At 38.3% G+C, this 72089-nt stretch overlaps 1 protein-coding gene across 1 annotated transcript; it reads left to right on the top strand.

The window, feature by feature from the left end:
- Positions 1-7033: 7033 nt before the first annotated feature.
- Positions 7034-49704, top strand: LOC114703904 (probable alcohol sulfotransferase). Its single transcript, XM_028884924.2, has 6 exons — positions 7034-7195; positions 8271-8479; positions 10128-10254; positions 36015-36109; positions 43938-44115; positions 49567-49704. Exons 1-6 carry the CDS (start codon positions 7063-7065, stop codon positions 49677-49679), a joined length of 855 nt encoding a protein of 284 aa, XP_028740757.1. The 5' UTR covers positions 7034-7062; the 3' UTR covers positions 49680-49704.
- Positions 49705-72089: the final 22385 nt, after the last annotated feature.

The following is a 72089-nucleotide window of genomic DNA, read 5'->3' on the forward strand; positions in this document are numbered from 1 at the left end:
TTGCAAAAAGAAATGTTTATATTTTTTAAAGTTTGTATCAAAGTATTTCAGTTTTTCAAGATATATATGTACATTATTATAAATATATACATTTTGTTTTGCTTAAATTAGCATACAAAGTAGAGGGTTTTTTGTGTGTTGTAATTTTATAAATAATTTAATTTACATATCAGCCATGGATTCCCCTGTCCTCCCTCCTCCCCCCCCAGCTCTCCCCCCAGTCCACCCCCATTCACTCCCTGGGGATTCAGCTCAGCCTGGTAGATTCCATCAGGGCAGGTCCAGTCCCCTCCTCCCTTCACCCAAGCTGAGCAAAGTGTCCCAGCATAGGCCCTAGGATCCAAAAAGCCAGCTCATACCCTAATGTGAGGTTCCAGTCCCACTGACTGGGGGCCTCCTAAACAGTTCAAGCTAATCGACTATCTCATTTAGCCAGAGGACCTGATCTAGTTCCATGGGGGCTCCTCAGCTATTGGTTCATAGTTCATGTGTTTCCAATAGTTTGGCTATTTGTCCCTGAGCTTTCTCCAATCATGGTCTCAGCATCTCTCGCTCATACAATCCCTCCTATCTCTCTCTCTCTCATCGATTGGACTCCTGGAGCTCTAACTGGGGTCTGGCTGTGGATCTCTGTATCTGCTACCACCAGACATTAGATGAGAGTTCTCTCATGACAGGTTGTTGAGCCATCCGATCACCAGAGTAGGTCTGTTTGGGTTTTCTCTCAACCATTGCCAGTGGTCTATTGTGGAGGTTTCTTTGTGGATTTCTGGGGACACCTCTAGCATTTTGCTTCTTCCTATTCCTTTATTTATCATGATATCTCTCTCCTTGTTCTCTTTCACTATTTGCAGATGACATGATAGCATACATAAGTGATCCCAAATATTCTACCAAGTAAATCAAACAGCTTATAAACACCTTCAGCAACATAGCAGGATACAAGATTAACTAAAAAAAATCAGTATCGCTTCTCGGCCTTTTGGCTAAGATCAAGTGTAAAACATTAGTAGCCCTCCTATATAAAATTGACAAACAGTCTGAGAAGGAAATCAGAGATACATTACCATTTACAATAGCCACAAATGATATAAAATGCCTTGTGGTAACTCTAAGTAAGCAGGGAAAGGACCTGTATGACAAGAACTTAAAGTCTCTGACAAAAGAAATTGAAGAAGATGTCAGAAAATGGAAAGATCTCTCATGCTCATGGATAAGCAGGATTAACATAGTAAAAATGGCAATCTTACCAAAGCAATCTACAGATTCAATGCAATCCCCATCAAAATACCAACACAATTCTTCACAAACCTGGAAAGAACAATAGTCAACTTCATATAGGAAAACAAAAAACACAGGATAGCCAAAAGAATCCTATACAATAAAACAACAACTGGAGACATTATGTTCCCTGACTTCAAGCTCTACTATAGAGCTTCAGTACTAAATACAGCTTGGTACTGGCAAAAAATAAAAAACAGACAAGTAGACCAATGAAATCAAATTGAAGACCCTGACATTAATCCACACACCTATAAACATATAATTTTTGATAAAGAAGCCAAAACTGTACATTGGAAAGAAGAAAGCATCTTCAACAAATTGTGCTGGCATAACTGGATGTCAATATGTAGAAGGTTGCAAATAGATCCATATCTCTCACAGTACACAAAACTTAATTCCAAGTATAACAAAGACCTCAACATAAATCCAGTTACACTGAACATGATAGAAGAGAAAGAAGGAAGTAGTCTTGAATTCATTGGCACAGGAGATCACTTCCTAAATATAACAACAGTAGCACAGACACTGTGAGAAACAATCAATGGGACCTCTTGAAACTGAGAAGTTTTTGTAGGCAAAGGACTCAGTCAACAAGACAAAGCAACAGCCTACAGAATGGGAAAAGATCTTCCCAAACCCCACATCTCACAGAGGGATTTCTCATAGATCTTTCATGTAAAGAATTGCTGCATTTTTATTGTTTTCTCCATGAATACAGATTGATTGGCCAATGTTTTAATAATATTTGATTTATGTTTTAATGCATGCATGTATAACAGTACATGCATGAGTGCCTGCTTTTTTATGCATATCTGTAAATGCTTTTGTTTATCATTGATTGTATTTTATACACTACTCAAGATCTTGACAAAAAGAAAAAGAACAGAAATATATAAAAGAATATGAGTAGAAAAATAATCAGATGATTCCCCTTCAAGATTTCAGTTTGAGGAAATAATGGAAAGTAACACTACAGAATATATCTCATAACAAAAGAGTATCATTTTGAATTCCTTTCTAACAAGTTGTTATCATCTGACAACAAGTTGTGGTGGTTTGAAAGAAAATGGTCCCACATATCACAGATTCTAAGGACTCCTCCACAAAACACTTAGACCATATCACTACTTTCCACAAGAAAGCATAGCACAAGATCCATGACCTTTTAAAATAACAATGAACATGTTGAAAAAAATAAGAAAATAATACTCTTAACAATAAATTAAACTGTAGAGACCAGTCCTGAACAAAGAAGTGAAATTAATTACAGTAAATATTTAAGACTTAAAGGAAGCACCTAAAATGAACAAAATGAACTGAGATGACACACTCCAGCAATACACTCTTCACATATAGGCAAATTTAATATTATGAATATGATTAAATTAGCACAGAAAATCCATAGTAAAATTTTGTCAAAATTCTAATTTCGTTTATTTTAAAAGGTGTTTCAATTTTATTTTACTTTTATTTTTGAGTGTTTTACTTGCATGATTATTTGTGTGCCTCATGCATTTTGAGTGCCTGTTGAAGCCAGGAGAGATTATTGGATTCCCTGGAACTGCAGTTACAGATGGTTGACAGTGACATATGGGTGACAAGAATGGAATCTGTGTTCTTTGGAGAAACAAGAAGTCCTCTTAACAACTGATCTACATTGTGCCTCTCCCATTTTATGGTCTTCTTATAAGTGAGAAGATTTTCCACAAAATCAATGGAATATTTACATCTCACAGGCCTAATATCTTGTTTCTTCACCCATCACAATTAAGATTTGTTTGTTAGATAGGGTTTCTATTCCTATGAAGATGTAAAATGACTTCAGCAACACCTATAAAGAAATATATTTAAAGGGTGGTTAGTTTACACTTCAGAGGGTTATCCCATTATCCTTATGGTGACATGAAAAGTAGCAAGCAGAGAGATAAAATACTGAATTTGTGAGTCCTCACATCTTTATACAATAGCAACATAATGTGGTCTGAATCACTGGGAGTAACTTGATCATTTGTTGAATCACAAAGCCTACCCCAACAATGTCACACTTCCTCCAACAAAGCCAATCCTACTCCAACAAAGTCATACCACTTAATATTACCCCTCCATTTGTTGGTCATTTTGTTTCAAACCACCAAAATTTGGTATCAGATAATAATAATTAGTTAGAAAGCAATTCAAGTACTATGCAAGAGAAGCCTCCTTTCAAGTTATTGGTCAGGGTAATCCATGAGATTTCCAAAACCGTATCAGCTAATGTTGCCCTCGATTGTCTCAGAATTTGAAAATTCAACTCATTTGCTAAAGTCTCGATGTACTTCCCACATAGAAATTGGGGAAATTGAACTGAACGTGACCTGGAACCTCTTTCCTGAAAATTGGTTTCAAAAGTGAAAAGCTGCAAAGGGAAAGGATCAATCACTAGACCTATCCAGATGTATTGTCTGGGAGCCACAACAATAACTGGACTAGCAAGACATTCACAATGGTGAAATAGTGGAACTTTCATCTTGGGGTTTCAAGGGCTGTCTAATTGGACTTAAAGCACATTCAACAAGAGGTAAGCCTTGTCTGGTACAGAATATATAGACAAGCAGTTAGGCATGGAGAGGGCATAGATCCAAGAGGTGAACCTGCCACTGCCAGTTTAACTAACCAGCATACTTTCTAGCTGTTTTCTAAATACCTATATTTACACACACAAGTAAATATAGTTCTCACCCCTCATCAAAGAAGCTTATTTTTGCAATATATGGAGACTTTCACAAAGTTCCACAAATAATTCACTCTAAAGTACCCAACTCCAGTTGACACATCTGCAATGAATATAGGGAAAAGGGGCTGGCTAAAGTAACCGAACCTGACCCTGGAACCCCAGAATCAGGGAAAGAAACACAGTCTTGATCTGGGAACTGAGCCAGAGAAAGAAAAATTATCCCTAGACCCAGAACCTAAGAAACAAGCCCTGACTCTGAAACCAATACCAAAGAAACACTCTTGGTCACTAGAACCAGAGTCAGTCAAAGAAATATGCCCTAGCCTTAGAATTAGTGTCAAAAAGCCAAGAAAGGTCAGTAAAAGAAACACATTTTGGCTCTGAGATCAAGGCCAACTCTGCCCCTAACCCACAGAACTAACCAATCTATGAGCAGAGAAAAAAAAACAATATTTGGTTGACTCCACCCCCAAGATATTCTGTATAATGCACCCTGCATGTTCAATTGGAGGCTATTCTCTAAACCTGGTAGAGGCAGCCACTCTCCTGGACTCGTCCTTCCCATATAAATTTCTTTCTCAAAAGAGTTTTAGGTGTGAAGATCGGAATTCACCCTTTCATGCTGAGCTGTCCTAGAAGCTCCAGGCCTGATTCTCCTGAGCAGTCAGGGTACCTTCCCCTCCAGGGATGAACTGTCCTAGCAGCTACAGGCCTGACTCTCCTGAGCAGTGAGAATACCTTCCCTTCCAGGGCTGAGCTGTGTCATTGCAGATCCAGCCATTAGAGCTGTCCTAGCAGCTCAAGTTATCTGGGAGAACGTCCCCTCCAGGGATGAGCTGTCCTAAGCAAGTCAAGGTATTTGAGATACCTCCAGGGCTGAGATATCCTGTCAGCTTGAGGTATCCCAGATACCTCACCCTCTAGGGCTGAGCTTTCTCATTGCAGCTCCTGCTGTCAGGGCTGTCCTAGTTGTCATCTGACTCTCCAAATAGTTCAGATACCTTTCACCCAGAGTTGCAAAATTTATAATTTGGTGCCAAAACCTGGGACCAAAACCACAGATTTGCAAAAGTTACATACATTTTGGTGCCCCAAACCAGGACCAAACCCACAGAATTTCAAAACTTTTTTACAATGAATCCTTTCTACCTAAGGCTTGTGAAAAACACAGAGCCTGAGGATATCTGTTGATAGGATATAGTCTACAGACATGACAGAGCAATATACCTTTGAACACTGACCAGTATATTATACAAATGAACCACCATAATGGCACAGTTTTTACCCAAGTAATGATAGGGGGAATTTTACATTGTCTTATCCATAGAGGAAAAAACAAACACAACAAAACAGGTCAATGAAGGTAGAATCAACTGTCTCAGGAGGGGAAATCCCATATTGGTTGTTCAGTTCCTAGTGCTCATCTAAGGATATAGTCACATACAAACAGAATTAAATGGACTCTGTATGTTATGTAATTGTGTGATCATATCAACATAGCAGTGAAAATTAAAGAAGGCATCATGAATATGGGAAAGGAAGGAAGGCAATGGAGGGGAAAAATGAGGCTGAGGTGTATCGAAGGCACTATATTTAACAAAAACAATCCCTACTTTTAAAAAATGATTGTACATGACAACTGTTTTTCAGGGAAACATTTTTTTATGGTCTCTGTAAATTTTTTGCACATTTGAAACCATTGGGAATGCTTAATTGTATTAGAAAACATTATTTATTTATTTATTTATTTATTTATTTATTTTTTATTTTACAACACCATTCAGTTCCACATAATAGCCACAGATTCCCATGCTCTCCTCCCCGCCCCTCCCCCTCCCCCCAGCCCAACCCCCATTCCCACCTCCTCCAGATCAAGGTCTCCCCCGAGGACCGGGATCGACCTGATAGACTCAGTCCAGGCAGGTCCAGTTCCCCCGCTTCCAGACTGAGCCTAGCATCCCTACATAAGTTCCAGGATTCAAACAGCCAACTCATGCAACGAGCCCAGGACCCAGCACCACAGCCCAGCTGCCTCCCAAACAGATCAAGCCAAATGACTGTCTCACCCATTCAGAGGGCCTGACCCATTTGGGGGCACCTCAGCCTTTGGTTCATAGTTCATGTGCTTCCATTCATTTGGTTATTTGTCCCTGTGCTTTATCCAACCTTGACTTCAACAATTCTTGCTCATATAAACCCTCCTCTTTCTCACTAATTAGACTCCCAGCACTCCACTATGGGCCCAGCCATGGATGTCTGCATCCAGATTCCTCAGTCCTTGGATGGGGCTTATGGCACAACTATCAGGGTGTTTGGCCATCCCATCACCAGAGTAGGTCAGTCCCGGCCATCTCTCGACCATTGCCAGCAGTCTTTTGCGGGGGTATCTTTTTGGATCTCAGTGGGCCTCCCTAGCTCTCTGCTTCCTCCCCTTCTCATGTGGTCTTCATTTACCATGGTCTCCTATTCCTTGTTCTCCCTGTCTTTTCGTGATCCAGCTAGGATCTCCCGCTCTCTTTCCCTCGACCATCGCCCTTCATTGGTCCCACTCATGTCCAGGCTGTTCATGTAGATCTCATCCATTTCTCCGTGTCTTTCTTGGGGTCCCGTTTTCCAGGTAGCCTCACTGGTGATGTGATGTGAATAGCAGTCCAGTCATCCTTGTTCCACATCTAGCATCTTCCTATGAGTGAGTACATAACATATTTGTCTTTCTGAGTCTGGGTTACCTCACTCAGGATGATTTTTGTATTAGAAAATACTTTAACTAAGCCTTATTTCAATCTCTAAGTACTTGTTATTGAGTTTCTGGTTTGGGGCCATGACCTCAGGCTCACAATTTTCTAGAACAATCTCTGAATAAGTTCACAGTTGCTTAATACAGCAACCTTTGACTGGTTTCTGCAATTGGTATTTCTTCCTATCAGCAGAACATTTCTGTATAATCTTTGAGATGTTAATGATTTTTTTCCTGCACTATAAATTTTACCTTTCAGCATTTGCTTTAAGCTGAAAAGGGGATCAATGCTTGAATTCTCACAGCACCAAAGAAAAAGTTTTTTGGGATGTCAGCCTACTTTTGGTTTGAAGGAATACCTTTCTCTGCTATATTGTATAAAAAAGAAATCATTGAAGAAAGCCTTGATAAGTTTGTGATCAGAGATGAAGACTCTATCATAGTGAGTTATCCTAAATCAGGTAAGGAAAAACATTGAGGATGATCCTGAACTGTCTGTGGAGGTTTTGGGCTTTAATCATCCTTCATTTAGGTGGTGAATGGAATGCTTTATATATCTCATGTGTTCAATGGTTTGTGGGCTTGAAGAGCTGTATCTGAGAGCATTTTCACTCAGAGGAAGAACTCTAACCTAAGCAATGCTGTCAGTGGAGCAGCTTATGCACTAGGAGTGCCTGAGCTGATCCTTGGGGCAGTGACAGTGTTTCCTAAAGCATATTGTGGCATTTGTTCCTCTCTGTGTGGAAGAGAGATAATGATGCAAATAAACAGATAAAAGAGCATCAAGGAAAAAGGTATGAATGTAAGAATATGTGGAGGAGAGGACAGTCAGGTAGAAGAATTACCATGGACCTTCTTCAAGTAGAGGAAAGAGTCTCAAAACTCAAGGAAGCAAGAAAGACATCATGTTCATTTGGGGGAGGAGTGTGGTGGGTGGCAGAAGCAGTAAACATTGGTTAAGTATTAGGTTGCTAATATCAAAGGGCAATAACATGGAAAATCTAAGGACAGTGGACTTCAGGAAAAGGATTCAGATAATAACTCAGAAGAATAATGCTAGGGAAACACTGACAAATGAGCATATAATCACAAATACATTTGTGTATGGTAAATAGACCATGGAATTTATTTAAGCTAAAGAGAAGCAGTACTAATACATACAGTGCAGGATGGATGCATCTTAATGACACTGTATTAAATAAAATGTTCCAATATCAAAGACAGATACCATGACTGCATCCCTGAAAAAATATCTGGAATAGTTGAATTCACTGAAACAGAATAGTTCTTGACTGGAGGCAATGTTCAATAGGCAGGTGGGGTTTACTGAGTAAAGATTCTCAGTTTTGTTAGGTGAAGCATTTTTAATCTTCTGGAAGAATATATTTTGTACTTATACAATGTGGATATTGCAAATACCACATGCTTTTGTGATTGGAAACAGCTACATTGTAAATTTTATGGTTGTATATTCTATTTAAGGCTTTTCAGAAGTTCTCTTGAAATGAGTGACAATAACTTTTCCTTCTTGTTCAGGAACTAACTGGCTGATTGAGATTATCTGCTTAATTCAGACCAAGGGAAATCCCAAATGGATCCAATCTGTGCCTATCTGGGATCGCTCACCCTGGATAGAGACTAAAAGGGGATTTCCAATATTAATCAATAAGGAAGGACCACGCCTCATGTCCTCCCACCTCCCTTTGCATCTTTTCCCCAAGTCTTTCTTCACATCCAAGGCCAAGGTCAGTGTCCAGTGGTTGAGAAATCTTTGGTCAAATGCTCATTGAACTTACTTTACTGCATTGGGCCCTGGACCTCTGCCTAAAATGCATTCTTTGTAGATCTGGAGAGGGAAGTTGGGATTCTCATGCACTAGGTGATGCTAATCTGTCCCCTCCTCGGACTATATCAGAGTACCAGGATATCAACCACCTCTCAGTGATACTGGGCAGATATAATGCAAAAAAAAAAAAAAAAAAAAAACTGTATTATCACAGTAGGGCATTCATGGACTACACATACAGGACAAAAAGAGCTCAAACTCTTGTGTACAGTGGATATTACTGTTTTGTTGTCATCAAAGTCATTTAGCTAAAATTGATTCTACATATAGCCGAAACCTAATGGGTGAATCACCCAAGCAGAGTTGCTCATAGGGGAAGCAGCCTGAACAGGTACGAATGCTGTAATCTGGGAGATTGTTCAACAACCATGGCTTATCTGTATCCATTGTGTCCTGCTGTGTCTAGCTCTCCATTAAGACCAGTAGTCACAAAAATCACTGACATCACTGATAGGGGATCTCCTAAAGGAATCAGAAATAACCAGGTCTGACACATTGTGGCTTATTGTTAATAAGAAGGTTTTGTAGAATTCCTGACACCCAAGAACCTACAAGTATTTATGCTTAAAATACAAAGACAAATGTAGAAAATAATCTCTCTTGAATCTATCACAATGAAGTTGTGATTATAAAGCTATATTTATGTGTATTATATAGATTTAGAAAACTTGTATCTGGAGAAATTAAGGCCTAAAAGATGCATTATATAATGTCACAAGTATTGGGACAAAATATTAATTTCATTTCATTAATTTTTTGAAATTATTTCTTCTGTTTTTGAGATTATACTATAATTACATACATCATTCCCCCTTCCTCTTCCTATCTCCAGGATTACCATCATACCCCTCTTTTCTGTCTTTCAAATTTGTGTTTTTTCATTATTTGTTGTTACATCTGTATTTGTATCTACATAGTCCTAAGTACCTTGGTACAATCTGCTCAATATGTACAATGTTACTTGTATTATGTTTTCAGGACTAAGAAATTGGCATTGTATAACCAATTGCTATGCTTTTCCCATTTTTTTCCATCTCAGCATTTTTTAGGTGCTCATGGGTCTTTGTATTCACCATTTTGAAAAGAAATATTAGCATTAAAGTCTGCATAATGATTCTTTGAGAGTTTTCTTTTATAGTTACAGTATAATTAGTTTGTCATTTTTAAGATAAATTTAGCATAGTATGCATTATTCTGTATATATAAAATATTATTTCAGAGTGGATGGATAGGCAGGCTTTCACCCTGTAAAATATTGATCTTTACAAGTATTGAATCAATCTTGTCTTTTTATTGTTGCTGTTGGTTTTATTACAGTATTACTGAACTCAGCCATTTTGCTGTTACATTTTTGTAAATCAAATAAAATTATAAAAGATTTTGATAAATATTGACATTTTGCACTTCTGTTCATATTTTGTTCAAATTAAAATAATAAATACTTTTGGAAACCTCATTGATATTTGATTGACTTTTCATATAAACTAAGCCAGATCAAATTGGTTTATGACTATATTGACCTTCATTTACATGTTTTTCCATTTAAGGTGATCTATGTCATCAGAAATCCCAGAGATATTATTGTGTCTGGCTATTTTTTCCTGCGTAACACAAACCTTATTGATAATCCAGAGTCACTAGGAACTTACATTGAATGGTTCCTCAAAGGAAATGGTGAGTGTCTTGTTAAATATAGGGGTTGAGGGAGGCTCAGTTACATTTATAAAGACAAGATGAGATACAGATTAGGCTGGCCTTGAATTCTCTATGCAGATAGGGATTACCTTGAAGATCTGCTCCTGCTCCCTGTACTTCATGAGTTCTAAGACTATAAGCACTCACTTCAATATTCTGTTTATTTAATCATCGGATTCAACCCCCAAGTCATTTATGTTATCTAACTTGGTTACAACTCAAGCCTTTAGTATATTCTATAATTTTCTCTTGGCTCCATCTTATTCTTCTAAACTCTACCAACGTGTTGATCCAAGGATCATTACCATTACAAACCTAATTATGAAGTCTTCCTGTTCTCACAAGCCACTGCTTAATGGCACAGCTTGACCTGTGACTAACAATCCTGGCAATATTTGGAGTAGCTAGGCTTTCTAGTACTAATGAAGATGTTATACCTTGGAGTTAACAGAGCAACGGTGATAGCAACAACACTAGGACCTATTTCCTTCTCATTATGAATATTTGAACATGCTGACTATATCAGATGTGAAGTCTTATCAATCAGAAAATGATTGGTTACTCTGATACCACAATTGCAGTTATAGCACCAGTGAGTGTATGTTGTATGGATGATTGAAGTATAGATATCAGTGTCCATAGTTGAGTAATATTATTGACAAGAATCTCCCACTAGAATCCTACAGAAACCTTTTGTTACAATGAGGGCTATTCAGCAGAAAGGCATATTTCAGCTCATTCCCAGTTTTCTTTCCTTATGTTGTGTGACAAGACTATGAGATTGGCTTTAGGAATAGGATCTTAGCCGGACAGTGGTGGTGCACATCTTTAATCACAGCACTCATGAGGCAGAGCCAGGTGGGTCTTTTTGATTTCAAGGCCAGCCTGGTCTGCAGAGCAAGATCCAGGACAGGCACCAAAATTACACAGAGAAACCCTGTCTCCAAAGCCAAAAAAGAAAAAAGGAAAGGAATAGGTCTTACCAACCAGTTTTTGTTGGGCAATTGACAATAGTGACAATCGCCTACATTATTTGGATCCCCAGGCCCATTTTAGGCAACATTTCCCAGGGAGGTATCCCAATAATAGCAATACAGCTTTCATTTTATAACCAATAACTTTTGGGAACATTAGTATCTGCTCATGAAAGCTGCCTTAATTTAAACTCTTTAATAAATTTTTAGATGAGCTTACAAACTAATGGCATTTTCATATATTCTTTGTTTTGGTTAATTCTATCCCCAGTTTACCCACCCCATCTTTGCATAAACACAATCAGTCTCTTATTCCCTTCCTTCATATTGATATCATATGTGTCCTGGTGCTTCTCTCTCCTTAAGGTCTCTTTTTTGTTGCTACTCTTCTAATGGTTCTTTTCTGCCTTCCTCTCCTTTATATACACATCAAGGTAAACATGCTAAGAATTTGTCTAGAATCCAAATATGAGACAAAAGATGAAGTACTTGTTTATCTGTTCTTCTGTTACCTCATTAAGTATATTTTCAAGTTCCAACTATTTTACTGTGAATTTTGTATTTTCATCTTTAAAGCTGAATGAAATTTTATTGTGTGTACATATCACAATCTCATCTATTTTCAGTTGATGGGCATCTAGGCTAAACTTGTTCGGTAGCTGTTGTGAATAGAGCTGCAATTAGCACAAATGTTCAACTACCAATGTTGTGTATATATAAGTCTATAGTTCTATATACCTACCTAGTCTGAGTATATACCTAAGATTTGATAGCTGGGTCATATGGAATTTCTGTTTTCAGCTTTTTTTTTCTGCTTATAAGAGTTTATTAGAAAATACAGGGATAGAGAGTGTGCAGGTCTGTGGGAGAGACACGTGCGTGGAGAGAGACTGGGAAACATGGCGCTTGACTTTTAAAACCGGCTGGGGATGTGGCCAGGTCACGTCATTACTCTACGTGTGTGCGTAGATCACATGGTCACGTTGCGCGCTTACATGACCATGTAACGTCACGGACCCTGATCACGCGAGACCCCTTGTCCCGGAACTTGCTAGGTGGAGATATCCGGGCCCACCGGGTATCCTAGCTACAAGAGACGCTTTGATCCAGAAATGGCTAGGCGGAAGTGTCTGCCTGGTAAATAAACCCTTCATTCCTGACTCTTATTTTTTTTTTAAAAGAAAAAATTGTGGTTGACTGGGTACGGGGGCGACGTTTCTCTCAAAGACTGCTTCCAGCTGAATAGTGGGCGTTGGTTGGCTCTTGGGGGGGGTGAGGGGTATCTTGTGAAGTCTGGGAATGATGGTGGAGGTCCTGGAATGACGTTCTGCGGCTGTCCATCCGTGCTGTAGCTGGAGTCCTCCCTGGAGTCCTCCCGTTTAACAGGATACTATTGACATAGAGAAAGCTTAGAGAGAAAGAATCATTATTATTTTATTTTGGAGTTGGCATTTGTCTGAGGTAGATTTGGCCTGCCCAGATAGAGGCATGTGACATTTACCTGAGGTAGATCTGGTCTTAGTACTCTGCTTAATTTCTATCTGAGACAAGCCTCATTAGAGGTAGTTCATTTAAGGCACCTGTTTTCCTTAGGCAAGCCTTGCTGGAGGTAGTTTATTTAAGGCACCTGTTTCCTTTATTAAGTTAGCATTTAGGAGATGCAGGTGATCAGTTGCTGAGTATTGAACAATGATAAATTGTTGTATTACATTATTCCTTACCGCCTGGATATTTTTGATGGTCCTTTTGCCTCCGGCTCTGTGTGGCCCTGGTTGGAAAAGGAAGGGGTGGTACCTTATTCCTCTGGAATTGGTGGCAAGGAAGGGGATCCTGATGTCCTCTGGAGCTTGAGAGTGAGAGGCCCTGTTTGTTTCACTGTATATGAAGAGAGATTTTTCTGGGATGGAGGTGAGATAAAAGGTTTTAGGTGAGACAGGTGGACCCAGTGAGGAAAGCCCTCGAGTTTAGCAGCTGTAGGGGTTACAAGAATTACTTTGAAGGGTCCCTGCCACTTAGGGGAAAGAGGTGAAAGACGCTGACCCGGAGGAGAAAGAAGAACTTGATCTCCAGTGTGTATTGGAGATGGGCAAGGATTGTCACATGGCTGAGGCCGTGAACAGTCCGCATAGCTCCATAGAATAGACCTTAGGTGACATAAAAGAGGGGTTAACAGACTATCTGGAACAGCTGAAGGCTTGGAAAAAAGACCTGGTGTTAGAACTGGCCTTCCATACATTAGTTCAAACAGAGAGATTGAAAGAGGCTTTTTAGGAAGAGCCCTGAGCCTGAGGAGAGCTAGAGGCAATAATCTTACCCAGTCGAGATGAAGTTCCTGTGACATCTTGGTAAGAATAATTTTTAAAGACCGGTTGGTACGCTCCACCTTTCCTGAGGACTGGGGGCGGTATGGAATATGGAAATTCCATGAGATATTAAGGGCCTTAGCTAGTGTCTGAGAAATCTGGGAAGTGAACTCTGGACCATTATCAGACTGGAGAGAAGCAGGGACTCCAAACCGAGGAATAATCTCTCAGAGAAGGAGGTCTGTAACTGTCTGGGCCCGCTTATTAGACACAGGAAATCCCTCCACCCAGTTTGAAAATGAGTCCACCATCACGAGGAGATATTTAGTTTTCCTGACAGTGGGCATATGGGTAAAATCAAGCTGCCAGTCAGCCCCTGGAAGGGAACCTCTAGCCTGGTGGGTGGGAAAAGGCTGACTCCTGTACTTGGTATTGGGATCTGTTTTCTGGCAGATCTCACACGAGGCAGTAATTGTTCTTAAAAACTGTAGGTCCTCAGAGGTGGGCTGCAGGTGAGCTTTTACAAATTGAGACAGAGCAAGATTATTAGGATGAAAGAGTTGGTGTAGATAGGAAAGAATTTGTCTGGTGTCCGGAGTTTCCTGTGAGGGTGTAGGCTGTACTGTATGGATTCCCTATGGTGGGTGAGGTGAGACTTGGCCCTAGAGGGCCGCTGTTCTGGCTGCCTGGTCAGCCCGGTTGTTTCCCCTAGAGATGATGGAGCTGTCAGTCTGATGAGACTGGCAGTGGACAATTCCTATAGCCCTGGGGAGGTGGGAAGCCTCCAACATGGCCATTATTTGACCTGAGTTAGATATGGATCCTCCTTTTGCTGTGAGAAGTCCACACTCCCTCCAAATAGCAGCGTGGGACAGGAGGATATGAAAAGCATATTTGGAGTCTGTAGAGTTAGTGGCTAGGAGAAGTAAGAGAGCTGCTGGCATGTCTGGGAGGAGGCAAATGTGTGGAGTGAAAAGAAATGGACGCTCCTACCTTAGCTAGGAGATCCCTCCCCATTAAAGTTACAGGGCAACTTAGCACCACTAAGAATGTATGTGTGAGAGGGATGCCTCTGAAAATACAATTAAATGGCGGTGTCTGCTGAGGTAGATAAGGCTGTCCCCCAACCCCGACAATAAAGGAGGTGGCATCCCAAAACTCCCAGAACTGAGTCAATGGCTCTGGTGTCCAGAAGGAAAGAAACAGATCACTTCCCTGCTGCGTTCTGGGTTCCCTGCCATGTCTGTAGCCAAGCCTAGGTCTGTTGGATGTCTTAGCTTGATGTACCAATGCATCTTCGTGCCTGGGGGTAGTCAGCTGACTTTGTCTTTCTAGGCGGCACTTTCAACAAGGCTGTTGATGGCCTGGCAGGGCATTCAGTAGCCCGTGGCCTTTTCCTCACTTAAAACAGGGACCCAACAGCTTTTGGAAGTCAGCGAGTGCCAGCACTTGGCAATTTTGTTTTCGGGCTTTTATCTCTTCCCTGGCACACCTTAAATGCCACAGGTGACTCTTTTGCCTGTGGGGTCAGGAGCCTTGCTCTCCAGATACTTAAGTTTTAGTCGGAAAGGTCTGGGGAACAAGAGACGGATTTTCGTCCTTATCCTGAATTATTTACTGGTTTTTGGGCAGCCTTACGGAGGCCTGTCAGGAGACAGGTAATTAACCTATCTCTGGCTAGACAGCCACTCTGGGTGTTGTAGTCCCAGTGTGGCTCCCGGTCAGGAACCGCCTCGGCTCCTGGGGGGTGTGAAAGGTTAGTTTGATGAATTTTGTCTGCGTGAATCCTAGCCTGCTCCCATACCAGCCTGAGCTCCTCAGAAAGTCATGAAAGGTGAGACTATAAGATTGAGTTATATATTGAAACTGTTTAATAAAGGAAGCAGAATTAGACGTATAAGAACCCAGCTTACTTTTTATCTGAGAGAGTGGATGGAACATGAATTTTAATTATTGGTTCCTTAGCAAGATCTAGAGTCAGAGATTCCAGAGTTAGAGAATCCTCTGGTTTACGTATAGCTAGGAGCATATGAGCAGGAGAGAAGGAAACGAGAAGAGACAGTTTAGCATTGAGAGAGAAGAAAGCAACTCTTTCCATTTGCCTGAACGCCGACAGTGATTGGATAGCTCCCATGAAATATCGGGATCTAAGGAGCTGCTCGGCGGCCCTTTGTTATTTTTTCAAGCATACTTTGGCCAGTTCTTTTAACGTAAATGAGTTAGCTTAGAAATCTTTATGTAAGGCATTAAACTGAGAGGTTTTAAAGCTTCAACAAGACAGCCCAACGGAGAGGAAGGACTAACAGGGTTGGAAGCCTTGTTTCCCATGTCTGCAGCAGAGGCAGAAAAATAATAAAAAATAAATAAATAAAAATAAAAAAGAAACGTGATCCGGAGCCAAGGCCCCAGGCATCCCCAAGGCCAAGGGCGGATCCCAGGCTCGATCTGCCTCACCGCTTGTCAGCGGGAGACAGTGACCTCCTCCATGGTGAGGGAGTGGAATTTCTGAGAATTCGGACAGCGTTTGTCTCCCCGTCGGGAGAAGCAAACCCGTTGGCCCCCACGTGGCTCACAGGGGCACACCCGGACGGTGACCCCCAACACGAAAAATATCTCAGGCTGCAGACGTGGGAGATGGCTAGAAAAGTTAGGCCAGTTAGGCCAGTGATAGGGGCCGACCGTAGCCAATGAAGACCGTGGTCGGGGGTTCCCCCGGTCTCAAGAACACGTGTGAGGCGCCGGACAATCAACGGTCGGTTTCACAGGTTCAGAAAACCGTTTATGCTGGCCGAAAAATGGGGGAACTCACCAATCCAAGCGGTGTTGGATGCAATTGGGATGCGATTCAGGCGAATGGAGAGCAGTCTGTCGCGTACGGAGCAGATTCCCCGGTTCGCGGGCTGCCGGGCAGAAAGCGCCCGGGAGCGCCTGCTTGGTTTCGGCACCAAAATGTTAGTTATTTAGCTGCGTTGTGTTCTTACCCTGCAAGGAAACGTCACAAAACACGACAGAATCCGCTTATAAGAGTTTATTAGAAAATACAGGGATAGAGAGTGTGCAGGCCTGTGGGAGAGACACGTGCGTGGAGAGAGACCTGTTTTCAACTTTTTTAATGCTTCTTACAGTGATTTAAATAATGACTGTGCAGTTTTAGGTCCCAACAGTGTTTTTCTTTCCCCACATTTTTTGAAAAATAAAAAAAAATTAAAAACTAAATATTATTATAAAGCAACTTACACATAAATAAAAACCAGATTCACCAAAATTATGGAGACTCAAAGTCTATACAATTAAATGAATTTATATACAGTTAGAATTGGTATGCAAAAGAGAAGCTGGGAAATTTCATATTAAACATTATACTTTCAATATTGCTTATATTTCACCCTATTTTGGACCCCAAACCCCCAAATCCATGAGAAATTTAGAAAAAGAAAAGCATTACCTATATTCTCATTCAACAGTGTTGTCCATTACTTGCATCTACTCCTTTCACATCCCTTTATATTTAAATTATCTTCTCTTTTCAAACATTTTCAACATGCACTTCAAACATTTATTTGTGTTTTTTTTTCCTTTTTTGTCTTTTTTGTTGTTTCTCAGACACATTTTCTCTATGTTACAACTCTGGCATTTTTTTTAAAATAAGGTGGCCATTCTGACATATAAGATGGACTCCTAAGTAGTTTTGAGTTTTTATTTGTATTTCGTTGATAGCTAATGTTGATGAACACTTTCAAAATTCATATGAGGCATTCTCTTTCTTTTATGGTATACTTTTTAGTTCCATACCACAGGTTTTCATCCATTTCTTTCTTGATGTTGAATATTTTATTATCTTCAATTCTTGTTAGATACTAGATACACATTGTCTGGAAGCATATAACAGGCAAAACTTTCTTCCATTTTATTAGCTAAATCTTCACATGATTAATGATTTTCTTTGGTTGATAGAAATCTTTTTTAATTTCAAGGAGTCCCACTTGTTGAGTATTTGCCTTATTTTCTGGAGTGAGATGAGTAGCATTTAGATGTCCTTACCTGTGATTACCTCTCAAAGTGCACTTCCTGTATTTTCCTCAACTGTGTCAGAGTTTTGTGTTGAGGAAACTTCTTTTGAGAGTCTTGATACATTTAGAATGGGTGTGAATGTGTGTTTGTGTGTGTGTGTGTGTGTGATGAAGGATTAAGATCAAAATTCATTCTTCCACACATAGCAATGTAATGTCCAAAATACCATGTACTGAAGATACCATGTTTTTGATATTTTGCCAAAAATACAGTGCCTACAGTTGTGGAAACTTATATCTTGGTTTTCTACTCAATTAATCCACATGTTTCTTTGTTGTCAATGCTTTGCTGTTTTCATTACTCTATCTCTATAGTATAACTGGAAATAAGGAACTATCTTTTTCCAAGGTTGCTTGATTATCTGAAATTGTTTGTGCTTTTGTATGAATTTATTATTGAATTTGTTCTTTAGAAATTACAAAGATGTATACATTATATTCTGCTTATTGAACCCCTTTTCCTTATCTTATCTCCCTCTCACCTTTAGTAACCACCATTCCCTACAGTTCTCTTTTATAACTTTCACATCTCTTTATTGGTGACCCATTCAATTTAACCATGATTTTTATCTTCTGTGGGAATGTGGAGTTTTGACCACCAATGGAAACCTAGTTGGCACCTCACTGGGGACACAACTGAGGACAGTGACTTCCTACCACCAGAATCACTCAGTATTCATAATTTCATTATGGAGTTGTAGTGTCCAGTGAGTATCACACTATGATACCTCATTTATGAGCAAGTCTTATGCAGGATCTTTGCAGCTGATTCAATTGCTTTAAGATCATGAGTACACTTGTTCTGTCATGCCCACATGTCAGCATTTTGATCCCTTCTCTTTCTTTTTTTCAACTTTTACATTATTTACACTGCCTTTTCTGCAATGATCCCTGAGGATTAGAGACAGTTCTGTAGTGCTGAATTTAAGAATGAGCATCCAATCATTCCATAATAATTTGAAGATTATTAATTTTTATTTCTATGAATAACACTAAAATCTAGATTGGTATTGTACTGAGTCTGTTCATTGTTTTGGTAGGATGGACATTTTCATAACATGAATTTCTCTAGTCTGTGACCATGGGAACATTTTTCATCTCCTAATATCTGCATAAGATTCTGTCTTCAGTGTGTTGAGGTTTTCAGTAATGAGGGCTTTGCCTCCTGGGTGTATTCATTACTTTTCTATTGCTGTGATAAAACACCATGAACAAGGCAATGTATTGAAAGAATGCTTTGTTTGGAACTTATGATTCCAGAGTGATAAGGGTCAATCATTACCATTACAGGAAGCATGGCACCAGGGAGACAGGCATGGCATGGGGGTAACACCTGAGATCTCACACATCAACCCACAAACAGGAGGCAGAAGGAGAGCACTTGAAACAGTGCTAGTCCTTGAAACCTTAAATCCCATGCCAGTGACATATTTCCTCCAGCAAGTTCATGCTTGCTAATCTTCCTATAAAATGCACCATCTGAGAACCAAGTATTCAAATCTGAACATTATATGGGACATTTTAAGAAGCCAGAACAAATGTTTAGAATTATTCTGAGGTATTTTCTTTAGACATTTGTTAACAGACTGATATCTCTGATTTGTTTCTTGATTTGTTCATCACTGGTATAGAGAAAAACTATTTATGGCTGTTTGATAATTTTGTACCCCATCACTTTGTTAAAAGTCTTTATCAGATCTAAGTGATCCCTGCTAAACACTTTCAGTCTTGCACTGATAGAGTTGATTAACTCAAGAATAGGTACTTTGACTTGATTTTTTCTTATTTGTACAGCTTTTATTTGTTCATTTATCTTTTTTTCTATCTTAGAATTTGGTACTATATTTAAAAAGAGTGGAGGATGACACTTCATTTTCTTCTTGCTTGTACTGGAAATATATTGGATTTCCCCATACCTAGTGGAATGTAAGCTATAGTTTTCCTACATATGGCCAATACAATGTTCCTGCTATTCTAAGTTCTTTGGAATTTTATACATGAGGGAAGGATAAATTTTATCAAAAATTCTTTTCTTTATCTACACAGATTACAATGGGTATTCTGTTCTTGAGTCCATTTATAATATGTAATTTATATTGATTGATGTTTGTGTTTTAAACCAGGCCATCACTGAGTCTCTGGGGTAAAGTCAACGTGATCATGGTGAATGGTTGTTTTGATATAGTGTATGTGTGTGTGTGTGTGTGTGTGTACTTGTGCATGTACATATGTATGTACTGATATATATATACATATATATGTATGTATATACACACACACATATATATATATCACTATATATCACTATATATATATCACTATATATATATATATATATATATATATATATATATATAGTGTGGGTCCATGTATACCCAAATGTGCAGATGGAAACCAGAGGAAAACTAACAAGAATGTGTTCTTTCTTTTGACCATGTGGATTTAGGTCTTCAGGTTTGCCAATAAACAACTTTACCTGTTCAGCTATTTTACTATCCTTTGATAAGTTCCTGAATAAGTTAACAAAGTATTTTATTGAGAAACTTTGCATCTATATTAATCATAGATCTTGGTATATATGATATCTTTGGGGTTGAATATTTGTTCTTTGTATCAAGATGATACTTCAAAAAATACTTTGGAAATGAGCCTTACTTTCCTTCTTTTATGTAACAGTTCAATAATCCTTGTGTTCTCTGAAGGTCTGGAAAAATTCATCTGGTCTGAACATTTCTCTTTCTTTAGAGATTTTTCATTACTTTTGCAAACTTGTTGATGTTATAGGCCTTAGAGTATTTTTATAACATAATTTTTATTGATTCTTTGAAAATTTTCATCATGCATATCATTCCCACTCATTGCCCTGTCCTTTCATATCTACCCTCCACCCTTGTATCCTGCCACATAAAAGATAATAAAAAATAAAAACAAAAACAAAAACCAAAAATCTCACTGACCCCTCTGGGGAATGACAAGCTCTGCTGCCAGTTAGCAGTTTTCTCTCATACCAGTCCCCTCATATCTGTTCATTATAGTTGCATTGGGTGCTGTTGTGTGTCACACCACATACCCTTTTGCCCAAACAGCTTTAATTTCAAATGTTCATTGCAATAAATGGCTGGTCTGGTTCAGGGCCTCTGGCTTCTGCTACACCATCAATACTGGACCCTCATCCAGACTCCTCTCAGATATCCTACTCTATCTCAAAATCAAGGAAATCCTGTGGCCTTGGTTCCACTGGACCAGCTCTATCCATCATCTCCAGCAGCTCATAGACAGGGTAGATGTTGGAGAGAGTCAACTAAAGGCTGAGGATTTGAGATTCAGTGATAGCTGAGTTGTTCAGCCTCAGTCTTTGCTGTGCCCTCCCTTGGCTCCTGAGGTAGCAGATGAGAGTCAGGGTCAGGCCTGAGTGTTTTACAGGTTTATTTTATGTTATGTGTAGAAGGGATTTTTTTGCATGTATGTGTGTTTTTTGGATATGTGTCTTGTGCCCACAAAGGCAGGAAGATGGCATTGTGTGCTATCATGTAGGTACTGGAAATTGAATCCTGATCCTCTAGAAGAAAAGTAATTATTTTTAATTGCTGAGCCTTGTCCCCACATCTACCTATTTAAAAATTAAAAATGTCATCTTGGTTTTATTTAGGTAGGTTTTAACCTATGTAGAAATTAATCCATATATTTTAGATTTTCTGGTTTAGTGGAATGATTTTAATGTAAACTTTAATAATTCTTTGAATTCACTGGTGTTTGTCAAAATTAGTGATTCACCTTTCATGACTTACTGTATTATCTTTTGCTGTTTCTCTTCCTTTTCTTAGTTTATCCATGGTGATATTTTATTTGTGCTGAAATGTGGTGACATTTTACTTTTGTATTAATAAATAAAGTTTACCCTGAGATCAGAGAAAATAGCAAGCCATTTTAAGTAAACAAAGAAGTCTGGCAGTGGTATAACATGCCCTCAATACTATCACTTAGCAGGCAGGGTCTCTGTGTGCTCAAGGCCACACTAGAGAAAAGAGCCATGCATATTGACACATGCCTTTAATCCCAGTACCAACCATTGAGGCCTGGAGGTCTGTACAGATAGATAGAAAATGACTGAGCTGTGTAGGAAGAGGAAGTGAGGTTCTGGGCTCAGAGACCAATCAGATGGCAAACAGCAAGTCATATAAGACTGGGTAGATAGGAAGTCACTCTCTATGGAAGCTGCAGAGTTGGTGAGTTTAGGTTGGCCGGTGGCTTTCCCTTGTTCCCTGACCTCTCTAAGGCTTTTACCCCTATATTTGAATTCCTGGTTTTTTCTTTAATAAGACCATTTAGAAATTCGTCTACATTTATCAAAAGTTTTATCAATATTATTTACATGTTGAAGGAACAAACTATTTCATTGACTCTCTGGATTTGTTTAGTTGCTGCTGCTGTTTTCATTTCACTGTTTTTTTTAATGTCAGTGTTTTCTTTCCAGCTATTAATTTTGGTGTTTGATGTATTCCTTTTCCAAAGCCCTAAGGTGATTAATTAGCTAATTCATTAGAAATCTCTTTGACATTATAATGTAGTTAATTTGAACTTCAAACATCCCTACTGGGGCATTTTTTGTTGCATCCCATAGGTGAAAGAATATTGTGGTATTTTTATTTCATTTCATTGAAAGAATCTTTCCATTCTTGATTTCATCAAGGACTCAGTCATCATTAAGTTGTGAGTTGTTTACTCTCCATGAGTTTGTTTATGTTCTAGAGTTTTTCTTATTTATTTGTAGTCATTTTATAGTTTTAGGGTAGACCATAAGGAATTATTTCATTTCCCCCATGTTTGTTAAGATGTTCTTTGTGACGTTGTATATGTCTATTTTACAGAAAATTCCATGTACTTCTGAGAACATGGTGTATTCTTCAGGGTTTGGGTACAATATTCTATAGATGTCTTTTAAGACCATTTTACTGTGATGTCAGTTAATTCTATTTATTTTCTATTGGGATGAAGTGTTAACTATTGGAAATGAAAGTACTATGATGCTTGCCTATGATTTTATATCTAGTACTTTTTTTCTGTGCATAACTGGGTGAACCTGTGTCTGCAATTGAACAATTCTCCCCATGAATTGTTCCCCTAAGCAGTAGGAAGTAATGTTTATCATTGATCAATAGATTTCAAGTCTATTATGTCAGATTAGATAAGCAACATGTCCCTTTTTTATAGCTCCATTTCCCCAGAATCTCTTTTTTCCATTATTTCATTGTAAGGTTATAGTTGTCTTATATGATGAACTACAATAAACACCCCAGTACTTTAATTCAATGTCCTACACTGTGTCTTTTGATTAAGGATTTGGCACCAATAATATTCAGTTACTAGTGTGTACCTGTTGTTTTCTTGTGTCCTGGCCTTGCAGCAGTCAGGGCAAATCTCTCCCACTAGTGTCCCCCAAGTAAACACTGTATCGCCTAATGGCTCAGACTTCTTGATAGCTGTTCTTATATCTTAAATTAACCCATTTCTATAAATCTATACCTTGCCACATGGTTTGTGGCTTACTGGCACATTACATCCTGCTTCCCATATCCAGCTGGCAGCATCTCTCTGATTCAGCCTTCTCCCACCTAGCATTATCCTCTCTCCTTGTCTGGCCTACACTATGCTTCCTGCCTGGCTACTGGCCAATCAGTGTTTGTTTTATCAATTAACCTTAGCAACATATATTCACAGTATACAGGACATCCCACAGCACTTGAGCTACACTAGTGAAAGATGTGAGTTGATTCCTCTCATTTTGATGATTTTACCAAGGTGATTGAGTTGTTTCCTTTTTTTTTTTTTTTTGGTTTTTCAAGACAGGGTTTCTCTGTGTAGCTTTGTGCCTTTCCTGGAACTCACTCTGTAGACCAGGCTGGCCTCAAACTCACAGAGTTCTGCCTGGCTCTGTCTCCTGAGTGCTGGGATTAAAGGCATGCACAGCCGCCACCACCACCCGGCAATTTGTACTCTCATTTAACTATTGATCTAGTTTGCTTTATTGTTTCTGTGATAAAAACACTCTTGCCAGAAGCAATATAGGGGAAGAAATTGTTTATCTGGCTTAAACTTTCAGGTTACAATTATCTATGGTAGAAGTCAGAGCAATTTCTCCACAAGGAACTGAAGCAGAAAGCATTTTACTTATCTGTATGTTAACTTGTTCAGTGTCTTATGCTGAGCTGTCTTTCTCATAAAATCCAGTCACAGTGACCTATGCTGTGGGCCCTAACACATCAATCATCAATCAGGACAACAACTCAAATACTTTGTCACCAGCCAAACTGAAGTATTTTGTTTGTGCAACTCATTTAATATTGTAATGTATCATTAAGAAATACATATTCATAGTTAATCATTGATGATAATCAAACTTGTAGTCATGTTAGTTAAGTTGTCTAGATATACATAGATATATTTCAATTATATATGTAATCTTCAAACAGTTCAAAGACCTACATAATATGGCATTTAAAATGTTTTAAGAAATTTGACTTTCCGGACATTTAGACATGTCTTCTCCTAGCAGCACCAATCTACTTCAGAGAAGATAATGGGCATTGAAAAACTCATTATGAAGTTTACTTTCTTTGTTGCAAAAGTTAGCCACTGGACAAAAATTGCCTTGCCTTGACTACTGGATAATATGTTGTATAAAATGGACATGCAGGACCCATAAAATGGGGCCACAGATCTTTGCAAGATAAGATGGTTCTTCAGGTTTCTACTTAACAGATGAGACTGTCAGACATTCCACAGGACACAGAGAGAAGCAACTGAGAGACACTAGGCCTATAGACTGAATAAAGATGCTCTAATGTTGCAGGTAACTGTCCAGGTAGCCAGCTCTCTCTGTCATTCTAATTTTTTTGGAACTTGCATACAATGTATTTCTTGTTTACTTAAGTAATATATCCTTCTATGGTCTTTGATGTAGTTGAAGACTAGATAGTTCTGATTATAATTTCCCTTGGTTATGATAAAGATAAATTACATATGAAGCCTTAGACTCACAAATATAGGACAGATTGAATATTTTCTTTAATTTTACAAAATACAAATAGACTAGATATTGTAACTGTAATTATTGCTTGATAACTCTTTTGTTATTTGTAATTTTACTAGGTTAAAGTTAAAACCTTTCTTTTCTTCAGACAGAAAAGGGGGAATGGTGAGGAAATATCATTCTGTATGCTGTGAATATGTGTTGCTTTGATTGGTTGATAAATAAAGCCATTTGCCCTATAACAAGGAAGCTTAGAGGCAGGCTGGAAATTAAAATAGAGAAACAGGAAGGTAGAAGAGATGCCAGTGAGCCACCCAAGGAGCAACATGGGATGCAGTTAAAGCCACAGAACTAGTGGAAATACACAAATTAATAGTTATGGGATAATTTAAGATATAAAAATAGCTAGCAAAATGTTTAAGCCATGACCATGCAGTTATAATTAATATAAGCTTCTGTGTGTTTACTTGGGAGATGTGGATAGGAGAGATGTGTCCCTACCTCCAGCAGGTCAGGACACAGGAAATCTGCCAACTACAGCCTTGTTAGCATACACTTTGTAATTCATGTCTCCAAACAAATAACTTTTAAAACAACTTCCAAAGCATAAATGCTATTAATTATTTTCAGTATTTATAAATGGCTTATTTTCAGTGCACTCACTAACATGTTTTTGGTTTTTCTTTTTGGTTTTGAAACAGCATCTGCTATATCCCAAGTTGACAAGAAATTCATCCTGTAATTGAAAATTATACTGAATCCCTGGTCTTTGGGCTCTCCCTTCTTAATTTTAGCATTACATATGTGTGACATAACATTTCACTTGGATTCTAGCTTTTCCTTTTATGCATGTATGTATTTGTGTTTATGATGATGTGTATACAAATGTGAGAATGTAGGTGTTCTTATGCTAAAGACAGATGATAATATCAGGTGTTGAACCTTGATTTCTACCTTGTTTGAGACAATCTCCTTCTTCTTGTAAATCCATGTGTGTGACAAATTGGCAGGTCCTAAGCTTGTAGGCAATCTCCTGTCACCACTTCTTATGTCATAGAAGGGTTACTAGGTTTAATAAAACAGGCTGCATCACCATGTTTGAATGGTTTTTGAGGATCAAACTCAGGTCTTGTGACATACAAGGCATTTGATTCCCATTGAGTTATCACATGAGCCCAGCTTTCAATCTATTTAAGTGACTTAATTTTCTCATATATTATGCAATTGACTTTATCTCTACACATTCTCTGTAGATCATTTATCACCACCAGGTTTCAATAAAATCTTAAATTCATTGAATTCATGTATCCTACTGCTCTGGCAATGGCTTAAGTCTTACCTTCTTTCCTGACTTGATTCAGTTGGTCCTTCAGATAATGGGGAACAATACAAGCCTGCAATGGAGGGTGAGGCAGGAAGAGACAGCACAATTAGACCAGGAACAGTTAAGACACTCTGACTATTGAAAACACATTAAAGTAGTACTAGGAATGTAAATGAAGCATTGGGTTGAATGTGGAAGGCTATGCCTTGTGCATCTCTAGCTGTCTATGTTTTGGTGTCTTTGGTCTTAAGGAGTCACTATCCACAAGTTGTGGAACCTTAGAGGTGAATTATTGGTGAAATTATTAATGCCACTCCACATAGTTAAAAGGAAGGTTTACCTTGTGGGGTAAATTACAAATGAAGGGATAGTTTTCAGGGTCTGGAAAAGGTGTGGCGCAGTCTGGCAGTGTTATCTGGAGAACTCTGCTTGATCTACCTCCAGCAACCATGGTCCAGGAACCAAGAGACCCTGCACATCTGGATCTCAGGTCTTCAGAGTCCTCTCCCAGTCCAGCCTTGTAGGCATAACCATTACAGATGCCTCAATGGTGGTTGGAACTTGCAGGTCAAAGATGGAATGTCTACCCACTATAGTGTATGTTAGTGGGAAGAGATCTCCCTCAGAAGGGGTTAATAGGGTTCTCCAGACATGGTGGTAATATAAAGTCCCAAGCTGGACATGCTCAGAATGCTCTTGCTTCCTGTATTGTTGTGATCACTTTTTACCAACTCATACCTTTGTCACTGCTACATTCCAATAGGATGTCTCCACATGGCATCAGTAGTAAATCTGTGAGGTGATGAGTTTACTAATGAATTGGATTTTATCTGCTTATTAACTGTGTGTGTATGGCAAATGGTATCATTGAAATGATGACCAGCCTTGATGAGCTCAAGGATTGAAGGGGAAGCCATGGAGTCAACAAACTAATCACTTAACTTGACTTTTCTATCTGAGGGTGTAAAATTTAATTCGCTGGGGCCAGAGAGAGGGAAAACTTTAACTCTCTGGGGCCAACAAAGGAGGAAACGTGCACAAACATCTATATTTCTCCATCATTTTCTCTTTATTCTTCCTCTGTTTCTCTTACAGCTTATATATCTGAACAAAATCTCTCAGGCAATATAAAACTACAATGTGGATACATTCTATTTTTCAAGTGCATGATTACCATGAATTCAGTTAGAAAATATGATTTCCAATTTCCCTCAAAATGATTAAACATCCTACGTATCATGGATGTAAAACAAATTATTCCAAGAACAGGCATACATTCATATCCAAGCAACTTGGTATAGATTAACAGAATATAAGCAAGTAAGATATATTTCTCAGCCATCCTTTCACTACCAGGCTGAATTTTGTAGTTACAAAGGAAGGATTGTGGGAGCCCGTTCTGGGGTTCCTTGTGGCTTTACCAGCAGGTCCGAATAGAGGATGATCAGGACCACGGGCCTGAGTGCAGGTGTCTGAGATGGCCTGCACTTGGCTGTGCTGGGGGAGGAGGTCTTTTGCTCCACCCCCTTGGCGTCTCTATAAAAACCCTGGGCCAGAGACAGTCGGGGCCCGTTGGAGTAGGTTCCAGGCCCTCTCGAGGCTATCCTTTATTTTCTATCTGTTTATCTCCGCAAGATTCTCCGCTATAAATCCTTCTATCTAATATTTCCTGCTGATTGCACTCAAGAAAACTCTGGGAAGCTGTGGGGGTGGTGGGTAAACGCCCCACAGAATGGCGCCGTGAACAGGGACTAAAGAAAAAAAAGGGACTAAAGAAAAAAAGGGACTAAAGAAAAAAAAGGGGAACAAAAAAGGGGGGACTAAAGACAAATGAACAGGGACTTAAGACAAAGTAATAGGGACTAAAGATAAAGGAAAATAATAGTTTTAATACAGAGTTTTTGGTGAAAGTGCTGAGTCAGCTCTGCCAGTGGAAAGGCATGCCGGTGTTATGAAAAAAATATATTTTTATATATTTTTTGGTGAGGCAGGGGTTTTATCCTCAAGAGAAAAGGAAAGCGGACTGGAAGGATGTCCGATGCTGCAGCGAAATTCTCTTCTGTCAAAATTTTCTATCTTCTATCCCTTTCTCAATTTCTATCTGTGATAAGTATAAGGTATAGGGTAGTAATATAGTTTAGGAAAAACTTAGAAGTGTAAGATTGTGTAGGAAAAAATAAGTAAGGCAACTAGACAGAAAAACTCTTCAATTTTCTAACTTTGGGGGCTTTGAAAGCAAACTGGGGAAAAAAATCTTTGGGCTTTACGGGTAGTAAAAAAGCTCTTCTCTGAGCTTATGGGGAAGAAAAAGTTTCCTATGGAAGCTTTTGACCTGGGGACAGCTGAAATGCCAAATCCAAGTGGCAGGAGAAAGTAATTTCTCCCTGAGGCAAAAATGGGGGTGTAAGAAGTCAAAGTTTAAAGTTGGCAAGTTTTGGGAAAAGTTGGTCTTTCTCCTGGGGGAAAAAACCTTTCTCTTAAACTCTAAAGCTTTTCTTGAAAAATTTGGGGGGAAAAATCTCTCTAAAAAGTGTTAATCTTTCTCAAAAGCTCTCTTAAACTTAAAAACTAAAGCCTTTCAGAACTCTCTCTCAGAAGGACAAAAATTAGAATCACCTGAAGATATTAGTATGGGGACCACCTGTGATTAGCTCTAAGGGAAAACAACAAACTTAAGACAGCAAAACCTAAGTTCTTTCAAGCTTTAACAATCCTCCCTGCAATGCAGGAGGCAGGAACAAGTTCCTAAAAACCTCTTCTAAGCTCTGTCTCTTCAAGCTAGTGAAAGACAGTGGCTCAGAGTACCCTGAGGGAAACGCTTGGGGAGAGTGTGGATGAAGAGCTACAGAGAGCCCAAAAGGGCTGGAAACTTTACCAGAGAAAAGCAAAAAGCCGAGCTTTTCAGTTACAGCCGAGCTGAGGCAGCAAAGGTTTTGAGTGAGCATTTCAGAATGAAAAGGTGCTCCTAATCGTCCTATGCAAAGATTCCCTAAAACTGTTAGCATTGTATCCTCGCTTCTGAGCAAAAACCCAGAGGCCAGCATCTCTGAGTTGGAGTGCATTTCGGGGATACTAGGGTTCCTGCAGTTGTAAACTTCCTGGGACACAGAGCTGAGGCAGGAAGGTGCAGGACCCAGGGGAAGATTGCTAAAGAACAAACAAAGCTAAAGCCAGTGGGAACGGCTCTGTTGTCCACTTTCCTACAAGTCCCGGGTTGATAGGTCCACAGCTGCAAAAAGAAATCTGAGAAAAGCCTTCCTATCAGAGAAAAGACCGTTCTGGGAAAACAGTAACGCCGAACTGTGTCTGAAGTAGTTGTGCTGCTGAGTCAGAACGCTGTCTGGGGAAAGAGCCCAGCCAGGGCAGAACAGAACTATCCAGGAGTAAAGCTTTCTTTTCTGTCAGAGAAAGCACCTCTTTGAGAAAAGCTTTGTTTCAACTGACTCCCTGAGATGAGGGAGTGTAGCCCTGAGGGGTGATTGCCTCTGGTATAAGCTCTGTCCTTGAGCACCCAGACAAGCAAATGCAACCCACTGGGGGACTGGGCCAGGTGAAGGCCTGATGAGGCAAAGCACCTGTCCTAATGGGAGTTTAGAGATGGCAAAAACCTCCCTCGCTAAGCTTGATTCATGAACACAAACCACAGACCCTGAAAACAAATGGACTAAAGCCCCTACCTTCAGTAGCAGGGAAAGCCGCCGCTCTAGTGTCGGAAACCGTTTCTGGGGTAGAGGGCATAGACTGAGACCAAACTGGGAACTGTCTGGGAGAGAGACTCTGAAGAAACAGAGAAGGGACATAATCCTCCCCAGAAAATGCATGACCTGACAAAGCTGCTAGAGTTTGAGGCAGATTCGGGGGAGAAAAAAAGCCCCTACCTCCAAAGGCAGCTAGCAGAGGTACAGAGCCGCAGACAGATACCTGAAGCTCTCTGCATCTGCGGGGGAAGGAACAAGTGAAATGAGAATAAGATCAGTGGGAGAAAATCTCTCTGAAGGAGCTGTGGAAAAGCTGTTGTACATGATCTTGTTTTTCACTGACTGGCTAAGGCAAACACAAGCCCCGAGGAAAGTTGCTATCAGAAATGCCAGCCTCAATGCGCGCTAATGAGGCAGGTGCAGTTCTGATCTGGGGCCAGTGTCAAATGAAGGAGAGACACCTGTTAAAGCCAGCTGAGAGACCAGAAACCTCCCAATGTGCCATAGCTAAAAATGTAAAGTGCTTGTTCAAATCTCCCATTGCAAAGGCAAGAGACTTTGTTCAAACCTCCCAGGCAAGTCTAGTAAAAGAGAACCAGTTGACTCTCAGACCCGAAAAGAACTATGAGAAATCAATGATATAAGGAAAATGGTATAAGGGACTGATATGGGACTGATATTATTATGGACTGATATAAGGGAAATGCATTCTGGGAAAGGTAGTTTTTCTGCTAAAGATGGCGACATTGCCCTGAAACACTTTTGTCAGCTTGAAAATACATTCATGGTAAACTTAAAATACAGCTTTTAAAAGAATAAGGAGGAAAATCGTCTAAGAGTTTAAGTGTCAGTTCCATTGGAAAAATTGAAAGGATACGGAACTAGGTGCTTCATGGTTTGAGGCTAAGTTGGTAAAGTGCCTTATTTACCCTAATAGCTGTGCAAAGTTTTTACGGTAGTTGGAGGACAAAAAGCTACCTTTAAGAGCAAACAAGCCACTTTAAAATCCTTAACAAGGGGAAACAGTTTATACACTGAACGTTGTCTTAGATATAAAGAAGCTTATGTTGAAATTAAAGTTTTTGCCTTTTGAACAAACTGCCTGCAATGAGTAATTCCTTTGCAAATCTAATGAGACAAGGAAACAGGCATTCAGAAAAGAAATGACTGCTTTATAGATGGGAAACAAACTTCAGAAAATCTAGCTGTCTTACAAAAGAGTTGCTTTACCTGAAAGTTCCTTATAAGAAATCAATGCTAAATATCACCGCTGCTAATAACATCAGGAGTTAAAGCTAATGAAGTGAAAATACTAAATCCTGAAACTCAAGTGAAATGGAAAGATCCCTGCTCGGGATTATGGAAGGGTCCCGATCCTGTTTTAATATGGGGTCGAGGACATGTTTATGTTTTTTCACAAGAGGAGAATGAAGCTCGGTGGTTACCGGAGCGTGTGGTAAGGAGCATTGGAACTAAGGAAGGTCAGCTCCAATGAGGTTCCTATAAAGGAACCAGAATGAAAGTGGCTCGATTAGTATTTCTGAGATTTTGTCACTGGTTAATGAAAACAGTGAGGAAACCGAGTTCGGAGCTGTGCCGCTTTTGGCTTTACTAGCTTCTTTAGAAAAATACCTTATATCACCTAATAGCTGTGCAGTATTGACGAAGAGCTTTACAGTAGCTAAATACAGTAATTTCACCCTCAGCGTAAAGTTTTTCAGTAGAACAAACCAAAAGTACTGCTGTGATAGAAACGTTTGTATGAATTAAAGCATTTAGGGAAACTACTATGAATTCGGGTGAAGGGACAGCCTCTAGTTAAAAACTATCTACCGCTGACAGTGCATCTCTGCCGGTCCGGAAAGGCTGAGAGAACTGGCAACTTTGGAGTGTGGCTTCGTCCAGAGAATGTTACAATCCCCTAGCAACAAGTATCACAACTCTATAATGACAACACTCACTAAATCCCAGTGCTTTATGACAAAGCTGACTATAAACTCTGTTAAAAATGATGTATGTACTTCCTGTCTAGTTAAGAGAATCTTTCTGATAGAGATGATGATAATAATTAAGAGTAAGAAATAGAAAGACGAAAATAAGATATGTGAGTTTGTAAAAATTCTGTCTTGTTATATCTGTGTTAAGAAATCTTTAGGTGTTTGCTAAGTTAGATATATGCTAATGGTAGCCTATATAAGTTTGTAAAATAGATCTATAGAGTTCCTTTAAGAATATAAGCTTGTAAGAAGTATCTAAGGTAGTCTTAAGACATGTAGTAATAAGCTTGTAAGAAGTAAAGATACTAGTTATGTATAAGAAGTAATAAGAAATATATTTGCTAAAGTAGTTCTATAGTTTCTTTAAGGAGTATAATAAGTAGATGTTAATATGTTGTGAGTTTGTAAAAACGTGTAAATTTTGAATATGAGTCTAAATGCTTTGCAAGGCAAAAAATGTTATATGTGAGTTTGTGAAAAAGTGTAAATGTTAAGTGTGAGTCTATTAATGTATATGGTGAAAACACCTGAGACACAGGAGATAGTGTCCTAGTAGACTGCAAAGTAGGCAGTCTGAATGATTTCAAAAGCTCTAGAAGCCGCTAAGAAGCTAAGAATGGCGGACACCAGAACCAGCACAAGGCATCCGCAGCTGAGATCCGTGGAATATCAACGCAGCACAGAAAAACCTGAGCTAACAGCAAAAACGGTGCGGTTTAAAATATTACTATAACTAAAAAGGTCTGTCTGTGAGAACAAAAGTTGCAGAGACGCTTGTTTGAACAAAAATTAACTGCAAAAAGTTTTGGTTGAAAAACGTCTCTTCATATTTGGAAGTGAAAGCCTGATACCAGAATTTATTTCTTGTTTGAACTTTTTGAACTTAAAATGAGATAAAATTACAAAAAGATTTTGGTTATGGATTTCTCATATTTGGAAGGCTAGTACCAGAATTTATCATTTGAATTTTAAGACTTAAATGAAACAAACCATAGAGATTTCATTACAATGGGACAGTTTTGAGTAATGACCTAGGAACGGTTTTCTGGAATTGGGTTAAAAATGGAACTGTTTAAACGAAGAAATGTATTTCTACTTAAAATCAAATGCAATTTTGTGTATGCATATATGCTTTATTTACTGGTGATTGATGAATTATTTTGTGGAACTGTTTATGTAAGAATGGAATTACTTATGGAACTGGTTTTGTGTTACAAATGGAACTGTTTAAACAAAAAAGTTTGGGTTTTCTAACTAGGCTTGAGATTTTGCTTAAAATTATAAAGAAAAGGGAGAGTTAATATTCCTTAGTCTATTTAATTTAAATTGTTGTTTGAATGGATTAATGTCATGTTTTGTTAGTAAGAAATGTAAATGGGGTATACTAAGAGACTACTTTTAAAGTGTGTAAAGAGTTTTATTAAGAAACTGCTTTTGGATGTTTTGCTAAGTTTCCAAAGTATTAATGGTTAGATCGAAAATATTGCTTTTCAATATGGGTTTGTAGGAATTGTATAAGTTTGGGTTCCTCTAACTAGGTTTGAGTTTTTGTTTAAAAATTATAAAGAAAAGAAGGAGCTATGAGATTAAATTATGTTCGCAGAAACCTATTGATATTAATGCACCCTGGCTTTGTGGAATTGAGGAAATGCTTAAGTTTGATGTAAATACATCAAAGTTTTTCCTATGTTCTGTTAACAAAAAAATTCAAATGACTGAGTTAAAGTTGTAAGATGGAGAAAATTAACTATATATAACACCATATATGCTAATTCTAATGGTTCTGTTAAGAGTTTGCTTTGAGTTGTAAGATTGAGAGAATTGTGACTATGTATAGCAATATTTATGTTAACCTGTTAATGGTAATGATGAAGCTAAGGGATTCTTTAAGTTTGTAGTCACCTTAAGAGTTTTGGTTTAGAAAGGGCTTGAGACAGCTAAGACTGCTGTGGTCACCTTGGACCTAATTCAAAAGAGAAATGCCATTTATATCATCCTCTACTCCCATACTGGGAGGTGTAACAGCTATGGAGATTGCTGTAAGCCATTAATAGTTATTTTTTTATATATTAAGAAGGGGGACCTGTGGGAGCCCGTTCTGGGGTTCCTCATGGCTTTACCAGCAGGTCCGAATAAAGGATGATCAGGACCACGGGCCTGAGTGCAGGTGTCTGAGATGGCCTGCACTTGGCTGTGCTGGGGGAGGAGGTCTTTTGCTCCACCCCCTTGGCGTCTCTATAAAAACCCTGGGCCAGAGACAGTCGGGGCCCGTTGGAATAGGTTCCAGGCCCTCTCGAGGCTATCCTTTATTTTCTATCTGTTTATCTCCGCAAGATTCTCCGCTATAAATCCTTCTATCTAATATTTCCTGCTGCTCGCACTCAAGAAAACTCTGGGAAGCTGTGGGGGTGGTGGGTAAACGCCCCACAAAGGATCAATGATTTTATTACTTATCTCAAATGATAACTTTATAAACAATCTTAAAAGAATCACAAACCTAAATTATTATATATGAAAAACAATCAGTCTTCTGTCTTTTAAATACTCAGATTGTGTATTCCTTCATCAATAGCTTTTTTGTATTAGGACGCAAAGGGAATAAATGGGCATTAAATGACCACTGTCTTTGAATTAATTATCAGAATTTAAGGAATTAATCATCATCTTGCTTTGCCAAACCATCTTAACAAGAAAGATCCATCTGCAAATAATAACTAGGCTGCTTTGTTCTTGTTTCTTGACCTCAATAAGTCCCTCACTCAACTATGTGCCTTTATAAACTTTAGATGGTTTCCCAGGTTTTTCATCTCAAAGTTATTAACAAAATATCTTATCCTATCTGTAAGTCACATTGAAAGCTTTCATTTCACTATGATGCACACTGAAACCCATATCACATCTCCCAACATTAAGATTAAAAGAAATTGAGCTAGCTTAACTTCTGGGACAAAATTGTGTTGTTGTTCATTTTTCCTCTTTTGGGTGGTCTACCACCCAGCTCCCAAGTGTATCATACAAGGAGGCTTATTTTTACTTGTAAATACCTGGGGTTAGTTTGACTTGTTTCTTGTCAGCTTTCTTTAACTTAAATTAACTCATCTGCCTTTTGCATCTGGGATTTTCCCATTCTCTTACATCTGTAAATCTTACTCTTACTCTTACTCTTACTCTTACTGGCACTGGCTGTGCATCTGGTTGGTTAAATCTGATGTATTCTTTCTTCTCTCTCATTTATTAATCTTTTTTACTCCAAGAATTCTATATATTCTCTGCCTGCCAACCCCTCTGTCCTTTCTCATTCCTCAATATTGGCTTCAGATCTTTATAGATCTTTATAGACCATCAGGTGTTTAGACAGGTACAATAACACAACTTCACAGAGTTAAACAAATGCAACATAAAAAGTAACATACTTTAAAATAATATTCTACAACACAATTGTATTTCTTTTTTTTTTTTTTTTTTTTTGGTTTTTCGAGACAGGGTTTCTCTGTGTAGCTTTGCGCCTTTCCTGGAGCTCACTTGGTAGCCCAGGCTGGCCTCGAACTCACAGCGATCCACCTGGCTCTGCCTCCCGAGTGCTGGGATTAAAGGCGTGCGCCACCACCACCCGGCACAATTGTATTTCTTAATCATTAACTTAATCCACATTCTAAATGGATCCTCAAAAGAAACTAGGTATATGAAATTTCCTCGTTCTTATTTTCTTTCCTCTGCAGCCCATGCTTTATTGTGGGCAGGGGAAACACCATATCTTGCTTTTGACTTTATTAGTTTCCCCACTAAACTAAACTCTATCATAATCAATTACTATATTTATTAAATAACCCAAATCACCAAAATCTCATTTAAACTGACACTATTATATTGTATAAAATTGCTCTAAACAGAATAGCTTAGGAGGAAATCATTTTTATAATAACCCACAAATTAAAATGCCCAGTAGAATGGGATATTTTCTGGAGTTAGTCATAATAAATTAAGGGAAGTGGGAATCTTTCCGCATGCATTCACACCATGCTAGGTACCATAGGAAAATAGCAGTGGCATAAATGTTAAGGTTCAACATTAGCAAAAGTCATTCTAGAGCCAAAGTCTTTGGGGCCTTACCTATCTGAGACTCACCCATTAGAACTTTCCTTTCTGGTGGACCAACCTACTGATCTTCAGTTGCCACCTACAGCTTCTCTGACATGGCTACATGAAATATCACATTAAATGCTGTAAATACTGGTTTTTGCTTTACTTAGTAAAGTTGTCTGCCATTTGCGGAAAGTGAATAGCAGTAGGCAGACCTCAAATTTATTCTTTTTAATCAATAGTTTCCTTCCCCTTTCATACAGTGCCATATGGATCATGGTTTGAGCACACCCGTGACTGGCTGTCTATGAGAAAAAATGACAACTTCCTGTTACTCAGCTATGAAGAAATGAAAAAGGTAACTGTCATTCTTACAGCAATCACAAAATCCTTTAGCAGTTCACCCCATGTAGCACCCCACGTTATTATGGTGGTCTGTCATTTACTCTCTAGCCTCTTAGTCCACCCTACTTGACCCTGAAGTGGGTTGGGGTAGCTCAAACGTGTTCTATTGGTTTTTGAATTCTGTCAATTCCTAACATTGGGATCTGTACATATAACTATCTACCTATCTATCGGTCCATCTAGCTATCTACCCCTGATACCCTTAGTCTTCAGACTATTTGCACACCCAATTATTTATAGATCTGGAAGTTTCAATCATATACCCAAGAAAAAGTTTTTCCACTATCTTCATTAACTTTATCTTTTTTTCTCCAGTCTATATCTCTCCCATCAGATTTCTAATTATTTAAAAACTGTAAACTGCTCCAAATTAAAATCAACTACCCCTACACTTGCTGTAAGTCACATAAACTTGATGTTTCTGATGGAATTCCAAACTGGCCTGAGCCTCTGGCTTTAACCTGTCTAAGGCAGTCTGTACTTTGCCTGCCTGAGTTTGTCCCTGTAAACCTGGATAGCAATAAAAACAGATGTCTCCAAGTCTTAACTCAACTCCTTCCTTCCAACCTTTGATAAGCACTCCAAACATCCAAGGTCCTGACAACACCATTGTAATTTCAGCTAAGAAGCAGTTACAGAACAGATTACATGCTTCAGAATGTGGCTTCATATGTGTTTTTCCCATGCTGATGTGGAGGGCCTTGTTTTCTTCATGTCCTCCCTCCTCTCTGGCTCTTACACTTTCTTATTCTGAGAAGAAGTTCTTGGAGCTACAGAGGGAGGGATTTAATGGAAACATACCGTTAAGAACTAATTTGTTCAAAAGTATCCACTCAGTGTAATGTCTGTCTGAGGGTCTCTTTTCTTGCCAGCTTCAGGAAAAAGCTTCTGTGATGATGGCTGAACAAGGCACAATTCTGAGCATAGCAGTATATTCTTAGGAGTCATTTTGCCACTAAATTGCTAGATCAGTATTACTTAACTTTACACTAGGTCCCCAGGCAATCTAACCTCTGGTCAGCAAAGCGGTGTCAGGTATGGATTCCATCTCATGAAGTGGGCCTTAAGTAAAATAAATTATTGGTTGTTCCTCCCATGAGCTTTGAGCCACCATTACTCTAGCATATCTCGCAGGACAAAGTTGTAGATCAAAGTATTTGTGGCTGGATTAATGTTTGCACTTCTCTTTTGATAGTAGGCACAGTACCATCTTTTAATAAAGATGATGGAATGCAGAGCTGAAGGCTGTATGTAATCACCAGCATCTCCATGTTTGATGAGTGATAAAGGTGTTGTCTTCAGCAATGTTTCCTTGTTGTCAGTTTGTGGAGAGCAACCTATAGTCTTGACAAAGGCTTGTGTTAGGGATCCTGTGGAATCCCTCTCGCCAAGAACTCATCAGATGTAAACCAATACCAGAACTGGAGGCTTGCTTTGGTGACAAGAGATGGTCATTTGGAATACTATCTCCCCCATTATTAGGTAATATTTTTTTAGATTGCCATCATATGTGTATGTATTTTAAGAAGTTTTATTGTACTAGATTTCCATACAATCACTGATGTATTCCTTAATTTTAGCTGTCACTCCTCATATTCCCTCTCTCCCTCAAGTCCCTCTCCTTTTCCCCTCCTCATTTGATTATCCCATTCCAGGACTTGCCTATCCATCCATAACTTGTTCTCCATGTTTAGTTCTTTCATTATGATTATAAGCTGAACAGACTTATTTTCCTGATTTTTTTTCTGTTGTCTATTTTGGGTTCTTCATATTTTTTTTACTTTGATAGGTATTTCCTTCTTTAGGTTAGAGAGTTATATTCATGATTTATTTTTGGTTTATTTATTTATTTATTTTCATTTTTTCATCCAAACAAAAATTCCCCTCACTCCCCTCTTCCTGCTTCCTCCAACACTACCCCCACTCACTCCATTCCCCTCCACTGTTACTCTTCAGATACTGGTGGGCCTCCAAATCATTTCAGACAGTCATTATATATCAAATAGCAGGATGATTAATCTCTTCCTCTTCAATTATGGCTGGATGAGGTAATCTGGTATCAGAAAAGGGTGTTGAAAGGAATCAAAAGAGTCAGAGACTTCCCCTGCTCTCATTATTAGTAGTTTCATATGAACACTAAACTACATAACTATAAAATATATGCACAGCACCTATATCAGTCTCATGCAGGTCCATTGTTGTTTGTTCAGTCACTGTGAGCCCCTATGAGCCCAGGTTAGTTGATTCTGTGGGTTTTCTTTTGGTGTCTTTGTTATCACTGGGCCCTACACTCCAGCCATGCCCTGTTCTGAAGGATATTTGCGAGCCCCACCTAATGTTTGGTTGTAGTCTCTGCATATTTTCCCATCAGTTGCTTTGTGATGAAGCCGATGTGATGATGGTTGTACTAAACATCAATCTATAAAAAAAGCAGTATATCATTTTATTGACTTCCTTTGCCATTCATATTTTGCTATCCTAAATCTCTGGAGTATACTGCCTCTGGGTGCTGGCCCACAAAGGGGAGCCCTTCTCATGATATGGGTCTTTCTCTGCCAATCATTACTTGTTCATTCCCCCAAATGCTGCCAAATCTTTACCCAAGCAAATTTTGTCAGCAGGACAGGTTGTAGGTTGAAGGTTTTGTGGCTGGGCTGATGTCCCAGGCCTCCCACAGGCAATCTTGCCTGGTTAGAGGAGATGGCTAGTTCAGCTGCCATATTCTGTTACTAGGTCAACCTCATTGATTCCTGAGGGTGTTTCCATTGCTCTAGTTTTCCATCTCATCCCAGTGATGTCCCCATATTCCATTGTCTCTCCTAATTCTCTCTCAACCCATCCTCCACCCACATGATCCCTCCTGTTCCCCTATCCATTCTCCCTTCAAAGACTCTTCCCCATCCACTAGCAATGTCCATTTTACTTCCTCACAGCAACATTCATGCATACCTCCCCCCCTTGGGCATACCTAGTTATTTAGTTTCTCTTGGTCTGTCAGTTGTAGCTTGGTTCTCCTTTACTTCCTATGTAATAGTCACTTATGATTGAGTACATACCATACTTGTATTTCTGGGTCAGAATTGCCTTAATCGTGACTATCTTTTCTACATCCATCAGTTTGCCTTCAAATTTAATGATGTCATTGTTTTTAACAGCTGAGTAATACTCCATTATATAAATATAACAGATTTTCTGTATCCATTTTTCTATTGAGTTTGTTTACAGTTTCTGGCTATTACAAATAAAGATTCTATAAACATAGTAGAACAATGTTCCTGTGGTATGGAGTGTTCTTTAGGCATATGCCCAGAGTGGTATGGTATAAATGAGTCTTGAGGTAGATCGATTCCCAAATTTCTTAGAAACTGCCATATTTATTTCCAAAGTGTCTGTATAAGTTTGCACTCCCACCAGCAGTGGAGGAGTATTCCCCGTGTTCTTCATCATAAATCTGTCAATGGTAATTTTGATCTTAGAAATTCTGACAGGGGTAAGATAAAATTTCAGTGTTGTTTTGAATTGCATTTCCCTGATGGCTAAGGATTTGAATATTTCTTTGACTATTTCTCAGCCATGTGATACACCCCTGTTGAGAATTCTCTGTGCAGATCTGTACTTCATTTTTAAATTGAATTGTTTATTTTATTGATATCTAGTTTCTTGTGTTCTTTATATGTTTTAGGTATTACATCTATGTCAAATGTGGAAGTGGTTAAAATCTTTTCCCATTCTGTGAATGGCCTTTTGTCCTATTGAGATTTTGCCTTACACAAGTGTTTCAGTTTTATAACATACCATTTGTTAATTGTCAGTGTTATTGCCTGCTCAAGTAGTATTCTACTCAGGAAGTTGTCGTTGGTTTCAATGTGTTCAAGGCTATATTCCACTTTCTCTTTAATCAGGTTAAGTGTATCTGGACTTATGTTGATGTCTTTGATCTTCTTAGACTTGATTTTTGTACAATGATAGATTTCCATTTATTTGCATTCTTATACATGCAAACATCCAGTTTTACCAGTGCCATTTGTTTAAAATACTGTTTTTTCTATTGTATAATTTTGGCTTCTCTGTCAAATATCAAATGTACACAGGTGTGTATTTACTTCTGGGTGCTGGATCTTATCAAAAGAACAATCTCTTTGTTTTTAATGCCAAAAGCATGAGTTTTATTACTAGTACTTTGTGGTATACCTTGAAATCAGGTATAGTGATATTATTTTCTAGTCTAAGATTGCTTTAGCTATCCTGCTTTTTTATTTTTTCTTTTATTTTTTCTTTTTTTCACTCTAAATCTCCGTGCTTTAATAGTATCCAGAAGTGGCAGGGAGAGATGCTCAGCTTCTTAGGAAGGTTGAAGGAAGTGCAGAATGGACAGCATCTATCTTTACTGTGATTCCAAGTGCAGCCTCTGTTCTGGACTATGTGCTGCTCTGGGAGTTACTCTTCCCAGGTCTTGCCACTTTGGGCAACCTAGTAGCACTGGACTGGAGTGGCATACTCTGGATGGGTCCTGCAAGGCTTCCACATTCTGCTACTATGGGCACACTGCCAAGAGTGGGGCCACTTCTGTTTCTTCCTATTCAGAGGGCCTGATAAAGTTGGGGGCCCCTCAACCTTTGGTTCATAGTTTATGTGTTTCCATTTGTTTGGCTATTTGTCCCTGTGCTTTATCCAACCTTGGTTTCAACAATTCTCGCTCATATAAACCCTCCTCTTTCTCGCTAATTAGACTCCTGTAGTTCCACCTGGGGCCTAGCTGTGGATGTCTGCATCCAGATCCCTCAGTCATTGGATGGGGTTTCTTGCACTACTATTAGGGTGTTTAGCCATCCCATCACCAGAGTAGTTCAGTTCCGGCTGTCTTTCAACCATGGCCAGCAGTCTATTGTGGGGGTATCTTTGTGGATTTCTGTGGGCCTCTCTAGCACTTTGTTTCTTCCTTTTCTCATGTGGTCTTCATTTACCATGGTCTTCTATTCATTGTTCTCCCTCTCTGTTCTTGATCCAGCTGGCTCTCTTTCCCTCGACCCTTGCTCTTCATTGCTCCCACTCATGTCCAGGTTGTTCATGTAGATCTCATCCATTTCTCTGTCATTGGGCGATCCCTGTGCCTTTCTTGGGGTCATATTTTCCAGGTATGCTCCCTGGTGATATGAGTAGCAGTCCAGTCATCCTTGTTCCACATCTAGTATACTCCTTATTTTCTTGTCCAAGATTGCTTTAGCTATCCTGCTTTATTTTCATACAAAGTTGAGTATTATTGAGTATTGTTATTTTCTGATCTGTAAGAATTGTGTTAGAATTTTGATGGGGATTGCATTGAATCTGTAGGTTGCTTTTGATAAGCTGACCAGTTTTACAATGTTAAACCTGATGATCAATGAATATGCGAGATTTTTCCATGTTTGAAATCTTCTCCAGTTTCTTCCTTCAGAGTCTTTAGGTTCCAGTCATACAGGTTTTTCACTTATTTTCTTACAGTTACACCAAGGTATTTTATCTTACTTGTGGCTATTGTGAAGGGTTTTTTTTAGTTATTATGAATAATTTGATGATGGCTATTGGTTGCAATATATTGCCTTTAGAATGTATAGGTATGTCTCCATATCCCTGATCTCTCCAAAATATTTATCATGAAGGGGTGCTCCTGTTTGTCAAAGGATTTTTTTTGCATCTAATAGAATGATCCTGTGGTGCATTTCTTTCAGTTTGTCTATATGATGAATTTAATTAACATATTTTCATATGTTGAATCCTTGCATCTCTGGGATGAAGCCCACCTAACCAGTTTGGATTATCTTTTTGTTTTCTTGGATTCAGTTTGTGAGTCCTTTATTGAGTATTTTACATCTATGTTCACAAGGGAAACTGGTCTGTAATTCTATTTTTGTTTTTTCTTTGTGTGGTTCAGATATCAGGGTAACTGTGGCCTCACAAAATAATCTGGCAATATTCCATCTATTTCTATCTTGTGGAATAATTTGAGGGTTATACTTATTAGCACTTCTTTGAATGTCTGGTCAAATTATGTACTAAAACAATCTAGTCCTGGCTACTATTGTTTGGGAGACTTTTAATAACTGCTTCTATTTCCTTGGGGATTATGCATCTATATAAATTGTTTTGAACTTCATATAACTTCAGTAAGTGATATCTAACACAAATGTTGTTCACTTCTTTTAGATTTTCCAAGTTTGCAGTGTATACATTTTTGAAGTATGACCCAATGATTTTCCTAATATCCTAGGTGTCACTTGTTATGTCTCTCTTTCCATTTCTGATTTTGTTAATTTGGATATTCTCTCCCAGCCTTTTAGTAAATTTGGATAAATGTTTGTCTTCCTTGTTGTTTTTCCTCAAAGAACCAACTTGAAGTTTCATTGATTGTTTGCATTGTTCTCTCTGTTTCTATTATATTGATTGTAGTCCTCTATTTGATTATTTCCTGAATTCTTTATAGTATTTGAAATATATTAAGGATAAACAAAAACAGAAATATTGAATCATTCCAAAATAATTTGCTCTCTTGATTTTATCTTCCAGGGGTAGAAATTTTCCATGTAAAAAGCAAAGCCATCCATCACATACTTTATCTTTTGAGAAATATTTGAATATTTATTGTAAAATTCAATTTTTCCTGGAAACTTCATTACCCACCTATGCTGCATGCTTATTCATTTTCCCATAAGTCTCCTTTCCAACTATTCAATGCACTATTTTCAGTTATTGCCATGGTTGTTTACTTTCACATTAAATATTAACAGAATCTGTGATAAAATATGTAATTAAAGTTTAGAGCCAAAAATTCCTTTATGAGCCCATGTGTAGCACTTGGATTCCAAGCAAAGTCTTCCTTATTCCAAAATTTTGCATTCTTATGACCAACTCCTAGAATTGATTCAGTTGTGGCAGTGCACAGTTATAATGCCAGTCCAGGGGTCTGAGGTAAAAAGAATGTGAATTTGATGCCCATCTAAGTAATAGCATGAAATCACAATTCTAAACAAAATAAAATATTAGCAGTAGTCCCAAGTAAAAATTATTGAGAACATTTTTATGAGTGTTTGAAATCTGTGTTATTCTCAGTTACCCATAGGAAAAACTATCATTTGGCATAAACATGAACCTCCATCAAATTATTTGTGCATATTGCCTTCATTCACCTTGACTGCTCTCTAGAAGTATTTCTATAAGTATCTTTAAACTTCTAAGCACAGGTTGGGTATGGTGGTGCACACCTTTAATGCTTTCACTTAAGGGGAAAAGACTCTTTGTGTTTGAGATCAGTCTGGTCTCCACAGCAATTTTCATCAGACCAGATAGGACTCCCTCCATAGCATACTGTCTGAAGACACACATCCCATTGTATTTAGTCGGTAGGTTGGCATACACCTGTGAATATAGCAATAGACATTTAGAGACAAGATGATCAGAAGTTGATGGTCTTCATTCAATACAAAGTAAATTTGAGGACATTCTAAGTTATATGAGACTCATCTAATGTCAACTGCCCCATAAAAAAATCACAGCTTATGTATTTTAGGGGCCAGAGATCAGTCACATTGCAAGACGACTAAATATACAAATGTTGTATGTGACTCTTGCCCTCTTTACAAAGCCTGTTTCTTTCCTAAACCCCATTGAATACTTTCTCATTTCATGGTGCCATTTCATTCTTCATGTTTCTTTTTCCATCTTCCATCTGTAGTCACCTTCTCTGCATCTGCTCTCTTACAGTTCTCTAATTATTACCCTCATTTTTGTTTTGATTCTTCTTTTAGAATACAAGGGGAACCATAGAGAAGATCTGTGACTTCCTAGGAAAGAAATTGGAGCCAGATGAGCTAGATCTGGTACTCAAGTACAGCTCCTTCCAAGCCATGAAAGAAAACAAAATGTCTAATTATAGTCTTGTCCGAGAAGTTGTGATTACTAAAGGTTTGGTCCTCACAAGAAAAGGTGAAGAAACTCTTTAGTCCCAAAATATGTCAGAATATGTAGAGGGTTTTTTGTTCCAATGACTCTCTAAGAAATGGGTGTGAATGTGTCAACAGTCATTGCTAATCTTTCATAGTTTCTCAGAGACCTTCCAGAGGAATCCTTCTGTGGTGATGACATGGACTTCAGAAACTGAAAAGATTGATTTTTTTTTAGGGAGATGATCTTAGGATGTTAGAGGGTTGTGTCCAATATCCTCAATGGAAAATGAGAGACATGTTTTTGCGAGTCTTTGTTAGGCTCTCTGTATCGTAGTCCTAAACTCTAAAGAAAATATTTAATGGAAAGAACCAAAGATATATATTGGATGATAACAACAAAATACACTTCCATTCACTGCTGGAAAAGATGTCCAACAGATCAAGATTGCTGATCCACTACAGCCTAAGAGTAGAATTTATACGGACTAAGTGAATTATCCTCCAGTGTTAAAATATGATGGCATTTGCCAAGCTAAATTTGGACTGATTCATGATCATAGTTGCTGTCTTTTTTTCTGAATTGTCTCCCTTGGAATGGGAATACCCATCTTCTCTATGTCTGTGCCCCCTCTCTATGCTATGACCAAATTATGGTTTCATAGCTGTGCAGTTGAGGAGTGACTGGCAAAATACACCACACAAAAATTAGTAAAGAATTGATGAGGTGGGACTCAGGGTTGATGAAGGAATGAGTTAGATGGGAGGTATTTGGGGACGACTAAAAACTTGGCTATAAATGCAGGAAGTGGAGAGTTATGCATTTAATTTTCCTCTTCCAATTACTTACATGCTTCATTCTTAATCTTCAGTCAACCTCCAACCTACATGTGAGGATAAGGTCATAAGACCCTAAGGACATCAGGAATATATAGAGAGATAAGTAAGTTAAAGTCATTAGTGTATTACATTTAATTTAGTACTCCTGGTATCCTAAGAAGAGGAAATTATACTCAGATGTGGGCACACAAAAATGTCAACTCAAGAAAATGATAATCTATACACTAAGGACTGATGCCTATGGGAGGGTCCACTGCCATTAACCCATAACCTCAGACTCCTGTACTCCAGACTGTATGGAGAGAGTTCTCTGTACAAGAACTGAAATACTCAAGTAAGAAAAGAAATAGCCCAATATTGGTTTTCCTGTAATGAATAATAATTCTGCAGACATAAAAGAGTATGTGTATAAAAATAGCTTCAATGAAACGCCAAAACAAAAAGGTGGCTTTTTTAATAGTGAAAGGCTACTGAAACTAACAAAACTTTTATCTGAGACACACTGGAGCAGATGAAATAGAATTTGGAACAAAATTGCTTGAGGAAAACTGTAATTTCCTCTTTTCCAGCTATGTTTTTCCAAAATGAGACCATATTGGGATTTTAGTTTAGTCTCTTCTAAAACATAGTATTTTCATGTATTATATTTTTAGGAGGAAAAATATATATTAGTTATTTCAAAAAACTGAATATGGCTCTAAAATCATATGTGCTTTAATTATCATAGTGATCATATAAGACACCCATTTCTTTTGCATTTGAAGATAAATTTTATTCTGAGGAATTGTTTTCCTTGTATTAAACTCACTATAAGCCATGAATCCCACAGGAAACCAGGTCAATGAAGGGGGAGACAAACTTCATTACACCCCTCACCCTGATTCATGACTTCAGTATAGAAGTTGCTGAGATGCATATTTTGGGAAACATTTTGGAAAGAATAAGGTGAATGAGGAAAATGTTGATCTTCTTAATTCCTGCATTCAATTGATTCCTTTTTAAATATGGAAATTATGAGCAGATCAAAGGTTAATTCTAAAATTTGTTTCATTACTTACCATTAGATAACTAATCCTTAAAACATAATGCATGAAAAGTTTTGTTAAATGTTATACTAGCTTTGACCAAGAGGAATTCTCTCAACTTATTTTTGTTGTCCTTTAGTTGCTTTTCTCAGGATACCAGAGAGATACATTTCCTTGCCTCTAGAGAGATACTCTGAAGAGCTGCTCTTTACATAGGAGACTCACTTACCTGGCTAGATGGGATTAATTTAGTTTAAAGCTCCAATGAAAAAATTTCCACAAATAATTTTGGTCATTATGATTCAATATTTAAATATTTCAGTAAATACAGATCATAGAGATGTTCTGTTTACTTGACATACATTTTATAAAGACATTGTCACAATCAAGACACATGGGAGGAAATGTCTTCTGACAAACATCTAAGGTTTTTTTGTGTGATATATATTTTTTTATTTTACAATACCATTCAGTTCTACATATCAGCCATGGGTTCCCCTATTCTCCCCCCTCCCACGCCCTCCCCTTACCCCAGCCCACCCTCCATTCCCACCTCCTCCAGGACACGTCCTCCCCCGAGGATTATGATCAACTTGGTAGACTCAGTCCAGGGAGGTCCAGTCCCTTCTTCTCAGACTAAGCCAAGTGTCCCTGCATAAGCTCCAGGTTTCAAACAGACAACTCATGCAATGAGCACAGGACTTGGTCCCACTGCCTAGTTGCCTCCCAAACTGATCAAGCCAATCAACTGTCTCACCTATTCAGAGGGCCTGATCCAGCTGGGAGCCCCTCAGCCTTTGGTTCATAGTTCATGTGTTTCCATTCATTTGGCTATTTTTTTCAATAATTGAGTAAAACTGAAATTTATTATATGCCACAGTCGTCCTAGGGACCTCCATGCTATATATATAGCCTCTATGGTTCTATGAGTTGTGGTCTGATTGTTCATTTTATATCTAGAATCCACCAATGAGTGAGTACATACCATAACTGTCTTTCTGGGTTTGGGTTACCTCACTCAGGATGATTTTTTCTAGTTCCATCCATTTGCCTGCAAATTTCATGCTTTCATTGTTTTTCTCTGCTGAGTAGTACTCCATTGTGTATATGTACCACATTTGGACATTACATATTCATCACGGGAAAAATCCACCAAGATGAAGTCTCAATTCTAAACATTTATGCTCCAAATACAAAAGCACCCACATTCATAAAAGAAACACTACTAAAGTTTAAAACGCACATCAAACCCCACACATTAGTAGTGGGAGATTTTAACACACCACTCTCACCAAAAGATAGATCTACCAGACTGAAACTTAACAAAGAAATAAAGGACCTAACAGATGTTATGACTCAAATGGACCTAATAGATATCTACAGAATATTCCATCCTAACACAAAAGAATATACCTTCTTCTCAGCACCCCATGGAACCTTCTCAAAAATTGACCACATGCTTGGACACAAAACAGATCTCAACAGATACAAAAAAAATTGGAATAACCTCCTGTATCTTATCAGACCACCATGCCTTAAAGTTAGAACTCAATAACAACAAAAATTATAGAAAACCCACAAACTCATGGAAACTGAATAATGCCCACCTGAAACATCAATGGGTCAAGGAAGAAATAAAGACGGAAATTAAAGAGTTCCTAGAATTCAATGAAAATGAAAGTACAACATCTAAGGTTTTAACCCTCATTAGTTCACAGTAGATATTTATTAGACAGAATAATTGAGCTAGTAATCATTTTCTCTGGTGTAACAAAGAAGGTATTAAGAGACACAGAGGGGAGAAAACCTATGGAGAAGCCCAATATGTGTAGGCCAAAAAATCCAGGAGGGTATGAACAAAAACATTTTATGAGACCTGCAGCCTCTGAAACTAAGAGGAAGTTCCTTTCCAACAGGAGTTAAGCCACTATGCATTAAGGTTTTACTGACCATGTATGTACACATCAGAGTTTGATGAGGTTTTTAGAAAGAAGCACTGAAGAAAAATACTTGCATGAAGGGTACACAAGATTTTGAGATGTTTGGACTGAGAACTTCATGTGTACACCTCCACAAACAGTATTCTCTCATCTGGACTGATTCATTCCATTTGGCAGACATATTGAATTTTCTGAGATTCTGGTAGCTCAGCATCCAGTCTGGCTTATGAGGATCAAGATTGCTGTGGGATACAATAACACAACTTGTTCCAATAATGAGTATTATAATGAAGTTGAAAGTAGCAATGGGCATTGATAGATGCCAGTACTAATAGATGACACTCTTATAGATATCGCAAGTAATGGTATATTTCACTATTATGTATCAAAAAATTTATTTCTTTTAATGTGTACCACTGGGCATTTAAAGTTAACTTATGTGATACACAAAGATTGTATTTTAGTAAGGAAATAACATGACTTCTGTTGTCAATCTTTTTGGCTTCAAATCTACATGCATCACTATACTGCTGGTAAGATCTCCTGGACTAATTTTTCTTCATCAGCAAAATGACAAGAAGGCTGTAATCTTCCTTACTCATTCACTAATCCTTTCAATAATTCCATATTGAGAATGTTTTTGTATGTCTGATACACTTTGATAAATGAAGTCTTTGATAATTTAAGAAATATTTTACTCTTCAAACATATTAGATGCATATTTCAAGCATGTTTAAAAAGAGAAAATTCATCAAAGTATCACAGCTATGAAATAAAATACAGAAAGGATAGGGCCTGTAAAAATCTACATGGAAAGAAGATAGCAAGAGATGTTCACCATCACACAAATAAGGAAACAGACGAACAAGAAGTGACTGTGTGGAACACATCAGCACTTCATGGATAAGGAACACATAATACAATGTGAGAATTTGGACTATTGGAGATATTTAAGTCCAAGCCTAAAGACCTCCTAGAATGTGGTTATGAGAACCAAGGTATGGTAAAAAAAAAATACTGGGAATGAAATAATCTTCATGCATTAGCAAACTCCATACTGACTGAAAACAGATATCCTGGGATGCTCTCAGCAGGCAGTATTTTGTGTCTCTTGTATCTGTTGGAAATAGCAAGATGACTGATATGGAGCTTACCATTGTGTGTATATCCAGCTCCATGGTATCTGATACCTTCAACCTCTGCAGGCATGGGCATTCATATGCAGCTACAGACACATAATAAGAATTAATTTTAAAAAGTGTTTTAAAAGTTGTGGCATGGTTTTCAGAACAGTTATAAGTAAACCCTAAAAGGAAGAAAGAACGATTGAAGTGTGTTTGGGTAATTGAGGTATGAAACTCTGTTGGACTTGATAGTATGATTGAAGGATGTCTAGTGAGAAGGAGAAATAATCTGGACATTAAAAATATAGATCCATTGTCCATGCTGTTAGATTGTGGAGTTGATATGTTGGTATAAGAGATGGTTGACATTACTTACGCAGAGATACAAGTCTGTTTGCATAGTTTTCAAAACGTTAAGAAATGTTCTCCATAGAGTAACTGTTAGTTCTACTTTATTGACTGTGTGGTCCTACTTGAGCAGGTGGTAAAATCATGTGAAATAAGGAATGAGAGCAGATTTACAATCATCATTAACCCATCTCTGTGTCTGCTTCACATTTTCTAGGTGTGGCTGGGGACTGGAAGAATCACTTTACAGTAGCTCAAGCTGAAAACTTTGATAAAGTATTCCAGGAGAAAATGGCTGGTTTTCCTCCAGGACTGTTTCCATGGAAATAAATTCTTAAAACTTTAAAATCTTACATGGACACTGGTGTTTATTTTTCTGTCCTTGTACATGTGACAGAGTGGGTATGGTCATAGAATACATCCTATTATTGAATTGTGTAGGGTTTTTTTTCTAAAATGTATTAGTAGTAAAAATAGCAGTATTTATAGGGGTAGTAGTAGTGGAATAGTGGTGGTTGTTTTATGCGAATGTGTGTGTGTTTGTGTGTGCACACATGCGTGTGCATTTGTGTGTGTGCATTGTGCATGTGGGTGTGCACATACATTTCTGTGCGTAGTACCTTTAGGGATGGGAAGAATGCATTGTTTCCCATAGAATTGCCATTATGTGTGCTGTAAGCTCCTTTCTTTGTGTCCTAGGAATTAAATTCAGGTCTTCTATGAGGTAGTACAGTGCTCTTAAACTATGAATCATCTCTCCAGCCCAGAATCTTGTAGACTTGAGTCATCAAATATGTGTTCCTATTATGACTGGTTTACTATACATTGCCAGTTTGCTTCACAGAATTCCAGCTTAAAACAACCCTTATAATATATGAAATACAAAACACACTACAGAAGTTTGTAGATAATTTTCAGTCTGTGTCATTTGGGCAAAAAATAATAAATTGCATTTATAGAGACATTCAAACCTAATTTAAGTAGTCTATGGTAGATCTTTATAAACTTACATTTCTGCTCACAATTGTATATTTGAGTTTCAGTTTTTTCTTCTTTTTTGGGTTATTTTTACTGGGTGTATACAATAATGGGTTTCATTAGGAAACTTTGGTTCATACATGCACATCATTGTCATTTTCTCAATATTACTCCTCTACTGCCAAGTGCCATATGTTCACTTATGATAGTACTTTCTCCTCCCACACAGCATCTTTCTGCTTCTGTGTCCTATAGACACACTTATATTTAAATATGGATGTTCAGAAAAACAAGTAATGAAATATTGTCTTTCCTTTTTATGACTACAGGAAAGGTATTTCTGGTAGATAGGATGGAGAATACAGCCAGAGGCATCTAGAAGAGTCCAGAGCAGAGAGAAAAAGTAGTAGACAGAACATGGCCAGCAGAATAGGCCAGGCTACTAAGTGGGGAGCAAGAAGGCAGGACCAAAATAGAAGGAGCTGAGAGAAATTGGCCAAGAAGACCAGAAAAGCCAAGGGGGTTGTGGTCAAATTGGCAGGGTTATATACAAATCAGAAACTGGGGAATAAAAGTCTATGATCTGGAAATGTTTAGGATAGGAACTGGGGTGAGATGAGCAGAGAGGAGTCAGGATACTGGATACTTGTGTGAACTCTGTAACAGGTATTTGCTGTGAGAAAATGGAGGCAAACATGTACTTTGGTACTCTAGTAGGCACCTATTTAGCCATTTGTCCTGAGTTTCTTTTGGCCCTGTCATACCAGACTTTTTGTTGATGATAAAGAACTATGTAATCTGTTCTGTAATGGTATTTTCATGACCTGGCAAGTATGAAGTGCTAATCAAAGGTTGGGAGGAAGGAGAGAAGTTAAGGCTTGGAGACATATGTTTTGATTGCTTCCCAGGTTCTGAGGGAAAACCTTGGCCAAGGAAAGTTCTGAGAGCTTTAGAGCAGTCTAAAAATTCTGGTTAAAGTCAGAGGCTTAGGCTAGTTTGGAATTCCTTCAGAAACATCAAGTTTACATGGTTTATAGCAAGTTTAGGGGTAGCTTATTTTAATTTGGAGCAGTTTGTGTATTTTAAATTATTAGAAATCTAATGGGACAGATATAGACTAGAGAAAGAAGATAAAGGTAAAGAGCATAGTGGAAAAACTTTTTCTTGGGTTTACACTTCAAACTTCCAGATCTATGGGTAGTTGGGGTGTGGAAGTAGTCTGAAGACTAAGGGTAGCAGAGGAAGGTAGCTAGATGAAGAGATAGATAGATAGATAGATAGATAGATAGATAGATAGATAGATAGATCCCAAATTTAGGATTTGACAGTAGGTAAGTAGGGAAGCTTAAGCTGGTGAGATTGACAGGAGTACTTATCTAAAACAGAAGTTATGACAGATGGATCCAAGACATAAATCCTTGAAACTTAATTAACCAATTAAGAAATTTGATATCTTAAGTTTACACAATGAGATGAAAATTTTGGATATATTAGCATTGCTACTGCTTATAATCTGTACTGAAATTTTCACTGTTGAAGAATCAGTTAACAGGTGTGGGACACAAATTGCTAAATGGTCTTATTAATAAAAAAATCCCAGTGCCAAATATTGATATAAAAGTTGAAAGATCAGAGAAACAAAACAAGCCAGTTACATTCTTACCTCTGCAGAATCCTCAGCCTCAAGACAGACTTCTTTATTCAGGCCTTGTATACCCTTTTCTGCCCTGGCATCTTACTTCCTGGGAATAAAGGCTTGTATGTATGCTTCCCAAGGAAAGACATGAGATCTCAAGTGTTGGTATTAAAGGTGTGTTCCACCACATCTGACTCTGTTCCCAGTGTAGCCTTGAACTCACAGAGACTCAGACAGATCTCTGTCTCCTGAGTGATAGGTTTAAATTAAATAGTACTTCACAGGTGTCTTTAAACGTTTATAGTAGACTCATCCCTTAGAGTCATATCAAAACCCATGGTTATGGGTTAAAACCATGAACATTTTTCCTCTGTCCAGAGGATAGATATATAAAGTTTAGAACAAGATGTTTTCAGCACAATGTGAAGCATTTTTTAAGTCTATCCCTAGGGGAAAAAAACAAAGGAATTTCAAATTTCTGGGCTCGTGATTATGATAATAGTAGTGTTTTAACATGGCTAGATTAATAGCTTATCAGAACTCCACTGATTAATGTTAAAACTCTGAACCTTCAAATTTTTAGTATAATAATAGCATGGACAAAAGAAAGAAATATGAAACATTTTACATTTTTCCATGCCCTTTGCACTTCTTAAATCATTTCCTTAGACCCTCACAACTTAAGCATTCACATCCTCTGACCTTTACAACTTACTTTTACATACTTGAAATTACTTCCTTAGACCCTACGTCTTAGTTACAGTTTCTATAGCTGTTGAGACAACATGCCCACAGTAACTCTTTTAAAAGAACACATTTTCAGTTTCAGAGGTTTAGTCCATTATCTTCATGGCAGGAAACATGCAAGTGTACAGGCAGATATGGAACTGAAAAAGGAGCTGAGAGTTCTTCTTCTTGATCTACAGGCAACAGATAATGAGCATAATCCCACATGGGGCATAGCTTAAGCATATAAGAACTCAATGCCTACACCCACAATGAAACATCTCATCCTACAAGACTACACCTACTCCAATAAGGCCACAATTCCTAATAGCTCCACTCTATATAGGACAGGCATTTGGTCACAAGAGTCTATGTGTGCCATACCTATTCAAACCACCATATGCCACTCCCTTGCACCCATATTCTTGTAGCCATAACATAATACAAAATACAGTTAGTCCAACTACAAAAGTTCCCATAGTCTCTGACAGCCTCCACAATGTTTAAAGGTCCAAAGTTCAAAGTCTCTTCTGAGATTCATGCAAACTCCTAGTTGTAATCTCATTTAAATTATAACCAGAGAAAAGGTTGCAATATCATTAAGCTCATGAAAGAGTAAGAAAGAGACAGAGAAAGTAAGTCTCGTGCTGTGGCAAGGAAACTCAAGGAAGGTTTCAAGTACATGTGAGAATTGAGAAATCAAGGGACAGAGAAAATTAAGTGACCTGGTGACAAGAATTTCAATCTAAGGCATCCTCAATTTGATTGAGAAACTTGTGAGAGACAAATGTCCCAAGTTACATAGGATGTGTTCCTTTGCATGTGATAGGAACACTGTAGAGTGACACAAACTTTCTGGTACACCAGTGTGGCTTTTGTAGTGGTCCAACAGAGACAATTCAGGCATCTCTAGGCTGACACTGACCAAGTCCATGAAAGATAAGGGATGAAAAAATGAAGCGGAGAAAACATCTACAGAGGTAGACTGGGAGATACTTCTAGGAAAAGGGAAGTTTCAAGTAGAGAAAGGGGGCTGTGTCTTAGTAGAGAGATTACCAAATGGTGGGTGACCAGGGAGGTTATCAGGCTTCAGGAGCCAGAAATACCCAGCGATGGTTGATGGGTGCACAGAAAAGCATAGGAAGCTGCAGGAGTTAGAGAAACAGAGAGGACCCATACTGATTAGGCAAGGAGAGAAAAACATTTACCATAGATAGAAGGAAGAAGCAGCTGAAGAGGCAGACTCTAGGATTTGGAATTGAATATAGTGGGTAGGGAAAACCTTCAGAAACAAATGATCCATACTTGCCTTAAGTGAGTCAAATCAACAGTCTTATTCAGCCATGGAAGAATGAGCCCCTTGTATGTTGCCTCTTAATTGTTTCTACTGGGTTTCAGGCACAAGACACACAAAATGAGAATATGACCTTACTAAGGTACAGTAGAGTGGAAAGGTTTTATTGTAGAGATGAGGGAGAATAAAGCCAGGGTCGATCATCTGGAAGAGTCTACAGCACATAGAGAAAATGGTAGAGTGAACACAGATGGTAATATAGGCTGGGTCATGAAAGGAGAGGGAGCAGGGACAAAAGAAAAGAGAAAGTCAAGAGAGAAAGGACAAGTGGACCAAAAGAGCCAAAAAAGTAATATTATCTTCCTATCTCTATTAGCTTCTCTCCTTCTGTTCTACATCTTTCCTTTAAATGTCTCTCCCTTACCTTTTTCTCCCTTAAAATTTAATGTTCTTCCTGACTTACTCACCCTCAATTTCTCATGTACATATAAATCTGGATTACTGTTTCAGTGAACAACTTCTTGACATTAATGCTTTAGAATTATTAAGCATGTCAATTGAAATAACTTATTTTGAGATACTATCTTTTAGTCATAGTCAAATAATGTAAAGATTAGTAAAGTTGTGAATGATCATTTTTTACAATATAATTTCTGTAACGTATTTTCAGCCTTTATCTGAACACTTATTTAAGAAATGTCTTTTTTAAAAATAGTATTTGTTAATAATAAGCTTTTTTGAAATGAATAATATTTTTTGTTGAGGTCATAGGAAAGCACACCAGAGTCTTTTTTTACCATACAGGTCTCAGTAATAGAGTGCTCCAATGGTCAGATTTGGTAGTAAGTCCCTTTCTCCACCAAGCCCTATTTCTATTCTCAAGGCATATCTTTGTAAAAGATGATACAATTTTACGTTTATGTCAACACAGTTTTTTAATTGGAAGTTTCATATTTGCTCTTTATTATAAATGATGCAGAGAAATTCCTTTATGGTGCCTTATTTTCTGAGTTCTATTTACATCAGTTCCCCTTTTCAATTTTTTGTTTTGAATGGTTTTGGGGGAGGGCACAGTTCCCTGTAGGTGATACCTCCCAAGGGGATATTGATCATTTTTTATTAAGAGATTTTCTATTCATTTTACATATCAACCTCATATTCCCTTGTCCTCCCTCCTCCAACCCCCAGCCTTCCCCCACAACCCACCCTCCCATTCTCATCTCCTCCAAGGCAAGGTCTCCCATGGGGAGTCAGCATAGCCTGGTACATTCAGGTGAGGCAGATTCAAGCTCCTCCTCCCTGAACCAAGGGTGTTCAAAGTGTCTCACCATAGGCACTAGGTTCAAACACCCGGCTTATGCACTAGGGGCAGGTCGTGGTCCCACTGCCTGGGGGTCCCCTAAACAGTTCATGCTAAACAACTGTCTCAGGAATCCACAAAGATGACTGCACCATAGACTACTTGCAATGGTCAAGAGGGTGCCTGAGCTGACCTACTCTGGTTATCAGATGGCTGAATACCCTACCTGTCATGATAGAACCCTCATCCAGTGACTGATGGAAGCAGATGCAGAGATCCATGGCCAGGTCCCAGGCAGAGCTCCAAGAGTCCAATCCACAAGAGAGAAGAGGGATTCTGTGAGCAAGAGATATCATGACCATGATTGGAAAAAATACAGAGACAACTAGCCAAACTAGTGGGAATGGTGATCTTGTGTGCTATAAAATAGCAGATTTAGACTCCACCCGAGGAAGAAAGTAAGATACTTGTTGAGGAGGCCCCCAAATCCTAGTATTAGAAGACAAAGGTGTCACAAGAAGGGAAGTCCATACTTCTAATAGATGGCAAGTACCAAATTGGTGTATTGTGAATGCAATTTATATGGTCTATAATATTGTCAATTTATCTGATAATTAAATATTAAGATGTACCTACCTTGTCAGGCATGGTACCTGCTTACCAATAGCCATAATAAATCTCTCAGAGAAGTGGAAATACCTGAAAGCTACCTTTCATTTTTATGTACATTCACTTAATGACATTCAAACTACAATCTCCTCATTCTTCCATAAACCAAACATTTACAAGCTTTATTGTTTTTAAAATTTATTTTTCCAACTTAAATTATGTTTTTGAAAGTGAAAACAAGCACATAATAAAAAAGAAAAATGAAAAATATTAAATCCGGAAACATGAAAGGATCATCTACAAAAATACACTCTACCTCCCTTCTCTGCAGTTAAGATATTTGTTAGAAATAAATGCAACACACTTCTTGTGTGCCCTGAGGGTACAAGATACATATGTATATGTGATCCTTACTTTAAAACAAATGTAAGCATGCTACAAATTCTAAGGAAAAAGGAAAGGAAAAGGAAAAGAAAATAGTCTTAGTATGACATGTAATACAAGCCATCAGAACTCTGTCATGACCTCTGGATTAGTTTCTGACCTGACTAAGCTGTAAGAGAAAATAAACCCTTGTCTACTCAAGTTGATTTTGGTCATGGTGTTTTACCATAGCAACAGAAACCCCAATTAAGTGTATCCTTATTGCTATCAAGAGACACCATGACCATGGCAATGCTTATAAAAGGAAACATTTAATTAGAGCTCGTTTATAGTTTCAGAGGTTTAGTCAATTGTCATCATGGTGGGAAACATGACAGCATGCAGGTAGATATGGTGATGAGAAAGATCTGAGAGTTCAACATTTGGATCTACCACCAGCTGGCAGAGAACTATGTATCACAGTCATTGTAGCTTGATCACATAAGACCTCAAATCCTGCTGGGCAGTGGTGGTGCACACCTTTAATCCCAGCACTTAAGAGGCAGAGGCAGGCAGATCTAATCTCTCTAAGTTTGAGGACAGCCTGGTCTACAGAGTGAGATCCAGGACAGGTACCAAAATGACATAGAGAAACACTATCTCAAAACAAGCTAACAAATAAAAAATAGACCTCAAATCCTTCCCTCAAAGTGACACATTTCTTCCAGCAAGACCACACCTCCTAATAGTGCCACTACCTATGTGCACTGCTTTCATAGCATCCCATAAATGTATGTTGTACATTTATTTCCACTGAATGCTAGGATGCTGTGGAATGGTCTGTATGTCAAATTGCTCTGATTGGTCAATAAATAAAACAGTGATTGGCCAGTGGCCAGGCAGGAAGTATAGGCAGGACTAACAGAGAGGAGAATTGAGAGAACAGGAAGGTGGGAGGAGACACTGCCAGCCGCCGCCATGACAAGCAGCATGTGAAGATGCCGGTAAACCACAAGCAACGTGGCAAGGTATAGATGTATAGAAATGGATTAATTTAAGATATAAGAACAGTTAGCAAGAAGCCTGCCACTGCCATACAGTTTGTAAATAATATTAGTGTCTGTGTGTTTATTTTATAAGTGGGCTGTCAGACTGCCAGGGCTCGGTGGGACCCTGAGAGAAGCTCTCCAGTTACACTGGGAAGTCTTTAATTTCTTTCTTTATTTCTTCCTTGACCCATTGGTGATTCAGTTGAACATCTCCCACTATTTATGTGTGGAGTTTGATGTGTGATTTATGCTTTAGTAATGTTTCCTTTACATATGTGGGTACCCTTTTACATGGGGCATAAATGTTCAGAATTGAAACTTCATCTTGGTGGATCTTTCCTGTGATGAGTATGCAATGTCCTTCTTGATCTCTTTTGATTGATTTTAGACTTTTCCCAGCATTTTACTCTGAGATAGTGTCTGTCTTTGAACTTGAGGTGTGTTTCTTGTATGCAGCAGAAAAAAATGGGTCCTGCTTTCATATCCATTCTGTTAACCTGTGCCTTTTTATAGGTGAATTAACTCCATTGATATTAAGGGATATTAATGACCAGTTATTGTTACTTCCTGTTATCTTTTGTTGGTAGTGGATATCAATCACTCTGTATGCTGTGAATGTGTTGCTCTGATTTTGTTGATAAATAAAATACTGATTGGCCAGTAGCCAGGCAGGAAGTAGAGTATAGGTGGGACAAGCAGAGAACAGGAAGGCTAGGAAAAAGAAGGCTGAGTCACAAGATGTGCCAGCTGCCACCACCATGAGAAGTAAGATGTCAAGTACTGGTAAGCCACAAGCCACCTGGCAAGATTAATAGAAATGGGTTAATTTAAGATATAAGAACTAAATAGCAAGAAGCCTGACATGGCCATACAGTTTATAAGTAATATAAGTCTCTGTGTATTTACTTAGGTCTGTGCAGTTGTGTACCCAAGCAGGATTGGAGAAAACTTCAGCTACAAATGGTGCCAGAACGTGGGGTAAAATTTTCCACCTAAAACCTGAGAAAGAAGATTCTAAAATGGAGCTAAAAATACCTTCCTAGTTCTCTCTCTCAAGTTAGGAACAGCCTCCAGGCCTGAGCTACTCTATGGTGGGAACATGGCGTACAGGCTTGACCTATGCCACATTTTACAGAGGTGTCTCCAAGCTGCACATTACACTGCATGGTAGATTTAGCCTTTACTAGTATAGATGAAAACAAAAAAAATGGTTTCTGGACTATATGCTGCTTTGATGGCACCATAGACCACTGCTTCTGAGACTGGATGGTATACATGGCTCCCAAACCCAGAGCTGGCAGTAAAGGTACCACCACCATGTTGGAAAGCTGAGGTGGGTGGAGCCAACAGCCACACCTGATGTTTCAATCTTAGAATGCTGCAGTTTAAAGCAGGAGATTCACAATAAGACAGATTCATATGGGATAAACCTCTACATGGTTTACAATGTGTATAAAAATATATGTAGACTTGGAAGAAACAAAAAGTAATATATGCAGTTATGTAAAGAAATGGTTTTTAAAAATAAAGCCTTTAAAGAGAAAGTAAAAGTAATATAAAAAATAAGCCACATAAAGATGGATATTACACAGAGAATCTAGATTGTGTTGTCTTTCATATTTTTAACTACAGAGAGACATTTGATTGTAGAGGTAGATGTGTTAAACCTGTATATATATATATATATATATATATATATATATATATATATATATATATATATATGTTTTAAAGGTATCCTGACTTCAAAATTTGGATCTAAAGATACATTTCTTTGGAAAAGAGGCTCTGCTGCTTTTGTTTCCATAGGAAGCAAGAGGATATTGATTTCTTCCAGATTAAGATACATCAATTTTGGCCAGCCAAGTCCAAACAAAAGGTCTCTGATGACCCCATGGCCCAGATCATCCAACATCCAGAATGGTTTCAAGACAACTGGCTCAGACAATACAGCCTCAGGGATTACTACATAATCATAAAATTTTCTTTATGTCTGCATAAGAATACAGCACTCGCATCCAGCAGGTAGTAGTATGAGAAGCTTCGCCCAAATTCACAAATATACCAAGCTGGCTTGGAGATGGAATTTGCTCACTCCTTCTCTAAACCCAAACATATTGATATAAAACAAATAAAAAAAAAGTTGAGAGACTTTTCTGTCCCATATCAGAATAGCCCTCTGGTGTGGGACAGAGAAAAACCAATATTTTTATTTAGAACAGGTTGATTATAAGTGCAATCTATCTTAAAAAAACAAATAGTATAGATATATAAGATAAAAGGGTACCTACATTTAAAGAGTAACAACTTGTTTATAAATGTTTTACATGGCTATGGATTTTTTTTCTTTTCTTTTTTTTTTTTTTTTTGGTTTTTCGAGACAGGGTTTCTCTGTGTAGCTTTGTGCCTTTTCCTGGAACTCACTTTGTAGTCCAGGCTGGCCTCAAACTCACAGAGATCCGCCTGCCTCTGCCTTCCGAGTGCTGGGATTAAAGGTGTGTGCGACCACCGCCTGACTATTACATTGCTATGGATTTTAGTTTATTGATTCAAGTTTAAACTTAATTTGTTATACCATATATATATATATATATATATATATATATATATATATATATATATATACTCTTAAGGTATTATGTTTATGTAACTCATTTAAATTGTAATGGATAATTAAGAAATACAGATTAATAATTAGTCTTCAATGATAGTCAAACTTGTAGCCATGTTAACTTTTCTAGGAATACATAGATATATTTCAGATAAATAGGTAATCTTCAAACACTTCAAAGACCTACAGAATATAGCATTTGAAATGTTTTAAAAATTTAGAATTTCTGAATAGTGAGACATGTCTGCTCCTTGCAGTAACAATTTACTTCAGAGAGGAGGATGGACATTGAAGACACTCCATATGAAGTTTATCTTATTCTAGGCAAAATAGCCATTTGGGAAAGAAACTGTTCTTGCCTGGACTGCTTGAAAAAAATATATTGATGGGACATACAGGAACCATAGGACGATGACCACTCAACCCTGCTTACAAAATGGTCCTTCATTTTCCTACTTTGCAGAAGAAACTGCCAGACATTCTACAGGACACAGAGAAAAGTGATTGAGAGCCTATGGGCTAAGGACAGATGTCCCAACTTTACAGAGGAACTTTGAATGACTGCCCAGGCTCCCAGCTGTCTCTATATACTCTTGCAAGACTCCTGGAAGTTGCTTGTGTCCTTCTCCCATTTCTCAGGTAACATTATATCCCTCTGAGGTCTTTGATTTGTTGAAGACTAGATAGTTATAATTTCCTTAGTTATGATAAAAGATAAGTTATATATAAAATTTTAGACTCACAAATTTAGGATAGATAAGATACCTTCTTTAATTTTGCCAAATACAAATAGACTAGTTATTTTAAATAGACTAGGTATTGTAACTGTAATTCTTGCTTGATAATTGTTTTGTTATATGACATTTTACTATGCTAAAGTTAAAGCCTTCCTTTTTGAAAAGAAAGAAAAGAGGAGGTGCTGTGGATATCAGTTGCTCTATATGTTGTGAATGTGTTGCTCTGCTTTTGTTGATAAATAAAATGGTGATTTTCCAGTAGTTAGGCAGGAAGTACAGTATAGGCGGGACAAGCAGAGAACAGGAAGGCTAGGAACAGAAAGGTTGAGTCAGGAAATGCCACCAGCCACCTCTGCCATGAGAAGTAAGATGTAAAGGACTGGTAAGCCACATGGCAACTTATAGATTAATAGAAATGGGTTAATTTAAGGTATAAGAACTAGATAGCAAAAAGCCTGCCATGGCCATAAGTTTATAAGTAATGTATGTCTCTGTGTGTTCACTTGGGTCTGAGCAGCTGTGGGCCCAAGCAGGAGTAGAAAAAACTTCAGCTATAGTAGTGTGTGTGTATTTCTCTGCTTTGGGATGTAATGATGTGGGGTTATCTGTTGCCTATGTTTTTTGTGGGTGTACTTCCTTAGGTTGGAATTTTCCTTCTAGTGTTTTCTGTAGTGTTGGATTTGTGGATAGGTAATGTTTGAATCTGGTTTTGTCTTGAAATGTCTTGTTCACTCTGTCTATGGTGATTGAAAGGTTTGCTGGGTATATTAGTCTAGGCTGACATCCATGGTCTCAGTGTCTGTATTACATCTGTCCAGAACCTTCTGACTTTCAAACTCTCCATTGAGAAGTCAGGTGTTATTCTGATGGGTCTGCCTTTATAAGTCACTTGGCCATTTTCCTTTGCTGCTCTTAATATTCTTTCTTTATTCTGTATGTTTAGTGGTTTAATTACATAGCAAGGGGACTTTTGGGGTCCTAGTCTGTTTGGTTTTCTATAGGTGTCTTGTATCTTCATAGGTATTTCCTTCTTTAAGTTTGGAAAGTTTTCTTCTATGATCTTGTTGAATATATTTTCTATGCCTTTGAGTTGGTATTCTTCTTCTTCTATCCCCATTATTCTTAGGTTTAACCTTTTCATGGTGTCCCAGATTTCCTGGACATTTTGTGTTATGACTTTTTGGCTTTGGTATTTTCTTTGATTGACAAATCTATTTCCTCTATTGTATCCACTACACCAGAGATTCTCTCTTCCATCTCTTGCATTCTGTTGATTATGCTCACATCTGTGTTTCCTGTTCATTTACTCAGATTTTCTATTTCCAGTATTTCCTCTGTTTGTGTCTTCTTCCATTTCAGTTTTCAGGGCTTTGACTGTTTCCTTCTAATTTTTAATTGCTTTTTCACGGTTTTCTTGGCATTCTTTAAGGGATTTATTGATTTTTTCCAATTTTTGTTGTCCTTTCCTCAATTTCTTTAAGGAAAATTTTCATTTGGTCTTTAAAGGCCTCTAGTGTCTTCATGAAGTTATTTTTAAGGTCGTTTTCTTCTGCTTCTACACTCTGATGTTCAGGACTTGCTGTTGTAGAAGGGCTAGGTTCTGGTGATGCTATATTGCTCTTTATGTTGTTGTATGTATTTTTGCACTGTTATCTACCTATCTCTTCCTCCAATAGGTGCAAGAGGTGTCTGTGTCTGAGCGAGCTGCTACTGGTCCAATCTGTGCTTACTGTGTCTGTGTCCCAGGAGGCCCCTCTGGGTCCAGTCTTAGCTCTTGGTCTAATTGGAGATGACAGATTCTGTATCTCTGTGGGCTGCTCTTGGTCCAATCCAAGCTAGATGATTCTGTGATTCATGGAGCTGCTCTTGGTATTATCAGGGCTCTTGGTCCAGTCAGAGTTGACAGATTCTGTGTCTCAGGAAGCTTCTCTTGGTCCAATGAGAGCTTGCAAATTCTATGTCTCAGAAAGCCACTCTTGGTCCAATGAGAGCTAGCGGCTTGGTTTCCATGTTTCAGGAAGTTACTGCAGCCACAGGCAGATGAGTACTCTTGGTACAATGAGAGCTCTTGTAGATTTGGTTTCCATATCTCGGGAAGTTACTGGGGTCACAGGCAGGTGGGTATTGGGATATGGCATGGAACTTGTAGATTGCAGGGTCCGATGGGGTGGGTCTTGATGTGGGGGCATTCCTGCAGGCTTTTTCCCTGCTGTCTGGCAACTGGAGCAGAGTTGGAACTGGCTGTGTCCTAGGACCTTGGACCTAGAGGCAAGACTCTCTAGTTAGGAGAAGAGTCACTCACCTCTTGGTCCAATGATAGTGGTTTGGTTTCTTTGTCTCAGGAAGTTACTCTTTGTCCAATGAGAGCTGGAAGTTTGGTTTCCATGTCTCAGGAAGTTACTGTGGTCACAGGTAGATGGGTATTGTGGTAGAGCATAGAACTTGTAGATTTCTGGGCCCAATGGGGAGTTTTTTTTGGGGGGGGCGCTTTCCAAAGGAGTTTTCCTTGCTGTCTGGCAACTTGGACAGAGATGGTTGAGTGTTCCTGGGGACTGACTGTGTCCCAGGACCTAGGTCCTAGAGGTCTTCCAAATAACTTAGAGCTTGACTGTAACGTAGTTACAACATTCCTGGGAGTTGCCAAAAGTCAGAGCATCATAAACCTTTGGACTGCCATGTTTGTTGTTGCAATGTTCATGGTAAAATTTGTGCTTTCAATGATAATGAATCTCATACGCACATATCTTTGAATACTTAGTCTCCAGTTAGTGTAATTGTTTGGAAGGAATTATTATGTGAGGCCTCATTTTGGGTAGGTTTGTTGTTAAGAGTCACCATTGTAGTTTAAAATATCCTTGTTATTCCCAATATTTTTCTCTCTACTTCTAGTTGTGAATCAAGATGTAACCTCTCAGTATTTCATTCCCTCTACTATTATAGACATAAACCCTCTGGAACCATAAACACAATTAAATGCTTTTTACAAAAGTTATCTTTGTAACATTTTATAACATAAAAAAATAACTAGAGAGAAGTTGGTGTCAATAGATGTGCTATTACAGTGACTATCCTGACCAGGCTGTATTTTGCAGGACAGTGGAAGTCTTTGGACTAGGAAAATGTTTAAATACTCTAAGTGTGGATTAATTAGACTATGCTTGTAAGATGTTGGAAGATGATATTGCAGAGAGAAGTGTAGACTACTGAAGACCAGCTCTAGAGAATCAGATAGACCAATATTAGCAATATGGCTAGAGACTATTCTCATGATATTTTGGTTTAAAAAAAAGGATGGTTGCTTTCTGTTTCTGTCTTAGGAATTTGCCTGATATTGAAATAAAATGTAATGGACTGCATTCTTCACTGAAGGAGATCTAAAGACACACTAATATTAATTCTGTTGCATTGTTATTACTAACTACTCTTTTTTTAATTTTATTTATTTTATTTTACAATACCATTCAGTTCTACATATCAGCCATGGGTTCCCCTATTCTCCCCCCTCTCACATCCTTCCCTTATCCCCAGTCCACCTCCCATTCTCACCTCCTCCAGGGCAAGTCCTCCCCCGAGGACTGTGATCAACCTGGTAGACTCAGTCCAGGCAGGTCCAGTCTCTTCCTCCCAGACTGAGCCAAGTGTCCCTGCATAAGCTCCAGGTTTCAAACAGCCAACTCATGCAATGAGCACAGGACTTGGTCCAACTGCCTAGTTGCCTCCCAAACTGATCAAGCCAAACAACTGTCACACCTATTCAGAGAGCCTGATCCAGCTGGGGGCCCCTCAGCCTTTGGTTCATAGTTCATGTGTTTCCATGCATTTGGCTATATTTTTCAATAATTGAGTAAAACCAAAATTTATTATAAGCCACAGTGGTCCTAGGGGCCTCCATGATATATATATATATATATCTCCTTCATGGTTCTATGGGTTGTGGTCTGATTGTTCTTTATTATATATCTAGAATCCACTTATGAGTGAGTAGATACCATGACTGTGTTTCTGGGTTTGGGTTACCTCACTCAGGATGATTTTTTCTAGTTCCATCCATTTGCCTGCAAATTTCATGCTTTCATTGTTTTTCTCTGCTGAGTAGTACTCCATTGTGTATATGTACCACATTTGGACATTACATATTCATCACGGGAAAAATCCACCAAGATGAAGTCTCGATTTCATACTTTCATTGTTTTTCTCTTTTCATCCATTCTTCCGTTGACAGGCATCTAGGTTGTTTCCATGTTCTGACTATTACAAATAGTGCTGCTATGAACAGAGCTGAGCATGTATCTTTATGGTATGAATCAGCATTCCTTGGGTATATGCCCAAGAGTGGGATGGCTGGGTCTTGAGGTAGTTCGATTCCTAATTTTCTGAGAAACCCCCATATTGATTTCCACAGTGGTTATACAAGTTTACATTCCCACCAACAGTGGAGGAGTGTTCCCTTTGCTCCACATCCTCTCCAACATTGGCTGTCATTGGTGTTTTTGATCGTAACCATTCTGACAGGTGTAAGGTGGTATCTCAGAGTCGTTTTGATTTGCATTTCTCTGATGATTAAAGATGTTGAGCATTTCTTTAAATGTCTTTAAGCCATTTGTAGTTCTTGTTTTGTGAATTCTCTGCTTAGCACTTTAGCCCATTTTTTAATTGGACTGTTCAGTATTTTGATGTCTAGTTTCTTGAGTTCTTTATATACTGTGGAGATCAATCCTCTGTCAGATGTGGGGTTGGTAAAGATCTTTTCCCATTCTGTTGGCTGTCTTTTTGTCTTATAGACTGTGTCTTTTGCCATGCAAAACTTCTCAGTTTTGAGAGGTCCCATTTATTAATTGTTGTGCTCAGGGTCTGTGCTGTTGGTGTTTTATTTAGGAAATGGTCTCCAGTGCCAATGTGTTCAAGAGTGCTTCCTACTTTCTTTTCTATTAAGTTTAGTGTAACTGGATTTATGTTCAGGTCTTTGATCCACTTGGACTTGAGTTTTGTGCATGGTGACAGATATGGAACTATTTGTAATCTTTTACATATTGACATCCAGTTATGCCAGCACCATTTGTTGAAGATACTTTCTTTTTTCCATTGTATAGTTTTGGCTCCTTTGTCAAAAACCAGGTGTTCATATGTGCATGGATTAATGTCAGGGTCTTCAATTCGATTCCATTGGTCCACATGTTGGTTTTTATACCAGTACCAAGCTGTTTTTATTACTATAGCTCTATAGTAGAGTTTGAAGTCAGGGATTCTGATGCCTCCAAGGGTTGCTTTATCATATAGGATTCTTTTAGCTATCCTGGGTCTTTTGTTTTTCCATATGAAGTTGAGTATTTTTCTTTTCCAAGTCTGTGAAGAATTGTGTTGGGATTTTGATGGGGATTGCATTGAATCTGTAGATTGCTTTTGGTAAGATTGCCATTTTTACTATGTTAATCCTACCTATCCATGAGCATGGGAGATCCTTCCATTTTCTGATATCTTCTTCAATTTCTTTCTTTAGAGATTTAAAATTCTTGTCAAAAAGGTCCTTCACTTGTTTAGTTAGTGTTATCCCAAGGTATTTTATATTATTTGTGGCTAATGTAAAGGGTGATGTTTCTCTGACTTCTTTCTCGGCTCTTTTATCATTTGTGTATAGGAGGGCTACTGATTTTTTTTAGTTAATCTTGTATCCTGCCACTTTACTGAAGGACTTTATCAGCTGTAGGAGTTCCCTGGTAGAGTTTTTGGGGTCACTTATGTATATTATCATATCATCTGCAAATAGTGAAAGTTTGACTTCTTCCTTCCCAATTTGTATCCCTTTGATCTCCTTTTGTTTTCTTATTGCTCTAGCTAGAACTTCTAGTACTATATTGAATAAATAAGGGCAGAGTGGACAGCCTTGTCTTGTTCCTGAATTTAGTGGTATCGCTTTGAGTTTCTCTCTGTTTAATTTGATGTTTGCTATTGGCTTGCTATAAATTGCTTTTATTATGTTTAGAAATGTTCCTTGTATTCCTGATCTTTCTAAGACCTTTATCATGAAGGGGTGTTGGATTTTGTCAAAGGCTTTTTCAGCATCTAAGGAGATGATCATGTGGTTTTTTTTTCTCTCAGTTTGTTTATATGGTGCATTACATTGACTGATTTTCATATGTTGAACCATCTTTGCATCCCTAGGATGAATCCTACTTGGTCGTGATGGATAATTGTTTTGATGTATTCTTGGATTTGGTTTACCAATATTTTGTTGAGTATTTTTGCATCAATGTTCATGAGGGAGATTGGTCTGTAGTTCTCTTTCTTTGTTGCTTCTTTGTGTGGTTTGGGTATCAGGATAATTGTAGCCTCATAAAAAGAGTTTGGTAGTGTTCCTTCTGTTTCTATTGTGTGAAACACTTTGAAGAGTATTGGTATTAGTTCTTTGAGAGTCTGGTAGAATTCTGCACTGAAACCATCTGGTCCTGGGCTTTTTTTGGTTGGGAGGCTTTTGATGACTGTTTCTATTTCTTTAGGGGTTATTGGTCTATTTAAATGGTTTATCTGGTCTTGATTTAATTTTGGTATGTGGTATTTATCCAGAAAATTGTCCATTTCTTCCTGGTTTTCCATTTTTGTGGAGTACAGGTTTTTGAATTATGATCTGATGATTCTCTGGATTTCCTCGTTGTCTGTTGTTATGTCTCCCTTTTCATTTCTGACTTTGTGAATTTGGGTGCTCTCTCTTTGCCTTTTGGTTAATTTGGCTAGGGGTTTGTCTATCTTGTTGATTTTTTTTAAAAAAAAAAACAACTCTTTGTTTCATTGATTTTTTGTATTGTTCTCTTGTTTTCTATTTCATTGATTTCAGCCCTCAATTTGATTATTTCTTGGTGTCTGTTTCTCCTGGATGAGTTTGTTTCTTTTTGTTCTAGAGCTTTCAGTTGTGCTATTAATACATTGGTATGGGATTGCTCCATTTTCTTTATGTGTGCATTTAGAGCTATGAATTTTCCTCTTAGCACTGCTTTCATAGTGTCCCATAAGTTTGGGTATGTTGTACTTTCATTTTCATTGAATTCTAGGAAACCTTTAATTTCTTTCTTTATTTCTTCCTTGAGCCATTGATGTTTCAGGTGGGCATTATTCAGTTTCCATGAGTTTGTGGGTTTTCTATAATTTTTGTTTTTGTTGAGGTCTAACTTTAAGGCATGGTGGTCTAATAAAATACATGAGGTTATTCCAATTTTTTGTATCTGTTGAGATTTCTTTTGTGGCCAAGCATGTGGTCAATTTTTGAGAAGGTTCCATGGGGTGCTGAGAAGAAGGTATATTCTTTTGTGTTAGGATGGAATGTTCTGTAAATATCTATTGGTCCATTTGAGTCATAACATCTGTTAGGTCCTTTATTTCTTTGTTAAGTTTTAGTCTGGTAGATCTGTCTTTTGATGAGAGTGGTGTGTTAAAATCTCCCACTACTAATGTGTGGGGTTTGATGTGCATTTTAAACTTCAGTAGTGTTTCTTTTATGAATGTGGGTGCTTTTGTATTTGGAGCATAAATGTTTAGAATCGAGACTTTATCTTGGTGGATTTTTCCCATGATATATATGTAATGTCCATCCTGATCTCTTTTGATTGATTTTAGTTTGAAGACTATTTTATTAGATATTTGGATAGCTACACCAGTTTGTTTCTTAGGTCCATTTGCTTGGAAAGTCTTTTCCCAGCCCTTTACTTGGAGGTAGTGTCTGTCTTTGAAGTTAAGGTGTGTTTCTTGTATGCAGCAGATGGATGGGTTCTGTTTTATTACCCATTCTTTTAGCCTGTGACTTTTTATAGGTGTGTCCTTGTTGGCCACCGCTGCTGGGCCTGGCTACCTCTGCTGGCCTTTGTTGTGCCTGTTTGTCTCTCCAGGCTGCCACTGGGCCTGTATGACCCTGTCAGCTGCAGCTGCCAGGCCCGTTTACCTCTGTGGGCTGCCACCGGGCCTGTATGTCTCTGCTGGCTGCCACTGCGGACCTACCTGCCTCTGCTTGTTGCTGCTGCCGGCTCGTCTACCTCTGTGAGCCACCACCAGGCCTGTATGTCCCTGTTGGTCGCCACTGCCGGCCCTGTGAACCTCTGCAGGCCGCAGCCAGGCCTGTATGACCCTGTCAGCCACCGGGCCTGTCCTAACTACTCTTAAACAAGTCTATGGTGAAAATAGAAGACAGATGTTGGCTGGATGAAAAGTGTTCTAAGCAGGAATCTATCTTAGCATGAGAGCTGGAAAACTGCCAAGGGGGAGGCTGATTCCTTCTGGTGCCTGGATAGCAGTTCAACCTAACAAACAATCTGTGAAAACTCCACTGAGAGGCTCCCTATGGGCAATGTAGTCTGACACGTTGAAAGACAACAAGAAGCTATTCCAACAGCATAATGACTTTCATAACACAACAAAATGAGGGAAGGAAACCAACTCCAGATATACCAAGAAAGAGATATTTACTAATATTATTGCATTTTTAAATTTGTCTTTTTCAATTTTTTGGTTAGTATACAACCTGGAGAGTTGAATATGTTTTCATACATGTGGGCCACTGTTCTTTGTTTTTTATATATTTTTATTATGGTAAAAATATTTGTTTTTAATTATTTGTGAATCTGTCTGGGTGAGGATATGTATAAAGTCCCCATGGAAGTAGGAAGAGGTAATCAGATCCCTTAGGAATTACAGGTGACTTATAAACCATATGATGTAGATGCTGGGAAAAGAATCCTGCTGTTAGCTCTCTCTTCACAATTTGATAGAGTTGGCAATTAATTTATCTTGGATTTGGATTTTTGATGGGAATCTTATTTCTGCAGTATGCTGTTTGTAGAGACTAATTTGGGCTATGTTGCTCAAGCAATATTTAATTGATTAATATATATGGTTTAAAATTTATGTGTATTATACCACATTTGTATAGATGACTTACAAGTCCAGAAGAAGGAGTAAGATCCCATAAAGTATAATTGCAGTTGAGTTGTGTCATGTGGTGGTTTTAATAAAAATGTCCTCCATAGACTCATAGGGAGTGGAAAAATTAGGAATTGTGGCATTGGTGAAATATGTAACTGCAGGTAGGAATTGAGGTTTCAAATGCTCAAGTCAGGCCCACTGTCACTTTCTCTTCTTGCTACCTGCTGATCTGGATGTAGAACTCTCAGGTACCTCTCCCGCACCGTGTTTGCCTGAGGGTCATCATGCTTCCCTTTATGATGTCAATGAACTAAAACTCTGAACCTGTAAGCAAGCCCTAAGTAAATACCTTCCTTTATAAAAGTTTCTGTGGTGATATAATATGTACCCTAATATATTTGCCTGAAGATCAGAGAACAGAACAAGCAACCAGATTAAACATAGAAGTCAGGGAGTAGTGGCATAGGCCTTTAATTCTAGCACTCAGGAGGCAGAGATCTGTCTGGATCTCTGTGAGTTCAAAGTCACCCTGTACTACGTAAGATTGACTCAGTCTAGGAGAGAAACAGAGCCAGGCAGTGGTGGCACACACCTTTAATCCCAGTACTTTCAAGTCAATTGCCTTTAATTCCAGCATGAGGAAAGCTGAGACAGAAATGATATGGGTGGGTGGAGAAAGGTATATAAGGCATGAAGATACAGGAACTAAATATTTTCAGCTGAGGAATCCTTTTTCAGGCTAAGAAGTCCTAGAGGTAAGAGGTGGCTTGTTCCTTTGTCTCTCTGATCTTACAGCATTTACACCAATATCTAATACCAGGTTTTTTATTATAAGACCATTTAGGCATTTGTGTTACAAGTTTCTATTGTCTTTGTGTCTCTTGACAGCAATAGAAACCTTAATTAAGTGGCCTGGTGTGAGTACTGGGAATTTTGCTCGGGTGCTCAGCAAGAACAGTGAATCTCATTGCTATTGGTATTATAGAGACTGCACTGAGTGTGTGGAGATTCTGGAAATGAATCCTACAGTATCTAAAGGATATCTTTACAGTATGACTGAAGGATACCCTGCCTTCCCAGGAGGATCCCTGCTTTCCTGAGAAGTGTTCCATTAGCCAGGTCTCTTTCCCTTCCCCAAAATACATGATCTATATTAATGAAGATGTCTGTCAGATGGTGGTGGCTGACACTTTCAGTGACAGCACTTGGGAGCCAGAAGTGGATGGATCTCTTTGAGTTCAAGGCCATCCTGGTTCACAAAGCAAGTTTCAGGACAGCCAAGGCTACACAGAAAAACCCATCTCAAGAAACAAAGAAACAAAAACAAAGACAAAAATCAAAATAACCATCCTAATGTAGCCCATTATTAGATAATGAACATATATAATGTTAGGTTTTTCACTGAACCAGAGATTTGTTTCAGTTGAACACAAGGAATTTTCCTTTAATGGGTCTTTACTGCTACTGTGACATTTCCACCCTGAAGAGGCAACACTAAAATCACTTAAGAACCCACCCCCAACCCTTTTGAAATCTCTAACATCTAACAAGTTGAAATGTGCTCAAGGGCCAAAGTTTGTGTTGATAGAGATAAACAGAGATTTGATGTAGCTGGTTTTTTTAAACTCTTTTTGAGGCCTGCAAAACAGATCCAAAATGAATACATGGAGACCTTTTCTTACTTAGCATTATGTTGGCTTATTTCTAGCCAGCTTTTCTCAACCTAAATTATTCCATCTATGTTTTGATCCTGGTTTTTACATTATTTTATATGCCTTTCATTCTTTTTATTCCATGCCTCATTGTGTGGCATGGTGACTGGTCCCTGGCATCCTACTCTCCTTCTCATTTTCTTGCTCCTCCTATTTGCTGTTCTCTTTCCTAGATATCTCCTCCCCTTTATTCTGTCTGTGTGGCAGCACCAAAAATCCCTCTTCTCTCTAGCTACTGGCCATTCAGCTCTTTATTACGCCAATCAGGTGTTTTATGCAGGCAACATATCATAGCTTCACAGAGTTGAACAAATGCAACATAAAGGAATGAAGTACCTCTTTGCATAATTATGAATACATTATACATTATATGGCATAAATGACTGTAATATATCTTAAAATAATGTTCCACAGCAGTTTGATCTTTCCTGAAATAAAGGGAGAGGTACTCCCAGGGCAACACACCACTGACCTAAGCAGGCAAATTGTGTAATAAAATGACTAAGGATTTTATATTCCTAGAGGGAAGAACATCAAACTAAAGCTATTGCAAATGTGATTCAAGGGGACAAGATTCTATTCTAATGTGTCAGCAGTACTTTATAATGTCATGCATTTTGTGTTGACCTTAGTGTCACAAAGAACACATGATCAAATCTTTTGTAACCTTCCTCCTTGGCATCAAAGAGCTGCTTTTGCCAGGGTCTTGGAAGGAAAATCCTCAAATGAAGGCTATGGTAGAACATTATATGGGGCTCAAAAATTGAAACAGGGTTACATTGTAGACTCAAATATATTGTAAATGGCAGAACTGTGGGATA

Source organism: Peromyscus leucopus, chromosome 1, assembly GCF_004664715.2.
Source record: "Peromyscus leucopus breed LL Stock chromosome 1, UCI_PerLeu_2.1, whole genome shotgun sequence".
Taxonomy (NCBI): domain Eukaryota; kingdom Metazoa; phylum Chordata; class Mammalia; order Rodentia; family Cricetidae; genus Peromyscus; species Peromyscus leucopus.

Excerpts from the sequence above, each read along its gene's own strand:
- LOC114703904 (XM_028884924.2), top strand. The coding sequence starts at position 7,063 with ATGTCAGCCTACTTTTGGTTTGAAGGAATACCTTTCTCTGCTATATTG. Across the intron at positions 7,196-8,270 it reads AGTGAGTTATCCTAAATCAG|GAACTAACTGGCTGATTGAG; the intron begins GTAAGGAAAAAC and ends CTTCTTGTTCAG. Across the intron at positions 36,110-43,937 it reads GCTATGAAGAAATGAAAAAG|AATACAAGGGGAACCATAGA; the intron begins GTAACTGTCATT and ends TTCTTCTTTTAG.